This window comes from Vigna angularis, chromosome 3 (genome assembly GCF_016808095.1).
Source record: "Vigna angularis cultivar LongXiaoDou No.4 chromosome 3, ASM1680809v1, whole genome shotgun sequence".
NCBI lineage: Eukaryota > Viridiplantae > Streptophyta > Magnoliopsida > Fabales > Fabaceae > Vigna > Vigna angularis.
The window spans coordinates 27,765,711-27,837,799 of record NC_068972.1 but is presented as its reverse complement, the minus strand read 5'-3'; the positions used below and the strand labels follow the sequence as shown (position 1 = coordinate 27,837,799).

General features: G+C 36.5%; 1 protein-coding gene across 4 annotated transcripts; it reads right to left on the bottom strand.

Moving 5' to 3' along the window:
• Nucleotides 1–37,224: 37,224 nt before the first annotated feature.
• LOC108326562 (pentatricopeptide repeat-containing protein At3g09650, chloroplastic) lies at nucleotides 37,225–61,593 on the bottom strand. Of its 4 annotated transcripts, none has more exons than XR_008247578.1 (3): nucleotides 59,346–61,593; nucleotides 58,684–58,765; nucleotides 37,225–37,496 (listed from the first exon to the last, which is right to left on the bottom strand). XR_008247578.1 is itself a non-coding variant. In XM_017560127.2 (2 exons), the coding sequence occupies exons 1-2, from the start codon at nucleotides 61,445–61,447 to the stop codon at nucleotides 58,738–58,740; spliced, it is 2,130 nt and encodes a 709-aa protein (XP_017415616.1). In that variant the 5' UTR covers nucleotides 61,448–61,593; the 3' UTR covers nucleotides 58,511–58,737. The 4 variants fall into 4 exon arrangements, 1 of the variants encoding a protein (XP_017415616.1); XR_001831983.2 differs by having other exon boundaries at nucleotides 59,248–61,591; XR_008247579.1 differs by lacking the exon at nucleotides 37,225–37,496 and adding an exon at nucleotides 55,113–55,576.
• Between the last annotated feature and the right edge of the window lie 10,496 nt (nucleotides 61,594–72,089).

Here is a 72,089-nt window from a genome sequence, read left to right as displayed (position 1 = left end):
CAAGTACTTTCCACAATCAAAGGTAAATAAAGGAAAGCAAGAGATTACAACTTTCAGGCAAGGTATGGAGGAATCACTAGGTCATGCATGGGATAGATATAAAAGCTTACTGAGAAAAACTCCCACACATGGTTTTGACGAGGGGGAGGTAGTCTTGGCTTTTCTTACAGGTCTTGGGTCTCAAACCAAGATGATGCTTGACGCCACAGCTGGAGGAAACATCAAATGGAAAACTCCAGAAGAAGCTACAGAAATCATAGATAATACGGCCACTAGTCATGATGATCTGAATAGTGAAAGAGGAGATCTTAGTCAACAAAAAGAAGTTCTACAGCTGCAAACCTATGACGCCTTGTTAGCACAAAATAAGATTATTTTTCAGCAGTTGGAAGAAGTAATTATGCAACTCTCTCAATTACCACAGGAGATACAAAAGGTTTTAATGGTTCAACAGCAGCAGCAAACATGGCAAATGCAACCGACTCCATCTAGGAAGACAACAAAACTAGACGAAACCTTTCAACAATTCTTGAAAACGAATGCATCTTATTGTAAGAATGTGGAAGTTGCATTTCAAAATATGAAGACTTATGTTGAGCGAATAGTTGACAAGATGAACACTGATAATCTCAAAAAGGAGTGTAAGACTATTGTGACCAGAAGTGGTAAGGTGTTAGAGGAGAGAAAAGAGAGGAAAAAGAAAATGAGAGTGAAAAACAGACTTATGAGTGGAAAGAAAGAGTTGAGAGAGAGAAAAAAAAAAGAAGATAAAAAGAAAGAAGAAAAAGAGAGAGAAGAGAAAGATGAGAGAAAAAAGAGAGAGAATTTGAAAAACCACTTCCTTATCCAAAGAATATTTCAAGGAAGGAGAAAAAAACAGTTGGAAAGATTCATGGAGTTGTTTAAAAAGTTGGAGATTACTATACCATTCTCTGAAGCATTGCAATAGATGCCAGCATATGCAAAATTTTTGAAAGAACTCCTTACAAAGAAGAACAAGCATATTGAGAAGGAGACTATCCAAATACATGGTAATTGCAGTGCGATCATACAAAGAGTACCTCCTAAGCTTAAAGATCCAGGAAGCTTCAATATTCCGTGCACCATAGGAGACTTGGAAGTTGGAAGAGCATTGATTGATTTGGGAGCTAGCATTAATTTAATGCCGCTATCTATGTGTAAACAAATTGAGGGATTGGAAATCAAACCTACCAGAATGGCTCTTCAACTGGCAGATAGATCTCTTAAATATCCATACGGAGTGGTTGAAGATGTGTCAATGAAGGTTGATAAGTTTGTATTCCCAGTAGATTTTATTGTAATGGAGATGGAAGGGAATAGTGATGTACCTCTCATTCTTGGGAGACCTTTAATGAAGACTGTTAGAGTTTTAATTAATGTGGAGACTGGTAAGCTGAAATTGAGAGTTCATGATGAAGAAGTCACTTTTGACGTATTCAAAGCCATGACATATCCAAATGATGATAAGGCATGTTTTCAATTTGACGAACTTGATGAAGTTTGTATGATACAAGAAAAGATGGTGAGGCTTGTTTCTCCATTAGAAAGAACTCTTATTGATGCTTGTGAAGATCTAGATGAAGGAGAAGAAAGATTAGTTGAAGAGTGCGTGATGGAATTGGAAACATTGAAGAAGATTCCAGTGGAAGATACAAAATTTGAAATAATTGAGAAGGAAGAAGAAGTCAAAGTAAAGAAGCCAGAATTAAAAAGACTCCCAGCACATCTGAAGTATGTTTTTCTAGAAGAAGATGAAAAAAAGCCAGTTATTATCAGTAATTCATTGTCTCTACAAGAAGAAGAACAGTTGATAGAAATTCTGAAGGCAAATAAAGGAGCAATTGGGTGGTCAATATCAAATCTTAAAGGTATTAGCCCAACTTATTGTATGCATAAGATTTTTATGGAAGAGGATTATAGACCGAGTGCTCAACCACAGAGAAGGTTAAACCCTGTAATGAAGGAGGTGGTCAGAAAAGAAGTGTTGAAACTTTTAAAAGCTGGTATTATTTATCCAATCTCTGACAGCGAATGGGTAAGTCCAGTTCAGGTGGTTCCAAAGAAAGGCGGCATGACAGTAATTCACAATGATAAGAATGAACTTATTCCCACTCGGACAGTTACTGAATGGCAGATGTGCATTGATTACAGAAAGTTAAATAAAGCCACTAGGAAGGATCATTTTCCTCTTCCTTTCATGGACCAGATGTTAGAAAGATTAGCAGGTCAAGCTTTCTATTGCTTCTTAGATGGATATTCTGGATACAATCAAATTGTGGTAGATCCAAAAGATCAAGAGAAGACAGCTTTTACTTGTCCTTTTGGTATTTTTGCTTATAGGAAGATGCCATTTGGATTGTGTAATGCTCCAGCTACTTTTCAAAGGTGTATGCAGGCAATTTTCGCATATCTCTTAGAAAAGTGTATTGAAGTCTTCATCGATGATTTTTCAGTCTTTGGAAATTCTTTCCAAAGGTGTTTGGCGAATTTGGATATTGTTCTCAAAAGATGTGTTCAGACAAATCTTGTTCTTAATTGGGAGAAATGTCATTTTATGGTGAAGGAAGGAATTGTGCTGGGACATAAAATTTCTGCTAAAGGGATTGAGGTAGATAAAGCAAAAGTGGAAGTCATTGAGAAATTACCTCCACCGACAAATATAAGGGGAATCAGAAGTTTTCTAGGTCATGCTGGATTTTATAGAAGATTCATTAAAGATTTCTCAAAAATTGCCAAACCATTGAGTAATCTTCTTATGAAGGACGCTTCTTTTGTGATGAATGAAGAATGTTTGAAAGCTTTTGATATATTAAAGAGCAAATTAGTGTTAGCGCCAGTGATTATATCTCCAGATTGGAATAAAAATTTCGAGCTAATGTGTGATGCAAGTGATTATGCAATAGGAGTTGTTCTTGGCCAGCGAACAGAGCGAATTTTTCATCCAATTTATTATGCCAGCAAAGTTCTGAATGATGCTCAATTGAATTATGCTACCACAGAAAAAGAATTTCTAGCTATAGTGTATGCTCTAGAAAAATTTAGACCTTATCTTATTGGGTCTAAGGTGATTATTTATACAGATCATGCAGCTATCAAGTACTTGTTAACAAAGCTAGATTCTAAGCCACGTCTGATTAGATGGGTACTACTCTTGCAAGAATTTGATGTGGAGATCTGTGATAAGAAAGGGAGTGAGAATTTGATTGCTGATCATTTATCACGATTAGTCAACAAGGAGGTTACTAGGAAGGAATCAGAGATCTGGGAGTCTTTTTCAGATGAAGCACTCATGTATATTCAGCAGAGGCCATGGTTTGCTGATATGGCTAATTTCAAAGCTGCAAGGGTCATGCCAGGAGATTTAACATGGCAACAAAGAAAGAAATTTCTGCATGATGCCAAGCAGTTTGTTTGGGATGATCCGTATTTGTTCAAGATTGGAGCAGATAATCTTTTGAGGAGATGTGTGACAAATGAAGAAGTAGAAGGGATTCTCTGGCATTGTCATGATTCACCTTACGGGGGACATTTTAATGGAGAAAGAACAGCAGGAAAAGTTCTTCAATCAGGGTTTTATTGGCCAACTTTATTTAAAGATGCTCATAATCATGCTAAAAATTGTGATAAGTGTCAAAGAGCAGGGACAATCACTAAACGTCATGAGATGCCATTACAAGGCATTTTAGAGGTTGAGATTTTTGATTGTTGGGGTATTGACTTTGTGGGACCCTTTCCTTCATCTTTCAACAATGAGTATATTTTAGTGGCAGTGGATTATGTGAGTAAATGGGTGGAAGCATTGGCTTGTCCTAAAAATGATGCTTGCACAGTAATTAAATTTCTGAAGAAGCAGATATTTTCACGTTTTGGAACTCCAAGAGTGTTGATTAGTGATGGGGGATCTCATTTTTGCAATTATCAGCTAGAAAAAGTACTCAAACATTATGGAGTGAAACATAAGGTAGCCGCACCTTATCATCCACAAACCAATGGACAAGCTGAGGTACCTAACAAAGAAATAAAGAGGATCCTGGAAAAAACAGTGACATCATCAAGAAAGGATTGGTCACTAAAGCTGGATGATGCTCTTTGGGCTTATAGAACGACAATGAAGACGTCTATGGGATTATCACCGTTTCAATTAGTCTATGGGAAAGCATGTCATTTGCCAGTAGAGTTGGAGCATAAAGCGCTGTGGGCTTTGAAGTTTTTGAATTTTGATCCTCATGAAACTCAAAGCACACGCAGAAGGCATATTCTGGAGCTTGAAGAAATGCGATTACATGCATATGATTCATCCAAGGCTTATAAAGATAAGATCAAATTCTATCATGGCAGAAAGTTGGTAAATAAAGTTTTTAATCCAGGACAACAGGTATTATTATTCAATTCAAGAATGAAGATATTCTCTGGAAAATTGAAGACAAAATGGTCAGGGACCATTTGTAGTAAAAGGAGTGCATCCACATGGAGCAATTGAAATATTTAATCCAGCCGCTGATGATCCACAAAAAAGCTGGGTGGTGAACGGTCAACGTCTCAAACCTTATTTAGGGGGAGAAGTGCAACAGTTGTCCACAATGATGCAGTTGGTTGATCCTTGAAATTTCGGGTCAAGCTCGTGACGTTAAACAAGCGCTACCTGGGAGGCAACCCAGTTGATTTACTTATGTTTTTGTTTGGTTTTCTGAACTTATTTATTTGTGTTTTAGAATAGGGTTTGATGTACTCAATTGGAAACTTTATTTGTTATGATGGTTTGCTTATGATTGTGAATGTTTGATAAGTAATGCTTGATGATGTTTTGATATGGATTGATGTTGAGATGTGCACTTTACATGCTTATACAGGTGGTTCACAAGCTTTGTGAACAAATGCAAGTTATTGTGATTGTGATTGTGATATTAAGCAGGATGTGTATGTCAAATGTGAATGAGCTTATATGTGAGTTTTTGAGCTCTAGAGTTGTTGTGCTTGAGTGTTATTACTTTGGAAGCATGAATAACTTTGCCCAGGTTTTCTATGATTGAATCAATTGCTTGTTTGCATTACATGATCAAGGCCGTTTGTTGGTAGCCCTTATATTAGCCAAGTTGCATGAAATAAGCCACAAAAGAGAACACTATGTGTTCTATCCTTTGAACCATTAGCCTTGAACATAAATTTAAAACCCTTGTTGAAAGCTTTACCTTGAGTTAAGTAGAAAATGTTTTGTGGTATTGACTAATGTTCAAGTTTGGGGTTGTTGGAAAATAGAAAGGGAATTTTAAAGCATTGAGCTAAGAGCTAAGAAATAAGAATGTGAAAAGAAAAAGAAAAAAGAGAAAGAAAGGAAAAGAAAAAGAAAAGCTCAATGCAAAGGAAAGTTGGGAAAGTAAGAATGATTGTGTTTATATGATTCTCTTAACTCAAGGGTTTTGTGATCTAGAAAAACCAATTTTCTTGTTAGCCCAGCCACATTATAAGTCATTGAAAGTCCTTGTGATAATGCATGCTTGTGAATTTATTTGATTGTGGTTAAATGAAAGGCAAAGTCAATTCTTGTGACATTGTGGTAGTAGAGTGAAAGAGTGATTACCTCTTATACACTTGTGTTTGAGTGAAACACTTTACCTAGTGAGGAGATATTCCATGAGCACACGAACATCCATGCTTAGTTGATTTATCATTCATGAAAAATAGCATTTGTTGGATATTAAGTGATTTTGTGAACACCCAAAGCATGTGCACATCTTGATTGTAATCTGTCATGAGTTTGATTGAAGTTTTTACTTATCTTGAAAAGAGGATTTTTGAATGAGTGAACCATTGTACAGATTGGTAGAAGATTGAGTTACATTTTGTTTGCTTGGGGACAAGCAAAGTTCTAAGTTTGGGGTTATGATAACAGTTGAAAAACTGTTATTTTCATGCTTAAATTTGATACTAAAAGCAACCTTTAACACTTAGAAACTAGCTTGAAATCATGTTTTTGGTTATATTTTCAGAAATAAGAGAGCTGGATAGGTTTATGCTTGATTTCAGTGTTTTATGCAGGTTTTAAGGTGAATTTGGTGAAAGAAGTGAAGAAGAATAGAAAGGGAATCAGAAAAGACATCAAAAAGTGCAAAAGGAGAAGCCGCAACCACCGCTCCGCGGTAGTTTACCGCTGAGCGACACTTAGAAACCCACGTTAGCTCCGTTGAGGGGTGAAATGGCCACTGAGGGGAAGAATCGAGCTCGCACACTTACCGCTGAGCGGTAGTTTACCGCTGAGCGGCACTATTTTGGGCTTGGGCCTAATTTTCTTTATTTTACGAATAGTATATAAGCTTTAGGTTTTCCTAGGGTTTGTATCTTTGGCTAAGACGAAGCAAACACTCTCTTTTCCACCCCTTTGAAGGAAGATCTTGGATGCTCAAGCTACCTCTCTACCTTTCTAGGGTTTTATCTTTCATTCTTTCATTATTATTCATCTAGATTCACCATGAATATGGTGAACTAAACCTTGTATTGTTGTTGGGGGATCAATGTAATCTTGTGAAACTCTCATATATGGAATTTGTGTTTAAACATCTTATTTGAGATACATGCTTTGTTTCATCATTAGTTAGGGTTTTTCCTCTTTGCTCAAAGCATGCATTGTTTAACTCATTCGATGTCATGATTATTGATTTTGTCGATATGGGAACGTACGGGGAAGTCTAGATCCGGGGAATTTCTCCCAATAGCATATTGGTTGCCTTTAAGCTCCTGCACTTCAGAACTAATTACTAGGAATGCTAGGAATTGTATGAACTCGTAATTAAGGATAAGCCTTCTTGACAAGGTAATTTAGAGAGTGGCATTAACATTGATGAAAAGATTGATGAATTCCTAAAGTATATGAGAGTGGATAAGATTAAATTGATAACCCCAACAACATACTCATCCATATAGTTCATTCCGTGTTTGTTTTACTCTTTTTGTCATTGATCACATTCATGCATACATGTTTAATTATTGTCTTTTGCATTTAAAAACCTACAATCAATCGTTCACAAGTCTTAAATAATCAACGAATCAAATAACTAACTAGGCCGTGAGTCCTTTGGGAGAACGATACTTGGTCCTACCGAGTTTATTACTTGATACGATTCGGTCACACTTGCCGATTGTTAAAACAAGTTTGTGGCGCCGTTTTCGGTGTTCATAAATTTGTCAGCGTGGCGCCATTTTTCGGTGTTCATAAATTTGTCATCAAGTTTTTGGCGCCGTTGCCGGGGACTCGTCGTTTAACTAGTTTATTTGTGTGATTATTGATTATCTTTAATTTGAATTTGAATTTTGAAATTTGAATTTCTGTTTTTATTTTCTGTTTTTATTTTATTTTATTTTATTTTATTTTATTTTCGGTTTTTATTTTATTTTCAGTTTTTATTTTATTTTCTGTTTTTATTTTTTTCGGTTTTTATTTTATTTTATTTTATTTTTCTATTTTTCTATTTTTATTTTTTTTCTGTTTTCTGTTTTTATTTTTTCTATTTTTATTCTATCTTCTTATCTCTTATTTTATATCTTCTTCTATATCTTTTTATGCTAACAAATTTTTCTAGGGACTTGTTTTCTTGTGTATGCAGGAAGCAATTCGAACTAGAAGCAAGAAAACCTCGAAACCTCTTCTTGAAGGCTTAGACGAGAGTAGACAGAGGAGAAGAATCCGTACATCTGGAGAACTTTTCCCTCCTCCGGAAGATCTTTTACAACCTTCACCACAAAGTTCTTACCATAACACTGAGGAGATGGAGAATAATGTCAGATGGACTCTTGCAGATTACACTAATGTAGTTGTGCCTCAGCATTTCAATAGCATAGCAAGACCAAGGGTCAGTGCAGCTAATATGGAGGTGAAACCGACATTAATCCAACTGGTTAAGAGTAACCAATTCAATGGGTTGTCTCATGAAAGCCCATATGAGCACCTCACAACTTTTAATGAAATTTGCAATACAGTGAAAATAAATGGGGTACGTGACGAAGCAATCAAACTTAGCCTGTTTCCATTTTCATTAGGAGGCAACACTAAGCTTTGGTTGAACTCTTTTCCAGAAGGGAGCTTTACAGAGTGGGAAGCTGTGGTGACAAAGTTCTTGAACAAATACTTCCCACAATCCAAGGTAAATAAAGGAAAGTAAGAGATATCATCTTTCAGGCAAGGCATGGAGGAATCGTTAGGTCATGCATGGGATAGATACAAAAGCTTATTAAGGAAGACTCCCACGCATGGATTTGACGAAGTAGAAGTAGTCCTAATCTTCCTTGGAGGTCTTGGTTCACAAACCAAGATGATGCTTGACGCCTCAGCTGGAGGTAATATCAAATGGAAGACTCTAGAGGAAGCCACAGAAATAATTGAAAACATGGCTACTAATCATAATGAGCTGAACAGTGAAAGAGGAGCTCCTATTCAACAAAAAGGAGTTCTACAATTGCAATCCAATGATGTCTTTCTAGCTCAGAACAAGATACTAACTCAACAATTGGAGAATCTCACAAAGACACTTGCACAACTGCCAAAAGAGTTAAAGACTATTGCACAGGTTCAACCACAGTTGTGTAAATTATGTGGGGGTCACCATATCAATGGTCAATGCGCCTTTCCAGCAGAAGTTTTAGAGGATGTTAACTTCATGGCCAATCAATTTCCATACTATCAGGGGAACTTCAATCAAGGGTGGAAACCACACCCAAGTATTGGTCAAGGGCCAAGTGGGCAAGCTGGACAAGCAGGGCAATTTAACAAGCAACAGCAACAACCAACCTTATGGCAACAAATGTATATACTTAATGAAAGATCAATAAGGCTGGAAGAGACTCTTCAACAATTCATACAGAAAATTGCATCCACTCAAAAGAGCACTGAAGTTGCTATTAAGAACTTGGAGATGCAAATGGCTCAAATTACTAAGCAGTTGGAAGAAAGGCCTGACAAGAATTGTGGGGCTAATACTAAGGTTAACCCCAGGGAAGAGTGTAAAGTGCTAGTGAATGTAAATGTTGAAAAAGTTGAGTTGGAAAAAGAAGAGAGAAAAGAGAGAGAAGAGAAACAAGAAGAGAAAATTTGTGTGAAGATTGAGAAAGTGAGTAAAAGAAGAAAAGAAAAAAAGAAAGTGAGAGAAAAGAGAAAGAGGACGAGAGGGAGAGAGAGAGAATCATATGAAAAACCCTTTCGTCATTTAGAGAAGTATCATAGGAAGGAAAAGAAATTTAAGTGCTTAATGGAAATCTTCAAGAAATTGGAGATTAAAGTTCCTATGATTGAGACATTGCAACAGGTTCCTGGTTTGATCAAATTTCTGAAGAAGTTCAGTAGAAAGAAGAAAAAGAAGATGGAACATGAGCTTTATTGGGTCAAGCTAGTGACGTTAAAAGAGCGCTTGCTGGGAGGTAACCCAGTGATTTAAGAACTTTTAATTTTTGGTTTGGTGATGTAATTTTGAACTTTTGGGTATTTTTGTTTTTGTTATAAGTTTGTTACAGGGTTTACAGCTACTGATGGATGTTAGGCGGAAGAGTATCTACTGAAGGATACTATGTTTGCATACACCTACTGATGGGTGTTGGTAAGAAAGATTTGCATCTACTGAAGGGTGTTGGAGGATTTTGGATCAGGCTCGTGACGTTAAACAAGCGCTACCTGGGAGGCAACCCAGTTGATTGATTATATTTTTGTTTGTTCTGCTTTAGTTGCATGATAGGGATTTGCATAACTGATCTGAGAATTTAATTGCAGGGAGCAAGTGAGGGGCATGAGTAGGAGGCATCTAGGTTAAGTTAGGAAGAAGAAGAGCACATCACGAAAGTGTCGCTGAGCGGTAGTGTCGCAGAATGGGCTTTGGTGTCCCCTTAGCGGAACCCGAGCCCATTAGGGTATTTTTATACCCTAAGTCACGTTTTGGCCTCTATTTTTAGATTCTTCTCTGTACACACACTCCTAAACACTTTTCCAAAGGTTCTCTACATTTTTCCTTTCATTCCTCTTTAGAAAATCTCCCTTCCACTCACTTTCTCACTAGTTTTCCATCTAAGTTTGGGGTTGGGAGAGAGCATCATTGATGGGGCTGGCTGAGTTTTTCAAAGCACTAGAGCATGATTTGTTTTATCAATCATTTTCGTTTTTAGAATAGGGTTTGATGTACTCAATTGGAAACTTTGTCTGTTATGATGGTTTGCTTATGATTGTTGTTTGATAAGTAATGCCTGATGATGCTTTGATATTGATTGATGTTGAGATGTGCACATTAGATGCTTATACAAGTGATTGAACAAATGCAAGATGTTGTGATTGTGATTGTGATATTAAGTAGGATGTGTATGTCAAATGTGAATGAGCTTATATGTGAGGTTTTGAGCTCCAGAGTTTTTGTGATTGAGTGCTATTACTTTGAAAGCATGAATGACTTTGCCCAGGTTTTCTATGATTGAATTACTTGCTTGTTTCCATCATATGATCAAGGTCGTTTGTTGGTAACCCTTATATTAGCCAAATTGCATGAAATAAGCCACTAAAAGAGAACATTATGTGTTCTATCATTTGAACCCTTACCCTTGAACATAAATTTAAAACCCTTTTTGAAAAGCTTTACCTTGAGTTAAGTAGAAAATATTTTGTGGTATTGACAAATGTTCAAGGTTGGGGTTGTTGGAAAATAGAAAGGGAAATTGAAAGCATTGAGCTAAGAGCTAAGAATTAAGTATGTGAAAAAAGAAAGAAAAAGAGAAAGAAAAGAAAAGAAAAAAGCAAAGCTCAATGCAAAAGAAAGTTGGGGAAAAGTAAGAATGATTGTGATAAATGATTCTCTTAACTCAAGGGTTTTGTGATCTAGAAAAAACAATTTTCTTGTTAGCCCAGCCACAGTATAAGCCATTGAAAAGTCCTTGGGAGGATGCATGCTTGTGAATTTATTTGATTATGGTTAAATGAAAGGCAAAGTCAATTCATGTGACATTGTGATAGTAGAGCGAAAGAGTGATTACCTTTTATACACTTGTATTTGAGTGAAACACTTTACTTAGTGAGGAAATATTCCATGCGTACATGAACATCCATGCTTAGTTGATTTATCATTCATGAAAAATAGCATTTGTTGGATATTAAGTGACTTTGTGAACACTAAAGCATGTGTATGTCTTGATTGATGTCCTTGTCATGAGTTTAATTGAAGTTTTTACTTATCTTGAAAAGAAGATTTTTGAATGGAGTAAACCATTGTTTTCATTGGTAGAAGATTGAGTTACATCTTGTTTGCTTAAGGACAAGCAAAGTTCTAAGTTTGGGGTTGTGATAACAGTTGAAAAACTGTTATTTTCATGCTTAAAATTGATACTAAAAGCAACCATTAACACTTAGAAACTAGCTTGGAATCATGTTTTTGTTCATATTTTTGGAAATAAGAGAGCTGGACGGGTTTATGCTTGATTTCAGTGTTTTATGCAGGTTTTAAGGTGAATTTGGTGAAAGAAGTGAAGAAGGATAGAGATGGAATCAGAAAAGACATAAATAAGTGCAAAAGGAGAAGTCGCAACTACCGCTCAGCGGCAGTTTACCGCTGAGCGGCACTCAGGAACTCACGTTGGATCCGCTGAGGGGTGAAAATGCCGCTGAGGCGAAGAATCAACTCACGCACTTACCGCTGAGCGGTAGTTTACCGTTGAGCAGCACTCTTTTCGGCTTAGGCCCACTTTTATGTAATTTTACAAATAGTATATAAGCTTTAGGTGTTCCTAGGGTTTGTATCTTTCGCTGGAGAAGACGCAAAACACACTTTTCACCCCTTGGGGGTAGAATTGGAGATGGTGACGGCTCTCATCTTCTCTTTCTAGGGTTTTTCTATCTCTTCCATTCTTTCATTATTGTTCATCTAGTTTCACCATGAATGTGGTGAACTAAACACTTCTTGTTATTGGGGAATCAATGTAGTCTTGTGAAACTCTCATATATGGAATTTATGTTTTAACATCTTATTTTAAGATACATGCTTTCTTTCATCATTAGTTAGGGTTTTTCCTCCTTGCTTAAAGCTTGCATTGTTTAACTCATTCAATGCCATGATTATTGATTTTGTCGATATGGGAACGTACGGGGAAATCTAGATCCGGGGAATTTCTCCCAATAGCATATTGCCTAGACATAGGAATATGAGGGTTGGTTGCCGTTAAGCTTCTGCACTTCAGAATTAATTATTAGGGATGCTAGGAATTGTATGAACTCGTAATTAAGGATAGGCCTTCTTGCAAGGTGATTTAGAGAGTGGCATTAGCTTTTGATGAAAAGAATGATGAATTCCTAAAGTATAGGAGAGGGGATAAGATGAAATTGATAACCCCAACAACATACTCATCCATCTAATTCATTAAAGTGTTTGTATTCCTCTTTTCCATTAATCAAATTCATGCATACATGTTTAATTACTGTCTTTTGCATTAAAAACCTAAAATCAATTGTTTACAAGTCTTAAATAATCAACAAATCATATAGCTAACTAGGTCGTGAGTCCTTTGGGAAAACGATACTTGGTCTTACCTAGTTTTATTACTTGATACGATTCGGTCACACTTGCCGAGGGTTAAACAAGTTTGTGGCGCCGTTTTTCGGTGTTCATAAATTTGTCATCATTATGGATGATGAGGATGATGAGGATGCTTTTGAAGATGCTGAGGATGAAGAGGAGGAAGATTCAGATGACAACATGGGTTGATGAGGAGGTGAGATAGCATATACTGATGGATGCTATCACCTCTAAAGTAGGATTTGTTATATTTTTTTGTACTATTGAACTTATTTATTTCTGTTTTTAGAATAGGGTGTGATGTACTCAGTTTGAAACTTTATCTACTATGATGGTTTGCTTGTGATTTATGCATGATGAGTATTGCTTGATGGTGCTTCGATAATGATCAATGTTGAGATTGCACACTTTATATGCTTATATACAGGTGGTGGTTCACGAGCTATGTGAACAAATGCATGATGTTGTGATTATGATTATGATGCTAAGCCGGATGTGTATGTGGAATGTTGAATGAGCCTATATGTGAGGTTTTGAACTCCAGAGTTTTTTGTGAATGAATGCTATTACTTTGAAAGCATGGATGACTTTGCCTAGGGTTCTATGACTGAATGACTTGCTTCTATGTATCATATGATCAAGGCCATTTGTTGTTACCCTTTATTAGCCAAATGCATGATTTTAGCCCAATAAAAGTGAGCACAATGTGTTCTATCCTTTGAACCCTTAGCTTTGAACATGATAGAAAACCGTTTTTGAAAAGCTTTACCTTGAGTTGAGTTGAAGATATCTTGTGGTATTGATAAATGTTCAAGTTTGGGGTTGTTGGGTGGCTTAAAAAGGGGAATATGAAAAGCATTGAGCTAAGCATGTGAAAAGTAAAAGAAAAAGGAAAAGAGAAGAAAGAAAACGAAAGGCTCAATGCAAAAGAAAGTTGGGAAGGAGGAAGAATGGTTGTGTTTAGATGATTCACTTAACTCAAGGATTTTGTGATCTAGAAAAACCAATTTTCTTGTTAGCCCAGCCACATTATAAGCCATAGAAATGTCCTTGTGATGATACTTGCTTGTGAATGTGTTTGATTATTGTTAAATAAAAGGCAAAGTTAATTCATATGACATTGTCATAGTAGAGTGAAGGAGTGACCTCTTATACACTTGTGTGTTTGAGTGAAACACTTTATCTAGTGAGGAAAGATTCCATGAGCACATGTGTACATCTATGCTTAGTTGATTGATCATTCATGAGAATAACATTTGTTGAATATTATGTGATTATGTGAACACCAAAGCATGTGTGCATCTTGACTGAATTCTTTGTATTGAGCTGATTTGAGTAATTACTTATCTTGAAAGAAGGAGTTTTGAATGTGGTGAACCATTTTATGGATTGGTAGAAGATTGAGTTACATTTTGTTTGCTTTAGGACAAGCAAAGTTCTAAGTTTGGGGTTGTGATAACAGTTGAAAAACTATTATTTTTAGACTTAATTTTGACCTTAAAGACAACCTTTATGACTTAGAAACTAGCTTGTAATCATGCTTTTGCTTATGTTTTGGAAATAAGAGAGTTGGATGGGTTTTATGCTTGGTTTTCCTTGTTTTTGCAAGTTTTAAGATGAATTGAATGGAAGAAGTGAAGTAGCCATAAGTTGGAGTCAGAAAAGGAAGAAAAAGTGCATAAAAGAAGAGTCGCAAGTACCGCTCAGCAAAAATTATCGCTCAGCGGCACTTTGAAGTCATGCAGTCACCGTTGAGGGGTAAAACTACAGTTGAGCGTCAAATAGAAGAACCACACTTTGATGAGTCAATATTTTCTTGATTTCACTTAGCTTATTGTGCTAGATTTAATCAGAGAATTATGTTTAAATGTCCGATATTTTTCTGTTTTTGCTAATTGTGCTTAATTTGACAAAAAATTCTTATTTTAATTAATTTGAATTATTTGAGCTAATTATTTGCATTATTAATTGTAGGGAAATTGTTGGATAATATTTGGAACATTTGGAGGTGAAAAGAAAATGCCACATCAATTATAATTTAAGTTAAAATGATTGAGGAGGTGTGAATTTCAATTAAGGAGGTGCAAACGGATGAGCTGGAACATTGGGATGAAGACGTGGTGCTTGGGAGAAGAAAGGGAGGTGCAACAGAAATTCTGGTCCAGCTTGGCAGCAGCTTGTCACGGAGTGGGCTGGTCCATGCCCATCTATCTTCATCACGCACATGGAAGGCACACACGTCCAAGAAGCAAACTTGAGGGGGTGCTGGAAGAAAGAAAGCACACGCCCACGCCGAGAGTCCAGCAAGGTAGGAGCACGCACAAGCAAGGGAAAGCATCCAACAACAAGCACACGTCCAGCAAGAGCCCACGGATGGAGTGAAGGGGGCCAACAACGTGAATGGGTGCACCCAGCAAATTGAAAATGCGAAGGAAGAACACGCTGTCCAGCGATGGAAGAGGTGTGCACACGGAAGCAAGACAGACCATCACTTGAGTTTGGGAGGTTCTTCTTTCAGTCCAGCAAAGCTGGTCCAGCACACGTCCACGCTTCATTTTCCAGCAGCAGCCACACAGCCTACCACGGTCCAGTAGTAAGCGGTGCACACAACAAAAAGAGAAGCCATCCGGCAATTAGGAAGCACTGCACGCACAAGGTCCAGCAGGTTTTGATGATGGAGGAGGCACATGGGTGATAAAAGAGAGTGTCCAGCCGCCACCAGGGAGATTCATTCAACTTTCGTTTTTGGTAGTACACAAACACTGAGGATGGAGGGCTACGGTTGAAGAAAAGAATGGTGCTGGAATGAAGAGCATGGAGTTTTCTTTGGAGGGTGTCTCGGCCTGGATCAGGACAGCAGCCGCCACTTTCTCAGGGATTTTCTTGGCTTTGCTTTTGAATGTGGTTTTTAGAGCTTCTGTAGAGGCGTGAACAATTTGTTTTGCAACCTGTTACATTATTATAATTTACATTCATTTCTTCATTTCTTGTCTAAGCAAGCGGAGAGGGAGAGGATATTTTATTTTATATCAAGATTGGAATGTTGAATTGGATTTTATGTTTCTTTCGTTAAATGCAAGGTGTACCGTGTTGAGTGCTTCAAAGTTTTTAATTTAATTTTAAGATTGAGGAAGCTGTTACGTTTTCAACTTGCCACTTAATTCCATTTTGGTTCAGGAAATTCTGGGGAAATCTTCGGTCCAGCAATACCACGTCCAGAGTAGAGCTGGAAGAAGTGGAGCACAAGCACACTGTGCTTTTAATATTTTTTTAAGACAAAGCAATTCATTCTAGTATAGTTTTCGGTTTACTTTTATTTGCTTATGTTAGTATTTTAAGGTTGTGAAAGGAGTAGTTGATGGGATAGAGAAAATGTAGAGATAGTTGAATGTAGAAGTAGTAGTTGGAAGAAGTGTTGTAGTTGTCTTTAGTTGTAGTAGATGTTGGTTCATACAAATGATAGATGTTGGCTACATACATCAAATGGTAGAGTTCATGGGTATTTATAGACCCATAGATTATTCTAGAACATACTAGCCACAACTTATGTGGAATGTTCTAGATTTTTACCTATGTAGAATATTCTTGATTTTTCTTCCTATCTTAGGTTTTTCTATAATATTCTAGAACTTGTATTACATGTCAATTCTTCTATCTAAGGAGCTTCTACATTCTTCTAGAATTTGCATTACACTTTAATACTCCTCCTTAATGCAAATTCGGTAACTCCAAGCATTGTGCGCAGTAGTTCAAATCTTGGTCTTGGTAATGCCTTCGTAAATATATCTGCAATTTGGTCTTCTGTTGGACAGTACTCGAGTCGTATTTGTTTAGTTGTCTCTTCATCTCGAATGAAGTGATATTTAATGGCTATGTGTTTTGTTCTTTGATGATGGACTGGATTTTTTGCTATTGCTATTGCCGATTTGTTGTCGCAATAGATAATAGTTGGTCCAGCTTGTGGTTCACCCATTTCTTCAAGTATTCTTCGTAGCCATATTGCTTGACTTGTGGTTTCAACAGCTGCTACATACTTTGCTTCTGCTGTTGATTGTGCCACGGTTGCTTGCTTCTTTGATGCCCAAGATAAAATACCCGATCCTAGTGAGAAAGCATATCCTGACGTACTCTTCATGTCGTCCACTGATCCTGCCCAATCATTATCTGTGTAGCCAATCATCCTTGAGTTAGTCACGGTTTTGTACCATATACCAAACTCCTTTGTGCCTTGTAGATATCTTAAAATTCTTTTTCCTACTCCATAATGAATCTGACTTGGGTTTTGCATGAATCTTGATAGAAGACTTGTAGCATACATAATGTCTGGTCGTGTGGCTGTGAGATAGAGAAGACTTCCAATTAAGCTTCTGTAGCATGATGCATCTACCTCTTGTGCTCCATCATCTTTTTGTAGCTTTTCGTTTACCACCAGTGGAGTAGTGACAGGTTTACAACCATTCATCTTGAACTTCTTTAATAGAGCTTCAATATATTTCTTTTGAGAGATAAATATACCTTCCTTTTCTTGTTTCACCTCTATACCGAGGAAATAGTTCATCAAGCCAAGGTCGGTCATTTCAAATGTCTTCATCATGTCTTCTTTAAATTCTTTCATCATCTCTATATTGTTTCCTGTATAGATAAGATCATCGACATATATAGAGACAATGAGATGGTACTGACCTTGTGCCTTAATATATAGTGTTGGCTCACTCTTGCTCCTCGTGAATCCTTGATCGATGAAGTATTTATCAATCTTGCTATACCATGCTCGAGGAGCTTGCTTCAGGCCATATAATGCTTTTTTAAGTTTTAGTACTTTGCCTTCATTGCCTTTGTCGATGAAGCCCTATGGTTGTTCAACATAAATCTCTTCTTCGAGCACCCCATTTAGAAAGGCTGACTTGACATCCAGTTGATAGATGTTCCATCCATTTTGTGCTGCAAGAGCTATTAAAACTCTAGTTGTATCTAAGCGAGCAACTGGAGCAAATGTCTCATTGTAGACTATTCCTGGTTGCTGTGAGTAGCCTTTGGCAACCAATCTTGCTTTATGCTTTTGTATAGTTCCATCAGGATTGAGCTTTGTTTTATATATCCATTTGACTCCAATGATGTCTTTTCCATGAGGGCAATTTACGAGTTCCCAAGTGTTATTCTTCTCAATCATTTTAATCTCTTCTTCCATAGCCTTGACCCATACTTCTTGCTTTGATGCTTCTTCATAACAGTTAGGCTCAATCATGGCCATATTGCAAGTTTCATATATGTCTACCAAAGATCTTACTCTTCTTGGACTAGATTCAGGTGAAGAATCTTGTTGTGGAGGTGGAGAAAGCATACCTGAATTTTCTACCTCTTCTTGAGTTTCTTCTTGAGATTGTTGCACTGGAAGTAAAATGTTGCTTTTAACAACTTTTTCTTCTTCCCAATTCCAAGAAGCATTTTCGTCAACTTCAACATCTCGACTGATGATGAGCTTTTTCGTTTGTAGGTTGTAGACTCGATATCCTTTTGATTGTGTGCTATATCCCAAGAATATTCCTCGTATAGTTTTGTCTTCAAGCTTGTGCCTCCTTTGATCAGGAACATGTATGGAGCAAATAGACCCAAATACTCGTAGGTGTTTAGCCGATGGCTTTCTCCCACTCCAAGCTTCAATAGGAGTCTTGTCTTGGACTGCTTTAGTTAGACATCTGTTTAGAATATAAACTGCAGTGTAGACTGCTTCAGCCCAAAAAGTGTTAGGCATACTTTTCTCTTTCAGCATTGATCTTGCCATCTCCATAACTGTGCGATTCTTTCTCTCTGACACGCCATTTTGTTGTGGAGTATATGCGACTGTAAGTTGTCGCTCTATGCCTTCATCTTCATAGAATTTGTCAAACTCGCGAGATGTGTACTCCTTGCCACGATCACTTCTAAGTATTTTTAGCTGTTTTCCACTTTGCTTCTCAACAAGGGCCTCGAATTTCTTGAATACTCCAAAAACTTCTGACTTTGCCTTTAAGAAATAGACCCATGTCATTCTAGAGAAGTCATCAATGAAGAGGATGAAATACCTGTTGTTATGATGTGAAGGTGTTCTCATCGGTCCGCAAACATCGGTATGAATCAACTCCAATAAGTCTTTTGCTCTCCATGCTTTGTCTGTCGAGAATGGTAATCGATGTTGTTTTCCAAGGAGACATCCTTCACATGATTCATTATTCTCCTTCAAGTATGGAAGATCTCTCATCATGTTTTTCGTATATAGAAGCTTTAAGGCATGTGTGTTGAAGTGGCCAAATCTCCTATGCCAAAGCCATGAGTCATCAACTTCTACCTTCATGGCAATATTAGTTCCAGGTTTGAAGCTTATAGGAAAGCTTCTATTTCTCTTCTCCATTTTTACTTGGCCAATTTCTATCATTTTATTGTCATAAATTTTGCATGTATCTTTCTCAAAATGAAGAGAATATCCATTCTCCATCATTTGGCCAATACTTAAAAGATTTTCTTTAAGATTTGGAACTAGTAAAACGTCTTTGATGAATTTAGTACCTTTCTTTGTCTCCACCATGACAGTTCCTTTGCCTCGAGACTCCACTGTGGTGCCATTTCCTAGCCGAACTTTGACATTGACAGATTTATCAATGTCTTTGAAGATGCTTTGATCTTTCGCCATGTGATTGCTGCATCCACTATCCAAGTACCAACTTCCTTCTCTACTAGGAGATTCTTGATTGGCGTAGAATAAGAGTTTCTCTTGATTATCTTCTTCCGCAAAGTTTGCTTGATGCTTATTTTTGTTATGGCAATACTTTTCTATGTGACCAAATTTCTTGCAATAGTGGCATTGAGGTTTTCCATGATGCCAACAATCTTTTTCCAAGTGACTTGTCTTTTTACATATGCCACATGGAGGATATTTTTCTTGACGAGTCATAGAGAAGCTTCTAGGATTTTCTTTATTTCTAGAAATTTCTTCTCTACTTTTATCTCCTTCATATTCTTTATTCTGAGACCGTAATTTTAGTTTTGATTGAAAGGCATTTTCAACCGAGTCTTCTTCATGCCTTTTCAATCTTTGTTCATAAGCTTCAAGAGAGCCCATTAGTTGTGTGATTGACAATGTAGCCAAATCTTTTGTTTGTTCAATCGCGGTTGCGATTGCATCATACTTTTGGGGAATAGAAATTAAAATGTTCTCAACGATCTTTTTGTCAAGAATATTTTCCCCATAGGCTCTCATCTAACTAACTATTTCTTTTATTCTAGAATAGTAGTCTTTAATGGTCTCAGATTCTTTCATTCTTAATAATTCAAACTCTCGTCTTAGAGAATGAAGTTTAATATTGCGTACCTCGTCACTTCCTTGAAACTCCTCTTGTATTGTGTTCCAAGCTTGTTTTGCACTTGTGGCACCAATTAGCCTTGGAAAAATTGTGTCATCAACTGCTTGTTGAAGAACAAATAAAGCCCTTGAATCCTTCTGCTTGTTTTCTTTCAACTCCTTCTTTTGAGCTGTAGTAAGAGTAGAGGTGTCTTCTGGAATAGTGAATCCCTCTTCTATGATATCCCATAAATCTTGAGAGCGGAAGAATGTCTTCATTTTGACACTCCAAAAATCATAACTTTCTCCTTTGAAAATAGGTACTGGAATTGATGATGTTTGATTAGTAGTAGCCATTGTTGAGAATATATTTGGGAGTAGTAGAATGAGTTATAGTTTTGTTTGAGGTAGTTGAAAATTTTATCTACGCCCAGTAGATGACCGAACGTAGCTCTGATACCACTGTTAGTATTTTAAGGTTGTGAAAGGAGTAGTTGATGGGATAGAGAAAATGTAGAGATAGTTGAATGTAGAAGTAGTAGTTGGAAGAAGTGTTGTAGTTGTCTTTAGTTGTAGTAGATGTTGGTTCATACAAATGATAGATGTTGGCTACATACATCAAATGGTAGAGTTCATGGGTATTTATAGACCCATAGATTATTCTAGAACATACTAGCCACAACTTATGTGGAATGTTCTAGATTTTTACCTATGTAGAATATTCTTGATTTTTCTTCCTATCTTAGGTTTTTCTATAATATTCTAGAACTTGTATTACATGTCAATTCTTGTATCTAAGGAGCTTCTACATTCTTCTAGAATTTGCATTACACTTTAATAGCTTCCACCTGGTTTTGAGACGGTGGTAGGTTTTGAGACGGTGGTAGGCTTTGAGAAAAGAAATTGTATTCAATCCCTTTGGAGTAGAAGGGAGTACTTTCTTGGATGAGAATACCATGGTGTGAATTCTTTAATTAAAGAATTTAGAGTGGTTACGTGAAGCACTGAATAGCATGGTGTGAATTCTTTAATTAAAGAATGTAGAGTGGTTACGTGAAGTACTTTCTTGGATGAGAATAGCATGGTGTGAATTCTTTAATTAAAGAATGTAGAGTGGTCACGTGAAGTGTAGCATTTGAAAACCACCTTGAATTTTTTTTATTTAGTGGTTGGAGTGGAAGCATTTGATTTGCTTGGACAATAAATGGGTGCATGGATTTTACGGTTGCTGGAAGTGCTGGAAGGAAAGTAGCCTTGCTTTTATTTAATTCTCTTTTTCTTTCTTTAGATAATGGTAGTAGTTTCACGACTGGAAAGAGTAGTTGTTACGTGAAGAGGCTCACGTCCATAGGCTTGGAGGAAGTGATGGAGAGTTTATTGCATTGAGTAAAAGGGGACAGCTGGAAGGAAGAAGCATTTCAATTATTTCAATTTTCTTTGAATGGAATGGAAGTGTCACGGTCAAAGAGGGTTTTTAAAAGCATTTGCAATTTCAAATTCTTTTGGTAGATGAATGGGTCACGGTGAATGGTAGAGAAGTTTTATTTTCTTTTATTTCCTTTTCCTTAAAATATTTTATATCATATGTTGAAATGATTTTCTTCTTTTTGGTGGTGAATGTGTAGGATAGATGACAATATTGTGCATTTAATGTTTTAGCTCAAGTGTGGCATTTTTACAGCTTGAATTGTGTTTGGATATTTATTTGTTGTAGTTTCCATTTTAATGCTTTCATTTATATTCGGTTATGTTTAATTTTCTTTTTTTTAGTTTAATTGCATTCACAAACCTTTCACAAAACCCCCCTACTACGTGTTTGATTTAAGACTCGAACCACATTTGGTCCTTGAGAGACGAACTAGGAGTCACTTCCTAGCATTATACTGCATTATTTTATGCAATCAAATTTGATGGGCCGCGACAGCTTGCATCACACTTACCGTTGAGCGTCATTTTAATGGGCCTTAGGCCACTTTTCTGTAATCTTTAGGAAGCTATATAAGGGTTTAGTCGACCTAGGGTTAGTATCTTTTGGCAGAACGAAGCAAAATCACACTTTCTTCACCCCTTGGAGGAGGATTTTGGATGATCAAGCTCCAGTCTTCAAATTCTAGGGTTTTATCTTTCATTCTTTCATTATTGTTCATCTAGTTTCACCATGATTATGGTAAACTAAACCTTCATTGTTGTTGGGGAATCAATGTAATCCTTTGAAACTCTCATGTATTGAATAGGTTCTTTAGTCCATATGCTTTCTTTCATTAATTGTTAAAGTTTTTCTTCTATAATGTATGCATGCTTTGTTTAACTCATTCAATTGCATGATCATTGATTTTATTTGTATGGACACATATAGATAAATCTAGACATGAAGAAATTCTCCCAATAGTAATATTGCCTAGACATAGGGATAGGAGGATTGGTTGCCTTTAAGCTTCTGTGTGAATGTAATGCATGAATAATTGCTAGGGAGACAAGACATTGTAAACTAGTGATTAGGAGTTGGCTTTGTTCACCGAGACATCGGGTTTAAGGTAAATTAGAAAGTGGCATTAACATTAATGAAGAAAGATGAATTCTTGAATACATGAGAGTGGATAGGATTAATTGAAAACCCCAACAACATCATCATTCCATATATATCAATCACTTTTGCTTCTTTTGTTCAATTGAACAATACATGCATTCATATTTACTTTTTAGTATATGCATTTAAACCTACAATAATTTGTTCACAAGTCTAATTTAATCAACAAATCCCATAACTGTTTAGGCTGTGAGTCCTTTGGGAAACGATATTTTGTCTTACCATTTATTATTACTTGATACGATTCGGTTACACTTGCCGAGGGTTACAACAGCATCATCCCAAATGGTGTGTTGTGCCACGTTAGTCCATATGTCGTCATCCAAAATAATTGGGACCCCTTCACCTTTGTGGTGATGATTCCATCGCGGTATTTTAGATTGAAGTAGAACACTCTGATGAGATCAGAATATATACAGCCTTTTTGTTCTACTAGATGAGTGAGACCTTGAGCGCCAAATAAATCATGGAATTGGAAGCCATAGAACCGATAGAAATCCAACCTGATGAATTTAACTGCCATGAGCCGACGTTCCTGCCAAAAGTTGGCAAAATCAGCATGTTTTTCTGGATCAGAGATCCAGCCTTCAATGGAAGCAGGATAAGCATCTTGTGAACGAGATGAAGAAGCATCAGCAGTCATCCTACGAGGTATTCATGAATTAGCCATGGTAGGATGAGAATGATGGGATGTGTGAAGAGTGATGGGGAAAAGAGAGAATTTGGGGCAAATCTCATGCGAACAGAGTTTCTGGATGCAAAGAGGTGGTTGTTAATCGATTATAAGGGATTATTTATAGGAAGAATTGATCAACTAGCCGTTTATGGCCGTTTATAGCGGTTTTAGAACGTTTGTAACGACTCTATTTTTGAAATTGCACGCGTGATAATCGATTATTGTAAGTGGTAATCGATTATCGCTTCAAAAAATAATTTCCAAAAGTTCAAGAACAATCGATTATTGATGGTAATTGATGGACGAACGCCCGAGGAGAGGTCGATTGAAGCTGCGCGAACACGAACCGGACCTCCTCGAAGCTTCTCCGACGAAGAATACGCAGCGGAATGTTGAAAATGATGACGAGAACACGAGATCGAATATTGACTCGAAGGAAAACTAAACTCGTGCTCTATTCGGACCAAAAAACCCTAGACTGATCGATGGAACCCTAGAAAAGGGGAAAACATAAAAGGAACCGATTAATCGGTTCAAAATGAAGATTAAACGGTGGAAAAGGGTTAGAGCGAAGTAAAGGAGGGTTCAATCGGTGGAAAATGGAAAGCGATGTGAAGAGAGGTGTTTAAACGGTCAAAATATGAACAAATGGTGGGAAGAGGCTGTGGCGAGGGAGAAACGAGAGTGACGAAGTGAATCTGTGAGGATAGATGACTCACTGTGAAGAAAAATGGCTGGCGACGAGGGGCTCGAGAGAGAAATGCTCTCGTGAAAGAAGAAACACAAAAATGAAGACGCGCAAGGGGCAGCGAGATGTGGTTGAAGCACTGAAGATATGGCAGCGAAGGAATGGCTGACGCGTATGGAAACAGTGTCGTGGAAGTGAGAGAAATGAGGTGGAGCACAATGAAATTCAAGGAAAATGAAAATGGACGCAGTGTGCAAGGAAGGTGGCTAGAATGAGTCTTTGGACTCTCTAGCATGTGACTTTCAAGAGAGAATTATTTCTGAAGGTCAGAAAATCAAATTCTCATTAAACTCAAAAGTCCTAATACAAGAGAGGAGTTGGGTATTTATAGTAACCCATGCTCCTTAAGAGCTAAGCTATGAAAGGTAAAAATACAAAAGGAGGAGTACGTCAAGCAGGATTCCATCATACCCTCCCTCTTAAGAAAAGATTTGTCCTCAAATCTGGCAATTGCCTTATGAAGAAACTCCACACAATCTTTGGGAGCATGGCCATCTTGGAGTGGCCTTATTCTTTTATATCCACTTTTTCTTCCTCCGGGATCAAACACAAATCTGCAATAAACATCAAATATATTTTTAATTAATATCAATCCAAGAAAGAATTTTTTTTTAAAAACAAGAGAATAAGAACTTCTAATACTTTGATTTGTAATCTTTGAAAATTTTAGAAGTCCAAATTCAATTTTAGAAAAATCCATATTTGAAGAATAAACCATGATTGAAAAAGAAGTAAAGATTTGAAAACCTTCCCTTTTAGGTTCCATAGTCTTGAAAAGAATAAAATTTGTCATCAGCAACAATTTCTCCTTTTCTTTCTTCTCTCTTTCTTTCCTATCTCTCTTTTCTTCTTTTCTCTCTTTTTCATTTCTTTCTTCTTCTTTTCTTTTCTCTTCTTCTCTTCTTAATTCCTCTCTTTTTCTCTCTTCTCTTTTCTCGTTTTCTTCTCTCTCTCTTCTCTTCTTCTTTCCTTTCTTCCTCTTCTTTTCTCTCAATCTCTCTTTCTCTTTTCTTATCCTTGATCTCTTTAAGTCTTGCCCCAAATTCTAATTCTCTTTGAAGAAACCCATGATCATTTAAACTCTCAAGAAATAATTTTCCATCATCAATGCAATCCCTAATTAATTCTAGGTTTCTTTTAATGCTTGAAGGCACAAACTTTCTTGTCATGCAAGCTTTTAAATCATGTCAATCACGTATAGAGGACTTTCTACCTTTCCTAACATGATATTGTCTTTCATCCCACCACTCACTTGCATACTCTTCTAACTTAGAGAGATATATGCTAAGGACATAATATTCACTCTCTTCATAAAACCAAGGATTTATTTTATCAATTTCTTTTTCCCAAGCTAGATATGTTAATGCACCTATGTCTTTACCAAAGAATGGAAGATTCCTAGCTTGTTTAAACATTTCATCAACATTATCTAACCTAGAAGACCTATATGAACCATAAGAAGACATCTTTGTTTTTAAGAGTTTTCTTAATTTAGAGGGTTAAAAACTTTCACTTAGACAAGTCCCAGGTAAGAGAGGTGAGCTAAAGAGCTGCTTAAGTACCAAGTCTTGCCTTGCCAGAAATGTCTTAGGCTACTAACTAATTACCCCTTAAACTAAAATCACCTTTAGAAACAAAGTACACAACTCAAACAATCACAAACAATTAAGCACAATTAAAAGACTAGACTCTCGGACTCTAATGTGATAAGGCTTAGAGTTTAATCCCTTTTAGCCTAAATCACCCCTAAACGTGAAACACAAAATCAAACAAACACAACACTTAAGAATCCAGCGGACTCTAATGACCCCTACGAGAAACACAAATCAAATCACACATTCATCTATCTACCTATGCTAAATTTAAAGCAAGTAAAGTTGCCAAGAGTTTGAAAGAGCACCAAGGACTCTTCCAAAGCACTTGGACTTTATAAAAGGCCTTTTACAATGCAGAATAAACCCAATCAAAAAGCTAACACTAGACTATTACAAACCAGATTACACAAAAAACAAATTCAAATAAAACAAGCTATGCTACTAGTCTTGTTCTTGAACGTTCTGGGTACGGTTCACTGCTGTAGGGCTTCACTTGATCAAAATATGGCCTTCAACTACCTCTCTCAGCCTAATCAAGAAATTAACTTGTCCAATCCTGCAACACAAATGAATCAAGGCTGCTGTCACTTACACCCTTAGTAAAACTAGTTTGCACAAAAATATAGGGCAGTAAGAACTTCCCTTTCTCTTGGCTGCACAAGCTTTCTAGTGAGATTCTGCAGCTGCTCAATTAAACTCCTGGACAATTTGAATTCCAATGAAAACAACTCTGCACAGATAATTCCAACTAAATCAGCAGATTAAACAATTCTAATCCCAATGATTGCAGGCCATACAAAACAATTTAAGGATATCAAAAGCAGTTTGAGATAAAAGAAACTCCCTTCAGTTCAGATGGCTGCTACTGGTTGCTCAAGCTATACTCATGCTCATTCTAAACTAATCTCAACTTCTATTGGACACCCTGCACTGGTTCATTTCTGCATAGGTTCATTTCTGCATACAAAATCAAACCCAAATCTAGCAAATACAAATAGGAATGGACATTAACCAGATGCAATGTGTGTAATTCAAAGCTGAACTAAACTGATTTAAGCAACCATTCAATTCTAATTTAAAATCTGATAAATCCAATGGGTAAAAATAATGATGTGCTTAATTCAACCAGGAAGTCAGAATTGGAAATTAAGTGCTTTAGTCACTTCTTAAACAAATGAAATGATGCTTTGGCAGTTAAAACAAGTTCATGCACAAGCCTAATACTCCAAGCAAATCAATTCATGCATAAATCAGTCCATGAACAACTAACTAGGTGGCATGCAAGGGTATGCAATCAATCAATCTGAACAAAACTGAATTATGCATGTGATTAATACCAGGAAAATATTTTCTATATGCATTTGGAAAAATGATCTCAACAAAGAAAGAGTGATGGTGCTAATAAGGACTCAACAGATTTCAATAATTGTAAGCAAACCATGAAATCAGTAATCACATTCAGACATATAATATCTATATGATTTCAGCAAACAGTTTATAAGCCAAAATGAATGCAATGTCAGTTTAAGCAAATCACAACTGCTCCAATCTAATTGATCCAATTTCTTTTCCTGCACAATGAACAATCACAAAACAGTTAGATTAACAATGAATTCTCTATTTCAAAGTGCCAAGGAATTAGGCCAAGTCAGCCTCACTAAACTCACTACACTCAGGCTTCTCTTTTGAAATTTAAAGCACATAAATGAAAAGGTTTAGAAGGGAGATTCTCCCTTGGCAGTACAAAGCTGGAAAGTCTTTCAGACCACCACCACCTAAGATGCTACCAAGCACACAAACCTTCTTTCAAATTCCAGAAACCAAAGTATAAAAGCTTCTCATTTCAGAAAAGGCTAGGCTAAACAGAGTAATGGACAATACAGGACAACCACCAACAATGTAAGCCATATAATGAAACTGACAGCACAACAGAGAAACTGACTCAAGATAAACTCTAGATCAGATTATGAAAGCAACAAAAACTTCAATTAGGAACAGCAGATCAGAGTTTACACGTGCACTGAGACAAAACCAGAACATTCAACAATGACAAGCAAGAAACAAAGCTATTTAAGAAGAAGGCACAAAAACTGAACCTACCAAAGGATCTAGAACAGATTCATAAAACAAGAAAATCACAGCAAGTTGAATCATACATGACCAAACAGATTTGCAACTGAAATAGAATAATGCATTGCCAATTGCTCTAAAATGTTCACTCCAATCCAATTATATGATGAACCAGAAAAAGGAGAGAAACATTAAGAGTGAAACTGTGTTGTGAATTGCACTTGCCACTTGACTCTTTATGTGGTTCAATCAATACTTCTTTTCTAATTGTTTTTTCTTTTTCAAATCACAAGAACTCATGCTTTTATACTTTCACTTTCTTTTGCTACAATTCACAACATATAATTTGACTCTATTTCAATTCAACTTCACAAGATATGAGTCATGATAGAAACAAATGATTCAACTAAAAAATAATATCCAAAGGAAAACAAGAGGCTAATCACTCTCAACCACAATTATAGTTTCAATATCACTGGTTTAGGCTTCCTTGAGTGAACAAAAATTTATTCTCAATTGCAGAATTGATAGCAAAGTGAAAACAGTGAATGCACACTATAGATCACAAACTCAGAAGTTCAAACTAAATTCAATCACTGTTGTAAACAATTTTAATGCAATTCTGCAAATTCATATACCTCAATAGATGCCAATGAAACAAAGACAATACTGGAAAAATATTTGAATAAGAAGTTGGCAAAGAATTTAAAACCAAGTATGAATGACTCGCAGACTCTTCAAAGCAAAACCAGTTCGGTGTAGCTGGCCAAATCACAAATATGTTGATTAATCAATGTGCAACCGAGCTAGGATGAGCCTTTCATTGCTCACTTGGTATGCACGTGTTACTGATTGAGCAGAAACCAAACAAGGCTATCATGAAACATTAACAGATTCAAAAAAAAAACATGAGATTCATTATCTCTACCACTGAAATCTGCCACCAAGCTCATTAATCCAATGTCATAGCTTATATATGGTGAGCAGAATTTACTTAGTATAGGCAACTCAAATGAATCACAAAACATAAGCAACAACTAGTTAAGCTAGAATTCAAATGACAATTAAAACAAACCACAAGACTAGAACATGACAGAATAAGATTCAGAAAATAAAAGACTCAAAAAAAATTGGATTCACCGAATAAAATGATATAAGACTCAAAGCACAGATTAGACTCAACACAATATTGAAACCTAAACGGATATGAAGAGATTGAATCTCAAAGTGGAAAGACAGAATGAATAACTCGAACAGAGAAAACGAAACTAACAAAAACAAGAAAAACAGATAACGTGATATTAATCGAAACAACGCGGAAATGGAAAGAAACAACACAGAATCAAGACAAAATCAAAATCAAACCGAGACATAACTAGAAAAAAAAATAGAGACGTGAATCAAACGCAAGAACAGAAGAATCGAAACAACTCAAAAATGGAAGAAAACTCAGAACAGAGACGAACCGAGATACTTACCTTCGAAGCGTGTTCGACCTTGCTCTGATACCACTTGATGGACGAACGCCCGAGGAGAGGTCGATTGAAGCTGCGCGAACACTAACCGGACCTCCTCGAAGCTTCTCCGACGAAGAATACGCAGCGAAATGTTGAAAATGATGACGAGAACACGAGATCGAATATTGACTCGAAGGAAAACTAAACTCGTGCTCTATTCGGACCAAAAAACTCTAGACTGACCGATGAAACCCTAGAAAAGGGGAAAACATAAAAGGAACCGATTAATCGGTTCAAAATGAAGATTAAACGGTGGAAAAGGGTTAGAGCGAAGTAAAGGAGGGTTCAATCGGTGGAAAATGGAAAGCGATGTGAAGAGAGGTGTTTAAACGGTCAAAATATGAACAAATGGTGGGAAGAGGCTGTGGCGAGGGAGAAACGAGAGTGACGAAGTGAATCTGTGAGGATAGATGACTCACTGTGAAGAAAAATGGCTGGCGACGAGGGGCTCGAGAGAGAAATGCTCTCGTGAAAGAAGAAACACAAAAATGAAGACGCGCAAGGGGCAGCGAGATGTGGTTGAAGCGCTGAAGATGTGGCAGCGAAGGAATGGCTGACGCGTATGGAAACAGTGTCGTGGAAGTGAGAGAAATGAGGTGGAGCACAATGAAAGAGCGTTTTAGGATAATCGATTATGCCTCGTAATAATCGATTATATGCGAACCGAAACCTTTTTCAGGCACTCGAAATAATCGATTATATCCCTTGGATAATCGATTAAATACGCTGGGAGTACGAAAAACGTGAAGAAGTCAAAAATCTTGAGTCTAAGACATGTCTATAACTCCTAATTCTCTTCTAAGTTCATAGTGTTTATCCTTAGGCAAGGCTTTTGTGAAAATCTCTGCTAATTGATTCAAAGTATCAATATATTTTATAGAGCAATCACCTTTTTGGATATGATCTCTTAAGAAGTGATGTCTTATCTCTATATGCTTAGTTCTAGGGTGCATTATGGGGTTCTTGGTTAGGTTTATAGCACTAGTGTTGTTACATTTCAGAGGAATGTGATCAAGGAAGATATCAAAATCCTCCAATTGTTGTTTCATCCACAAGATTTGGGCACAACAGTTGCCTGCAGCTATGTATTCAGCTTCAGTAGTAGACAAGGCTACGCATGCTTGTTTCTTTGAGTGCCAAGACACTAAAGAACAGCCCAGAAAATGACAAGTACCACTAGTACTTTTCCTTTCTAATTTACAGCCCCCATAATCTGCATAAGAATAACCAACTAAGCTAGGAAATGCATCAGAAGGATACCAAAGGCCAAAAGAGATACTTCGTTTAAGGTATTTCAAGATTCTCTTAACAGCAGTTAAATGAGATTCCTTAGGATTTGCTTGGTATCTAGCACATACACACACACTTTGCATAATATATGGTCTACTAGCAGTAAGATACAACAGAGATCCTATCATCCCTCTAAACAAAGTTTGATTAACTTCTTCTCCAGATTCATCCTTATCTAAGTAACAAGAAGTCATCATAGGAGTGTTGGCTTCTTTACAAGTATCCATTCCAAACTTCTTAAGTACTTCTCTACAGTATTTGGTTTGGGAGACAAAGGTTCCCCCTTCCATTCGCTTTATTTCTTAAGTCCTAAAAAGAAATTCAGTTCACCCATCACAGACATCTCAAACTCACCTTGCATTATATTTGCAAAACCCTCACGTAGCCATCAGTAGATCCAAAGATAATATCATCCACATACACTTGAACAAGTAAAATATGTTTTCCTACTTTCTTAATGAATAAAGTTGAATCAACCTTACCTCTGGAAAAATTATTTTCAATCAAGAAGGTACTAAGTCTTTCATACCAAGAAAAAGGAATATTCAAATACAAAAAGAGATAAAATCAAGGATCTTTCTCAAACTATATATGGTTGCGGAGAAAGGGGACACTTAAAAGTCGACTGCCCAAATCAAAAGAAGGGTGAAGAAATAAAAGAAAAGAAGTTCTTCAAGAAAAAGAAAGCCTACATCGTATGGGAAGATGATAACGAAACAATTTCTAGCTTAAGCAATTCTAATGAAGAAGCAAACATCTGTTTATCTGGAAGCCAAGTAAGTACATCTAGCGGTTCTAATAATTATAGTCAATATAGTGAAGATGAATTGCATGAAACTTATTCTACTTTAATAGTAGAATCTGAAAAATTAGATAAAGCTCATAAGAAATTGAAAAGGATTTTAAAGAATTAAAATTTAACTTTAAAAACATTCTTGAAGAAAATAAAAATTTAGAATTAAATGTTGAAAATCTTTCTGAAGAAAATAAAAATTTAAAATCAGATTTTAAAAATATTCTTGAAGAGAATAAAAATTTGAAAAATAAAATTTTATTTTATGAAAAGGGTAAATTTACTATTAATGATGAATGTATATCTTGCATAAATATGAATAAATTACAAGAAACAACTCATGCTGAAAGTAGTAAAAATAATTCAAATGTTAAAACGATTGATAAAAATGTTCCTAAATATAATTATAATTACTAAGATTATGATTATGGTAATAAAATTGAAAATGGTCCTAAATATAATTATAATGATTACAATTATAAAAATAAAATCAAGTATGTTCCAAAATATAATCAAAATTATGATGATTATAATAATAAAAATAGAAATTATAGGAACCCAAATGATATTACTTGTTTTTATTGCATGAAAAATGGTCATACATCAAATAAATGTAGAATAAAACATTATGATGTTCCAAATGGAATATATGCATGGATTCCAATTATAAAATAATATGTCTCTAACTTTAAAGGACCCAAATAAGTATTTTTAGGCACCAAATATTATTTTTTCTATTTTGCAGGTTATTTCAAAATTAAGGAAGAAGTTTTTGGGTGTGCACCCAAACTTGGTAAAGTATGGTTTGTCAAATTACGGGGGAGTTTTTAACTTGAAAAGAAATTTTGTTAATTTTTTTTAACTACTTTTCTTTCTTCCTTAAAGAATTAAATGCATTTTAATTCTGTTTAAGTTAATCAATAAAGAGGATTATTTCTTTATCCTATTTTTATTTATTTATTATGATTTCTAAATTTATTGTATCTTCTATGTTTTTGAATTATGCCTCCTGTTTCCCTTTAATAAAAATTATGATAATTGTTATTTATTTTTTTATGACTTATATTCAAGGGGAGTTTTTATATTTAGGGGGAGAAATTTTTTTATATCATACATAGCGACTTTTGAATAATGATCAAAAAGAGGAAGGAATATGTTCAAAGGCTTAATTATATTTATCTTTTGTCTACTAATCACTCTTCTTTAAGTTATGTATGAGTTACAGATCAGTACAGGTTACAAAAGGCTTTAAATTAAAATACTTTTGATCATCATAAAAAAGGGGGAGATTGTTAGCATAAAGCTAAAGAGCAGAAATTTTAATGATGACTCAAAGTCAAGTCTCAAGTACTCTTATTGCAGGAGGATCTTCATGAAGACTTGTTTTTATATTAAAGTTTTTCTAATTTAGTAGATTTATGTATAGGATGTGGTTTATATTTAATTCTATGTATTGTTTGTCTTAGGTTGCGTTAAAATTCATTTTCAATCAGAAAACCTCATTTTATACTCAAGATAATTGATTATCAATTTATAATAATCGATTATCAGTAATCAATTATGACTTGCCATAATTGATTATAATGAGAAATTATGAGAATTTTTAAGCAAATATTTTTACTGTTGTGCATTCATTAAGTGCATAATTAGTTACCATAATTAGATAATTAATTATCACACATTAATTAGTTGACAACGGAATTTTGGAGATATCCTTGAGTGAGATCTTTATAAATCAGATTGAGACTCTCATTCTAAAATACGAAATAGAAAATACGAAATAGAAAATACGAAATAAGTGTATTTCGGAAAATCTTATCTGTAGTGTGCGGTGATAAGTGTCTAGGGTTTGTTGAACCCTTGTGTTGTGGCTTTGAGAAGATGGCATGTTGGCATAGAGCGAGAACTTTCACAGGGAGTGTGATTGAGGGCTGTTGCTGTTGCTAAGTTAAAAGCCTATCATCCTTCATGAAACATTCAGAGGAGGAGTTCATCCTTTGTGAAGATTCAGAGGAGGTGTTCATCCCTTGTGGGTTACAGGGGAAGTGACTTTCATCTCTTGGGGTAACAAGAGAGGTGGTTTCTAAACTTTTACAAATTATTTCTTTGTGATTGTAATTTGTAATTGTTTTGTGAGTAGTGAATTGTTTATCTTGTTTTGAGATAAGCGACTGGATGTAGGATTGGTAAGATCCGAACCAGGATAAAATCATTTGTGCAAATTTCTCTCAACCTTACCCTCTTTATTTGTCTTTATTATTTGCTTGGTAAGTTTAATTGAGTAGAAATTAAAAGGCACATGTTCGTATTAAAAACCCTCTTGGTTTGTTATTCCACACTAACCATTCTGCTGCAGCCGCTCTAACATTTTAATCATTCGATTATATTCCGCTGCACTACAAAGTATTTTTCCTTGCGTTTCAAGAAATCTTTTAAAGGCATCCACTTTGCAAAAAAGATATAAAGAAAACATTGTTTTTACATTTCACCAGTTCAACCCTCCTCTTGGTGTGAGAAATTAAGCCATTTTATTTTCAACAATTGGCACTAGAGCTGGTTTTCATAAGATATTTGAAAAATAAGTTGATTATGTTTTTCTTTAAATCGACTGATCCTAAAAAATGGCTTTCAATTTTCAAACCTTTGGTGAAGGTGCATTCACAAATAGACCACCACTATTTGTTGAAGAAAACTATGTTTTCTGGAAAATTAGGATGCAAATCTCTCTTGAATCCGTGGATAAAGGAGTTTGGGATGCAACTCTAAACGGTCCATTTGAGCCAACTCATGTTAATGGAAAAAATGTTTTGAAAAACTTTTCTGAGTGGACTCAAGATGATAACCGAAGAGCTCAATATGATGTTAAGGCTAGAAATGTTATTACTTTTGCACTAACCATGGATGAATTTTTCAAGATATCACAATGCAAGACTGCCAAGGAAATGTGGGAGGTTCTTGAGGTTACTCATGAAAGCACAGACGAAGTCAAAAGAGTCAGAAAGAATTTACTAATATAAGAGTATGAATTATTCAGAATGAAGGCTGGTGAGACTATCTACGAGGTGCAGAAAAGATTTACGCATATAGTCAACCACCTCATGGCTCTAGGAAAAGTGTTTGACAAAGAAGAGATCAATATCAAGATATTCAAAAGTCTGAATAGAAGCTGGCAACCCAAGGTTACTACAATTTCTGAATCAAGAGACTTGACCAGCATGAACATGGCTACATTGTTTGGAAAACTCAGAGAACATGAATTGGAGCTTGGAAGGCTAAAGGAGGAAGAAGAAATTGAAGAGAAGAAATCGATTGCTCTAAAAGCCATAAGCAAGAAAGCTATAAAGATTCATGAACCTGAAACTGAATCAGATGTAGATATACCAGAAAAAGAAATGATGAGTATGATGGTAAGAAAATTTGGCAGATTCATGAAAAATAAAAATTCTGCAACTAACAATGCAGGTTTCTCAAGAGGAGGAAAGAAGAGTTCAAGAAGCAACGCTGTTCAATGTTATGAATGTGGAAAGGATGGTCATATCAAGCCTGACTGTCCAGACTTGAAGAACAAGCAGAAAGAATTCTCCAAGTATCCTCAGGACAAGAACAGGAAGTAGAGGAAAGCTTATATTGCTTGGGAAAACAGTGATGAAGACTCTTCAAGTGATGATGACAATAGTATTAAAGAGGAGTCAAATCTATGCTTCATGGCAGGCTCTGCACAATCAGACGATGATAGTGATAATGATTTCGAAAATGAACCAATAGAAGTCAAGTACTACATGCTATTGGATGCATTTAAGGAAATTCATGCAGAGGCCATGCGACTCCAGTACAAAGTGAATCAATTATCATCTGAGAGAAGAGATTATGAATACATAATTGATAATCTTGTGCAAACAATGAAAAGCTTGAAAAAGATCTTGAAGAAGCTCTAAAATCTGGAAAGACAGTAAAGACCGAAGTACAAGTTATTGAGAAGTCATTGTGGTATCTTGACAGTGGCTATTCAAGACAGATGACTGGTGACAAGAAAATGTTCATTTCCTTTGAGAAGAAGAAGCAAGTATTTGTGACATATGGGGATAACAACAAAGGAAAAATTATTGGAACAAGAGACATTGGAGGAGGAAACACGTTGACCATAAAAGACGTATTATATGTTGAAGGTCTCAAACATAACCTCCTAAGCATAAGTCAGTTATGCGACAAAGGTCTCAAGGTAACATTTGAAAGTGATAAATGTACTGTTTATTTTAAAAATTCTTCAGATGTTGCTCTGCAAGGTGTTAGGCATAATAATATTTATTTGATTGATATTGAAAGTGCATCTAGTCATAGTATAACATGTTTAGTCGCTAAAGAGGAAAATGCTTGGTTATGACATAAAAGAGCTGCACACATTCATATGCAACATCTAAATAAATTGATTTCAAAAGATCTTGTAATTGGATTGCCTAAGTTAAAGTTTGAAAAAGACAAATTATGCTCTGCATGTAAAAAAGGAAAACAAACAAAATCTTCTTTTTCATCCAAAAGCATGATCTCTACATCGAAATATTTAGATCTTTTGCATATGAACTTGTTTGGTCCATCTAGAATTAAAAGTTTTGGTGGGAACTATTAAGCACTTGTAATTGTTGATGACTATACTAGATTTACTTGGACCCTCTTTTTGACTTTGAAAAATGAAGCTTTTAAAGCATTCAAAACTTTTGCAAAACGTGTTCAAAATGAAAAGGATTTGAAAATCAAAACTTTGAGAAGTGATCACGGTGGTGAGTTTCAAAATGAATCCTTTGAAAAAATTTGTGATAAGTATGTAATTACTCATAATTTTTTTGCTCCTGTAACTCCTCAATAGAATGGGGTTGTTGAAAGGAAAAATAGGTCATTAGAAGAATTTGCTAAAACTCTTTTAAATGACTCTAATGTACCTAAATATTTTTGGGTGATGCAGTTAGTATTGCTTTTTATGTGCTGAATAGGATGCTTATTAGACCCATTCTTAAGTTAACTCCCTATGAATTGTTTAAAGGTAGAAAACCTAATGTGTCCCATTTAAGAATCTTTGGATGCAAATGCTTTGTATTGAATAACAGTAAAGATAATCTAGGAAAATTTGATGCTAAATTTGATGAAGTTATCTTCTTAGGTTATTCATTAACTAGCAAAGCATACAAAGTATTTAATAGAAGAACTTTAATAATTGAGGAGTCAATACATGTTGTCTTTGATGAAATTGTGGACCTTGAGGTAAACCCTCTTGAGTCGAACAAACCTATTGTAGAAGATGAGGATTACTTAAGGGAAGCTCTTGAAGAGATGTGGATCCTAAGAACTATAAACAACCACGTGGCCTCCCTATGGACAACATCATTGGAGACATTTCAAAAGAGGTAACTACTAGACGTAATTTAAATTTTTTTTGTCTAAAAGTAGCTTTTGTGTCTCAAATAGAACCCAAGAACATAAAAGAAGCTCTTCAAGATGATAAGTGGTGCATTGCTATGCAAGAAGAGCTAAACCAATTTGTAAGGAATGACGTTTGGGAACTTATTCCTAGAAAAGAAGACTATCAAGTCATTGGCACAAAGTGGGTGTTCAGAAACAAGCTTGATGAAGATGGAAACATTACAAAGAACAAAGCAAGGCTAGTTGCAAAGGGCTATTGTCAAGATGAAGGTATAGATTATGATGAGATCTACGCCCCGGTAGCTAGGTTATAAACAATTAGACTTTTACTTGCTTATGCATCATTAATGAAATTTAAATTGTATCAAATGGATGTAAAAAGTACATTTTTGAATGGTTTTATAAAAGAGGAGGTATATGTTAGTCAACCTCCTGGATTTGAAGATTTTAAATTTCCTGAAAATGTGTTTAAATTGAAAAAGGAATTGTATGGCCTTAAACAGGCACCTAGGATGTAGGCTTTCTTTTTCTTGAAGAACTTCTTTTCTTTTATTTCTTCACCCTTCTTTTGATTTGGGCAGTCGACTTTTAAGTGTCCCCTTTCTCCGCAACCATAGCATATATAGTTTGAGAAAGATCCTTGATTTTCTCTCTTTTTGTATTTGAATATTCCTTTTTCTTTTGATCTCCTGTAGTCCAAACCCTTTGAGTCACCCTCAAAGTCAAGAACGCAGTATGCTCTTCTTCCTGTAATCACAACAGGAAACCTCAATCCAATCTTCACAAGATTGTAGTCTCTGATCTCTCAGTTACACCCAATGTGCAGATATGATCAGCCTTTGTACGTGCAGTTAACTTGCTCTTCAAGAATTCACAAGTAAATGATCACCACGGTCACTTCTTGTTTGTTGGAGTTTTTTCTCTCTTTCTTTAAGAATGCACTTTCTGCAAAAGATATCACAAAATGTTAGATTCACAAAAGTTCTTACAGAAAACAAATTCACATCAATTTATAGATAAACACAATTCAGACGCATTTTAATCGACTTAGCTACTAATGCAGTCGAATATAGCAATTATGTTATACTAGTTAGCATCAATCAATGCAGTTCATTGAATGTACAATTAATGCAGTCGAATCTTATTTAATGCTTGGTCAACATATTTAAAAATATAGTCATTGTAACATTTAATTCAAGCATTAACAGAATTTTAAAAATGTAACAGACTTAGTCGAATGCAGGTTGCATGTAATCGACTATATAACACAGTTAACCAAAGTTTTTGAAAAACTTTCACTTTGAAAATCTTCACAGCACACTTTGAAAATGGTTTGTGCAAAGCCACGAGTTATAATCGACTCACCCCATAATGAAGTCGACTTAAAACTGTTGTTTTGCCACACAATTAAGAGTTCAACATAAGTGCTTGTGGTTTTCCTTCTATAAAACACCACACATGCATTCACCAATAAAATCAATTATATAGCACATTGAAATGCAATGTATCAACACAATCATGTTCTCAATGCTTTAAACAGATTTACACAATGATTAAAACATATAGCATATAAGCAATAGAACATGTAACACATAAACATCACATGTGTTATTAATTATGTTGTTATCCTCAAAAACCAGAAGCTCTGAGATTGTAGGTTCAGCTAAACCAATGCTCCCCCTATCAACAATCTCAACAGTTAGGGTAATTCTTCTTCGCATAATGCTTGCTTTGTTTAACTCATTCTTTAGCATGATGTATGATTTGCATGAGTATTGGAAGGTATCTTACAATTCATGATCTGGAGAATTATTCCCAAAAGTAGTATTGCTCAGGAATGGGGGTATGAGTTCTGGTTGTCTTAAGCTTCTGTTCTTTAAAATTAATTATTAGGAATGCTAGGAATCGTATGAACTAATAATTAAGGATAGGCTTTCTTCGCCAAGGAATCGGGTTTTAAGTATTTTAGATAATGACATTGACATTAATGAAGAAGTAGAATTCGTATATACATGAGAGTAAACTAGGTGAAATCTAACCCCAACAACATATTCATTCCATAATATCAAATTCTTTCATCTTTGCACTTTTGTCCAATTGATCAAATTGCATGCATATTTATTTTTCAGTATTTGCATTATAAACCCAAAAGAGTTTGTTTCCAAGTCTTATTTAATCAAGAAATCACATAATTGTTTAGGCCGTAAGTCTCTAGGGAAACGATACTTGGTCTTACCATGTTTATTACTTGATATGATTCGGTGCACTTGTCGAAGTCTTAACAAGTTTTTGGCGCCGTTGCTGGGGACTCGTGATATAACTATTCTATTTGTGTGATTATTGATTAGCTTTGACTTGTTTTTTTTTTATTTTAATTTTTTTTTTGTTCTAACAGTGTTTTCTAGGGTTTTGTTTTCTTGTGTATATAAGATACAATTCGAACTAGAAGTAAGAAAACCTCGGAACCTCTTCTTGAAGGATTGGACGAGAGTAGAAGGAGGAGGAGAATTCAAACATCTAGAGAATTGTTCCCTTCTCCTGAGACACTTTTACAACCTTCACAACATAGATCTGATCAGAGCACTAAAGAGATGGCTAAAGAAAATAATGGCAGACGCACTTTGGCAGATTACACAACAGTTGTTGGCTCTCATCATTTTAATAGCATTGCAAGGCCAAGGGTCAATGCTGTAAACATGGAGGTAAAGCCTGCGTTGATGCATTTGGTGAAGAGCAACAACCAATTTAATGGACTGTCTCATGAAAGTCCATATGAGCGTTTGACTACTTTCAATAAGATTTGCAACACTGTGAAGATCAATGGAGTGTCGGATGACGCTATAAACCTTAGTTTGTTTCCTTTCTCATTGGGAGTCAATGCTAAGTTGTGGTTGAATTCCTTCCTGAAAGATAACTTTACTAAATGGGAAGATGTGGTTGTAAAGTTCTTGAACAAATAATTCCCGCAGTCGAAAATCAACAAAGGTAAACAGGAAATTTCCTCTTTCAAGCAGGCATGGAAGAGACTTTAGGTCAAGCATGTGATAGATACAAGAGCTTGTTGAGAAAGACGCCCACGCATGGCTTTGATGAAGTCACAGTAGTCATTCTTTTCCTTGGAGGTCTTTGTTCATAAACCAAATTTATGCTAGATGTCTCGACTAGAGGTAATATCAAGTGTAAGACTCTAGAGGAATCCTATGAATTGATTGACAACATGGCTACTAAAGACAATGAGATGCATAATAAAATAGGAGCTCAATCTAAGCAGAAAGGAGTCCTACAGTTACAATCTCATGATGCTCTGCTTGCACAGAATAAGATTATCACTCAACAATTGGAGAGTTTGACGAAGAAACTCTCTCAATTGCCAAAGGAGCTGCAGAATGTTTCACAGGATCAACAGAAACTATGTGAATTATATGGTGGGGATCATATCAACGGTCAATGTGCTTTTGCAGTGGAGGCCCAAGAAGACGTCAACTATATGGGCAATCAATTCCGCCAAGGTAATTTCAACCAAGGATGAAAACCTCACCCAAGTATGGGTCAAGGTCAATTTGGGCAATCTGGGCAAGCAGAACAATTCAATAGACCACCACAGCAACTATCACAATGGCAACAGATATCTGCATTATCTGACAGAACTTCAAATCTTGAATTAACCTTTCAACAATTTATGCAGGTAACTATCTGATAACGGTTGAAAAATCGTTATTTTTGTACTAAATTTTGATAATCAATCAACCCTTTTTGACTTATAAACTTGCTTTAACTCATGTTTTTGCTTTTGTTTTGTGAATAAGAGAGTTGAAGGTGAATTTAATGGTTTTGTGCTAGATTCCTTTGATTTTGTAGGTTATTAGAATGATTTGAAAGAAGAGTTAAAATACCAAATGGTTGGAATGCACAAAAGTCAACCAGAGTGCAGAAAAAGTTGCGCTGAGCGCCAGTTTTGAAGTGCCGAAATCACCGCCGAGGGCTAAAAATCCAGCTGAGCTTCATACTGAAGAGTCACACTTATCGCTGAGCGGCAAAAGTGCCGCTGAGCACCATTTTTATGGGCTTGGGCTTATTTTGTGTAATTTTTAGAAATTGTTAAAGGGGTTTAGTTGACTTAGGGTAGACATCTTTGGCCAGAACGAAGCAAAATCACACTTTCTTCACCCCTTAGAGGAGGATTTTGGATGCTCGAGCTCCACTCTACAAATTCTAGGGTTCTATCTTTCATTATTTCATTATTTCATTATTTTTCATCTAGTTTCACCATGGTTATGGTGAACTAAACCTTCATTGTTGTTGGGGAATCAATGTAATCCTTTGAAACTCTCATGTATTGAATTGGTTCTTTAATCTATATGCTTTCTTTCATTAATTGTTAGGGTTTTTCTTCTATACTCTATCCATGCTTTGTTTAACTTATTCAATTGCATGATCATTGATGTTATTTGTATGGACACATATGAGTAAATCTAGAACTGAAGAAATTCTCCCAAGAGTAATATTGCCTAGACATAGGGATAGGAGGATTGGTTGCCTTTAAGCTTCTGTGCGAATGTAATGCATGAATAATTGCTAGGGAGGCAAGACATTGTAAAATAGTGATTAGGAGTAGGCTTTCTTCACCGAGACATCGGGTTTAAGGTAAATTAGAAAATGGCATTAACATTAATGAAGAAGATGAACTCTTGAATACATGAGAGTGGATAGGATGAATTGAAAACCCCAACAACATCATAATTCCATAATTTACATCAATCACTTTTGCTTCTTTTGATCCAATTGATCAATACAGGCATTCATATTTAATTTTCAGTATGTACATTTAAACCTACAAGAATACGTTCACAAATCTAATTTAATCAACAAATCACATGATTGTTTAGGCCATGAGTCCTTTGGGAAACGATACATTGTCTTACCATTTTATTATTACTTGATACGATTCGATTACACTTGTTGAGGGTTAACACTATCTCCAACCACAAGAGCACTAAAGTTGTTATAAGAAATTTAGAGATGTAGGTGGGTCAATTGGCCAAGAAGTTGGAAGATAAAATTGAGAGGAAATTTGGGGCTAATACTGAGGTTAACCCTAAGGAAGAATGTAAAGCTATTGTGAGTATAAGTGATGAGAGAGTAGGGGAGAGAAAAGAAAGAGTTGAGCTAGAAGAAGAAAAAGAATACAGAATAGGTGAGGTTGAGAGAAAAGAAAAAGAAACGAAGAGGGGAGAGAAAAAAATTGAGAAAAAAATTGAAAACATTCTTCCTTACCCTAAGGAGTGTAACAGAAAAGAAAAGGAGAAGCAATTTGGGTGTTTTAAAGAAATCTTCAAGAAATTAGAGATTAAAATTCCTTTGGCTGAAGCATTGCAACAGGTTCCTGTGTATGCACAAATTTTTGAAGAGATTCCTCTAAAAGAAGAGATATATAGATGAGGAAACCATTGATGTACAGGGCAATTGTAGTGTTATTTTGCAGAAGGCACTTCCTCCAAAAGTTAAAGATCTAGGAAGCTTTACTATTCCTTGCATCATTGGGAAGGGAAAGCCCTAATTGATTTAGGATCAAGCATTAATTTGATGCCCTTATCTGTGTTTGAAAGGATTGGTGGTCTTAAAGTGAAGCCTACAAAGGTTACTTTGCAACTGACGGATGGATCTACTAAAAAGCCCTATGGTGTGGCGGAAGATATTGTGGTTCGCATAGACAAACTTGGATTTTTGGTTGATTTTGTAGTGATGGAGATGGAGGAAGATGTGAAGACTCCTATTATTCTTGGAAGGTCATTCATGAAAACGACCAAAGTAATCATCAATGTGGATGATGGGACGATAACACTTAAAGACCAAGAAGAGGAGGTGATCTTTAATGTCTTCAATACTGAGCATAATCAAGTAAGGAAGACTAGTCACAAAGTTAAAGAAGAAGATACATCAGTGACTAGCCTTAAAGTTGTCAAGCCGGTTATCAAAGGTAAAAATTGTTTCTTGTCACAGGTTAAGGAAGGAAAAGAAAAAGATGGTGAAGGAAAGATGGTTCATTATGGCTCGGTGGATGAACAACTCAAACTTGGTGCACCAGTGAGATTCAAGGGCACAATGTGGGTTGTTAAAGAGTTTAAAGATAATGGAGTCATAGAGATTGAAGCTCCATACTCAAGGATAGTCGAAAAGGTAACCAAAAAGATGTTGATGAGTTGGAGTGGGACGAAAAAGAAGAACATCAACATGAAAGCAGTGACTTGAGCTTTATTGGGTCAAGCAAGTGACGTTAAAGAAGCGCTTGAGGGAGGCAGCCTAGTGATTTGAAAACTTTAATTTTTATTATTTGGTGATGTAATTTTAAACTTTTGTTATTTTATTTTGTTTTGGTTATGAGCCTGTTAAACAAGCGCTATTTCAGGTGATTGAGTATCTACTGAAGGATACTATGCTACTAGACACTTATTGATGGGTGTTGGAAGAGTTATTGGGTCAAGCTCATGACGTTAAACAAGCGCTTATTGGGAGGCAACCCAGTTTTCTAAACTCAGATTTTTGTTTTGTGCTCTAGTGTGAATTATATGTGTTTATTGGTGAATGTTTGAGGGGTGTAGAGAGATTCAATGTTTTGAGTGAGTGTTGATGTGTGAGTTGGGTGAAAAATACATGGAATTGTGAAAATTTGGAGTTGAAGTCGAGGGACCTTAACTAGGAACACCCAAGACAAGACAAGAAGAGAGGGGACCTAAGTCACGCATGCCGCTCAGCGCCCTTCTAGGGGCGCAGAGCGTGACTTTCTGCTGTTAGGGTTTTTAAAGATTGGGCTCAGCGTAGGGTGCGGCCCACTTCATTCTTTTTACTCCCTAGAGTTCGCCCAAGCCCCCTTTCTCAGATTTCACTCTTTCTAAACTCTCCAAACACTCTCCCTAAGAACTTTCTTCACTTCCCCTTTCATTTTTCCACCAAAAACCTTATTTCCCACTCACTTTGCATCATTCTTCCATCAAAGTTTGGGGTTTTTGCTTGTTGTGTTGCTAGGGTTTTGATTTCTTCAATCTCTCTGAGCATTCTTCACTAATCTTTGCATCCACAACCAAGTAAGTTCATGCATTTTGTGATTTAAAGCATTTGAAAGTTTGATTCTTGATGAATATTGATGCTTATGCATGATTTGTTGGATTTGCTGCTGTTTGAACTGATTAAATTTTGGTATTGATGGTTAGGACTGAGTAGGAAGTGATTGGATAGTGCTTAAGGCCAGCAAGGGCTATTTTTGGGTTGTACTGATTGGCGCTAAGGGCCCTTCTAAGGGGTGCTCAACGCGATTCTACATAAATGATTTTTGTTGTTCCTGGCTGTTTGCATGATCTTGGTTGTTTGACTCAGACCGTGATAACGGTTGAAAAACCGTTATTTTTATACTTAATTTTGATATTAAAAACACCCTTTATTACTTAGAAACTAGCTTGAAATCATGCTTTTGTTTAAGTTTTGGAAATAAGAGCGTTGGATGGGTTTTATGCTTGGTTTTCCTTGTTTTGATAGGAATTAAGATGAATTGGATGAAAGAAGTTAAAGTAGCAAGGAGTTGGAACCCAGAAAAGACAGAAACAGTACCAGACCGAACGGTAGGATGCGGGAGAATCCAAACCGAACGGTTAAGAACCTAGACCGAACGGTTACTGAGACTGACCGAACGGTCAGCTAAAGAAGAAGATAGAGACCGGACGGTTCATAATAGAGACCGAACGGTGTGAAGGTGGTAGAACTAGGCCGAATGGTGTGAGCAAGAAAGACAACTGCCGAACAGTGTAACTGAGGACCGAACGATTGTAGAAAAACATAGGCAAACCGAATAGTTTGTGAGAGGAGAAGCTGAATGAAGTGGTAGAAGTCATGTCGAACGGTCAACAGTGTAACACCTATCGGTCAAAAGTGAAACCGAATGGTCATGCGTCATTTGAGTGTCGTAGCTACCGTTGAGCGCCAAAAGTGTCGCTGAGCACCGACGACGTGGGCTTGGACCTGTTTTCTGTTATTTTTATGGGCTTGGACCTGTTTTCTGTTATTTTTATGTTCTATTTAAGGATTTGCACGTCCTAGGGATTGTATCTTTTGATGACTTGAGCACAAAAACACACTTTTCACCCCTTGGGGGTAGATTTGGAGATGGTGATGGCTCTCCTCTTCTCTTTCTAGGGCTTTTCTATCTCTTCCATTCTTTGATTCCATTGTTCATCTAGTTTTTCCATGACGATGGAGGATTAAACGTTATTTGTATTTGGGAAAGATGTAACCTCTTAAACTCTCATGTATTGAATTGATTCTTGATTATATATGCTTTACTTCATTAATTGTTAGGGTTTTTCCTCTACACTATATGCATGCTTTGTTTAACTCATTCAATTGCATGATCATTGATTTTTTCGTTATGGACACGTACGGGGAAATCTAGAGCTGGGGAAATTCTCCCAAAAGCAGTATTGCCTAGACATAGGGATATGAGGGTTGGTTACCTTTAAGCTTCTGTGCGAATGTAATGCATGATTAATTGCTAGGGAGATAAGACATTGTGAACTAGTAATTAGGAGTATGTTTTCTTCACCGAGACATCGAATTTAAGGTAAATTAGAAAGTGGCATTAACATTAATGAAGAAGATGAATTCATATATGCATGAGAGTAAACTAGGTGAAATCTAAACCCCAACAACAATATCATCAACTTCATCCATTCATTCTTGTGTTTAGCCTCAATTGATCAAATTGCATTAATGTTTATTTTATTGCATTTGCATTCAAAAACCCCACAATTTGTTCTTTAAAGTCTTAATTATTTGAGTAATCACATAACTGTTTAATGTCGTGAGTCTCTTGGGAAACGATACTTGGTCTTACCATTTATTATTATTTGAACGATTCGGTACACTTGCCGAGGTCTTAACAAGTTTTTGATTCCGTTTTCGGGGATTAAAAATTTGTTTATCAAGTTTTTGGCGCCGTTGTCGGGGACTTGTGGTATAACTATTATATTTGTGTGATTCTTAACCGATTAGACTTTATCTTTACTTTTCATCTTTTTATTTCTTTATATTTTTCAATCTTTTCATCCTTTTATTTTTTATCTTTTTCTCTTTTTATCTTTTTTTATTTTTATTTTTTCATCCTTTTATCTTTTTCTCTTTTTATTTTTTTTTATCATTTTATCTTTTCATTTTCTTTTTATCTTCTTATCTTTTTATCTTTTTCTCTTTTATTTTTTTCTCTTTTTATCTTTTTCTCTTTTTATCTTTTTATCTTTTTATCTTTTTATCTTTTTAGTTTTTTTTATCTTTCTATTTTCTTCTTTTTATCTGTTTATCTTTTTTTTTCATTTTTTTATATTTTTATCTTTTTATCTTTTGACTTTTTTATTTTTTTTCTTTCTATCTTTCTATTTTTCTATCTTTTTATCTTTTTATCTTTCTATCTCTTCATTTTTTTTTTAATTTTTTATCTGTTTCTGCTAATTGGGTGCTCTAGTGCAGTGTTCTTTAGTGTTTGCAGGATAAAATTTGAAAATCTGTACTAGGAGCACAAGATCATCAAGAGAAGAAGCACAACATATACTGATGGATGTTAGGTGATTGAGTATCTACTGAAGGATGCTATACTATCAGACACTTATTGATGAGTGTTGATGAAAAGGATTTGCATCTACTGATGGATGCTAGGTGATTGAGTATCTACTAAAGGATACTGTGTTATTAGACACTTACTGATGAGTGTTGATGAAAAGGATTTGAATCTACTAATGGATGTTAGTGGAAGAGTATCAAATGAAGGATACTATGTTTGTATACACCTACTAATCGGTGTTGGTGATAAAGATATGCGTCTACTGAAGGATGCTGAAGGATTTTGGGTCAGGCTCGTGACGTTAAACAAGCGTTACCTGGGAGGCACCCCAGTTTTCTAAACTTGTCTTTTTATTTTTGTGAACTTTAAATTGATTCTGTTTCTAGAATAGGTTATCATGTACTTGGCTTAAAATTTAATCTATGATGGAATTTGTTGATGATGATGGTATGTTTGTGATGAGTGTTGCTTTATGATGTTAATTATATCGATTCATGTTGAGATGATGCATGATGCTAATAACACAGGTGTTGCTCATAATATTGTGAAACGAATGCATGATGAATTGTGATTATGATTATGATACTGAGTAGGATGTTTATCTAAATGTTGGAACTTGAGTTAACCTGTGAGAGATTGGGCTCCAGAATTTTTGATTGATTGAATAATATTTCTTTGGAAGCATGATTGATTTTGCCTAATTTTCTATGATTAAACCACTTGCTTGCTTGTTACAAATGATCAAGGCCATATTTTTCTTCTCCCTTAGAGAAATTGTTTATAGGTGAACCCAATAAGGATCAATGTTTTCTCTATCCTTTGCACCTTGAGCCTAAATTTGAAGTGGAAAAACCCTTTTTGAAATCCTTACCTTGAGTTAAGTAGAGTATGTTTTGTGGTAATAGAGAATGGTTCAAGTTTGGGGTGGAGAGAAACCAGAAAGAACTTTGTGAAATTCATTAAAAAGCATTGGGCAAAAGCAAAAAGCGAAAGCAAAAAGCAAAGGAGAAGAAAAGAAAGAAAAGAAAAGGTTAAGCTCAATGCAATTAAAGTTTGGGAATGAGTCGAATATTAATTTCTCACATAAAAGAAGAAAGAGAACTGAGATTTAATGAGAATAAATGAATTGTACACTCTCTTAACTCAACGATTTTGTTGTCTAGAAAAACCAATTTTCTTCTTAGCCCAGCCTCAATACAAGCCTTGAAAAGTCCATGTGATGATAACTTGCTTGTGAATGTATTTGATATGTGATTAAATGAAAGGCAAAGTTGATTCATGTGACATTGTGATGGTATAGTGTAAGAGTGTCACCTTATTATACACCTTTGAGTTGAGTGAAACTCTTTTGAGTGCTTGAGTGAAACACAATCTTTGGTGAGAAATAGTTCCATGCACTTTATGATAACATTCTTGCTTGGTTGTTGATTATTCATGAGGTTTGCATCTGTTGTGTGTGTCTTGATTATGTGAGCACCATAGTTGAAGCTTGATTGGCTAAAGCATCATTATATCTTGACTAATCTTTCTATGATGAGCAAACATGAGTGATTTACTTGTCCTAGAGGAAAATGCTTTTTGGTGTGCTAAACCATTGTAATATGATTATTTTATTGAAGCCAAGTTACATTTTGCTTGAGGACAAGCAAAGTTTCAAGTTTGGGGTTGTGATAACGGTTGAAAAACCGTTATTTTTATACTTAATTTTGATATTAAAAACACCCTTTATGACTTAGAAACTATCTTGAAATCATGCTTTTGTTTAAGTTTTGGAAATAAGAGAGTTGGATGGGTTTTATGCTTGGTTTTCCTTGTTTTAACAGGAATTAAGATGAATTGGATGAAAGAAGTTGAAGTAGCAAGGAGTTGGAACCCAGAAAAGACAAAAACAGTACCAGACCGAACGGTAGGATGTGGGAGAATCTAAACCGAAAGGTTAAGAACCCAGACCGAACGGTTACTGAGACTGACCGAATGGTCAGATAGAGGAGAAGACAGAGATCGAACAGTTCATAACAGAGACTGAACAGTGTGAAGGTGGAGGAACTAGGCCGAACGGTGTGAGCAAGAAAGACAATTGTCGAACGGTGTAATTGAGGACCGAACGGCTGCAAAAAAACATAAACAAACCGAACGGTTTGTGAGAGGAGAAGCTGACTGAAGTGGTAGAAGTCATGCCGAACGGTCAACAGTGTAAGACCGATCGGTCAAAAAGTGAAATCGAGCGGTCATGCGTCATTTGAGTGCCGCAGCTACCGCTGAGCACCAAAAGTGCCGCTAAGCGCCGACAACGTGGGCTTGGACCTGTTTTCTATTATTTTTATGGGCTTGGACCTGTTTTTTGTTATTTTTATTTTCTATTTAAGGACTTACACGTCCTAGGGATGGTATCTTTTGATGGCTTGAGCACAGAAACACACTTTTCACCCCTTGAGGGCAGATTTGGGGAAGCGGGAGTCTCCTCTTCTCTTTCTAGGGTTTTTCTATCTCTTCCATTCTTTCATTCCATTATTCATCTAGTTTCTCCATGATAATGAAGAGCTAAACCTTATTTGTTGTTGGGAAAGATGTAACCTCTTAAACTTTCATGTATTGAATTGATTCTTGATTATATATGTTTTACTTCAATAATTGTTAGGGTTTTTCCTCTACACTTTATGCATGCTTTGTTTAACTCATTCATTTGCATGATCATTGATTTTGTCGATATGGACACTTACGGGGAAATCTAGAATTGGGGAAATTCTCCCGGAAGCAATATAACCTAGACATAGGAATAGGAGGATCGGTTGCCTTTAAGCTTCTGTGCAAATGTAATGCATGATTAATTGCTAGAGACATAAGACATTGTGAACTAGTAATTAGGATTAGGCTTTCTTCACCGAGACTTCGGGTTTAAGGTAAATTAGAAAGTGGCATTAACATTAATGAAGAAGATGAATTCATATATGCATGAGAGTAAATTAGGAGAAATCTAAACCCAACAACAATGTCATCAACTTCATCCATTCATTCTTGTGTTTAGCCTCAATTGATCAAATTGCATTCATGTTTATTATATTGCATTTGCATTCAAAACTCCAAAATTTATTCTTTAGAGTCTTAATTAGCTGAGTAAACACATAATTGTTTAGTGTCGTGAGTCTCTTGGGAAACGATATTTGGTTTTACCATTTATTATTACTTGATACGATTCGGTACACTTGTCGAGGTCTTAACAAGTTTTTGACTCCATTTTCAGGGCATAAAAATTTGTTTATCAGCAAGTAATAGCTAATGAAATCCATAACTGTGCTTGCTCTGCAAATAATAAGTCACCCCTTGAACATCCCTCTTTGATCACTCGTCTGTGCGAGATTGCAGGAGTTAATGTGTCCACACCACCATTGGAGCGGCCTAGGAAGGAAATTGATGTCTCATACTACACTCAGTATTGTGCATTGGATGAGGCAAGATATCCAATGCCACCGCCACAGCCTCCTAGAGCTCATAGGCGAGCACCACAGCCAGCCTAGGAGCCAGCTCATGAGGCTGCCCCATTTCAGATGCGGGACATGAACATGTCCTTAATGGAGGAGAGGATGAATGCTTTATATAGGGGCGAGCAGGAGCTGCTGAGGACATTGACGTCCGCCTTTCTTGAGCGACAATTTATATCTCAGGAGGACTTTGCAGCTCGGGTGGCATGGCTTGTGGCCCCGTCACAAACAGATGATGGAGCTGAAGCAGCTAAAGCTTCAACTATGGAAGAGGAAGCTGAAGATGAAGAGGATTATGATGATTATGATTGAGGATTGTAGATAGCATCTACTGATGGGTGCTTCTTTGTCTCTAGAACACAGGATGTCTTTTACTGTTTTTATTGATTGTTGAACTATATTTTGCTTGTGTTATGTGATGTACTTGGCTTAGAACTTTATCTGTGATGCAATGGTTTGATGATGATGATGTTTGTGATGAGTGTTGATTCATGATGTTGATTATATTCATTGATGTTAAGATGATGCATGATGTTGATATACAGGTGGTTGCTCACAATATTGTGAAACAGATGCATGATGATTTGTGATTACTAAGCAGGATGTTTATCTAAATGTTGGAAATTGAATTAGCCTGTGTGAGGATTGAACTCTAGAGTTTTTTTGAATGATTGTTATTACTTTGAAAGAATGAATGACTTTGCTCAGGTTTCTATGATTGAATCACTTGTTTGCATGTGTCATATCAAGGCCATCTGTTGTTATCCATTTTTAGCCAATGCATGATTTTAGCCCAATAAAAGAGAGCACAATGTGTTCTATCCTTTGAACCTTTATCTTAAACATGATATGAAAACCCTTTTTGAAAATCTTTACCTTGAGTTAAGTCGAGAATATTTGTGTGGTATTGATAAAGGTTCATGTTTGGGGTTGTTGAGAAATCTGAAAAGGGAAAATAAAGAGAATAAGCATTGAGCTAAGTGTTGAGCAAATGAAAAAGCAAAAGAAAAAGAAAAGAAAGAAAAGCTCAATGCAAGGGAAAGTTGGAAAGAAGTGAGAATGGTTTCTTAAAGAGAGAGATTGTATTTAAATGATGAAATTATGAATGACTCTCTTAACTCAAGGATTTTGTAATCTGGAAAAACCAATTTTCTTCTTAGCCCAGCCACATTACAAGCCATAGAAAAGCCCTTGTGATGATACTTGCTTGTGAGTTTGATTGATTGTGGTTAAATGGAAGGCAAAGTAGATTTATGTGACAATGTGATAGTAGAGTGAATGAGTCACCTCTATATACACCTATGTGTTTGAGAGAAACACTTTTTCTTGGTGAGGAGTAGTTCCATGTATGCATCTTTGCTTGGTTGATCATTTATAAGGATAGCATCTGTTGAATATTTTGTGATTAGGTGAGCACCACAATGAGCTTAATTGAATCAAGGCATTTATTCATCTTGACTGATATTCTCTATAATAAGCTTATATGAGCAATTACTTGTCTTGAAAGAAAAGGTTTTGAAATGTGTTGAAACCATTCTATGGATTGGTTGAAAGCTAAGTTACATTTTGTTTGCTTGAGGACAAGCAAAGTTCTAAGTTTGGGGCTGTGATAACGGTTGAATTTATCGTTATTTGATACTTAATTTTGATACTAAAAACACCATTTTTGACTTAGAAACTAGCTTGGAATCATAGTTTTGATGAATAAGAGAGTTGAAGATGGATTTAATGGTTTTGTGTTAGATTTCCTTCTTTTCAACAGGAATTGAGATGATTTGGAAGAAGATTTGAAGTAGTAAGGAGTTGGAACTCAAGAAGAGATGGAAAAGCAGCAGAAAGGAGGATCGCAGCAGCGTTGAGCGCCACTTTAGGGGCCCTCAACGCCAGAGTACATTGTCTCACGCTTGGCTGCCCTTTTCTGAAGCCCTCACTGCAGGATGCCCCTGGCTCGCGCTTGGGCGCCCTTTTCAGGGGCACTGAGCGCAACTTCATCGAGTCGCACTACACCTGGTTGCCTTTTGAGATGACCCTGAGCGCTAGTTCTGACCCGCACACCGCCTGAGCGCCCTAAGTGGGGCGTTGAGCGCTAGTCTCGTGGGTTTGGATCCGTTTTTTGTTATTTTTATGTTCTATTTAAGGACTTAGACGTCCTAGGGTTCACATCTTTGGACGGAATAGGCACAGAAACACACTATTTGATCCCTCAAAGGCGGATTTGGATGCGGAAGCTCTTATCTTCAATTTCTAGGGTTTTATCTTTCATTCTTTTTCCATTGTTCATCTAGTTTCACCATGTCAATGGTGAACTAAACTCTATTTTTTGTTGGGAAATGATGTAACCTTTGTAAACTCTCATGTATTGAATTGATTCTTGATTATATATGCTTCTGTCATTAATTGTTAGGGTAATAATTCTTCTTCGCATAATGCTTGCTTTGTTTAACTCATTCTTTAGCATGATGTATGATTTGCATGAGTACCGGAAGGTATCTTACAATTGATGATCTGGAGAATTATTCCCAAAAGCAGTATTGCTCAGGAATGAGGGTATGAGTTATGGTTGTCTTAAGCTTCTATTCTTCAGAACTAATTATTAGGAATGCTAGGAATCGTATGAACTAATAATTAAGGATAGACTTTATTCACCGAGGAATCGGGTTTTAAGTAGTAGAATTCGTATATACAAGACAGTAGTGACATTGACATTAATGAAGAAGTAGAATTCATATATACATAAGAGTAAACTAGGTGAAATCTAACCCCAACAACATATTCATTCCATAATATCAAATTCGTTCATCTTTGCACTTTTGTCTAATTGATCTAAACCCAAAAGAGTTTGTTTTCAAGTCTTATTTAATCAAGAAATCACATAACTGTTTAGGCCATGAGTCTCTAGGGAACCGATACTTGGTCTTACCATGTGTGAGAAATAAAGAAGATTGGGAGAAAATATCCCTTGTGTGTTTAGACTACACATAGGGTAGTTTATTTATATTGTAAGATATGGGCCAATGCCCTTAATACAGAATAGACTAAGCCCAAATAACAAAGACACACATCTTAACATCTAACACTCCCCCTCAAGCTGGAGCATATAAATCATATGTTCCAAGCTTGTTACAAAGATAATCAATTCTAGGTCCTCGTAAGGACTTAGTGAATATGTCTGCCAACTGGTTGCTTGAGTTAACAAACTCAGTCTTAATATCTCCGGATATCATTTTTTCTCGAATGAAATGACAATCAACTTCAATGTGTTTGGTTCTCTCATGGAAGACAGGATTAGAGCTAATATGGAGAGCAGCTTGATTATCACATATAAGTATCATGTGAGTGACATCTCCAAATTTCAATTCACTAAGCAATTGTTTAAGCCACACAAGCTCGCAAGTAGCTGATGCCATAGCTCTATATTCTGCTTCTGCACTCGACCTTGCCACAACACTTTGCTTCTTACTTTTCCAAGATATCAAGTTGCTACCAATAGAGACACAATATCCAGAAGTAGACCTCCTATCAGAAGGGGAACCAGCCCAATCAGCATCTGAATAGCAAACGATCTTTGTATCGTTGTTAGGGCCATATAGCAAACCTTTTCCAGGTGATCTTTTAATATACTTCAGCATACGAACAACTGCATCCCAATGGTCTTCACATGGGGAGTTTAGAAATTGACTCACCACACTAACTGTGAAGGAAATGTCAGGACGCGTAACAGTAAGATAGTTTAATTTACCAACTAGTCTTCTGTACTGTTCAGGATCTGAGAAAGGCTCCCCCTGATTTGGTAGGAGTTTGATGTTAGGGTCCATAGGTGTCTCAACAGATTTACAATTCATTAACCCTGTTTCCTCCAAGATGTCTAACGCATACTTCCTCTGAGATATGACAATACCATCATTGGATTGTGCTACTTCAATACCCAAAAAGTACCGGAGTTTGCCAAGATCTTTGGTTTGAAAATGATGACAAAGGTGTTGTTTCATCTGAGAGATGCCAAGATAGTCGCTTCCTGTGAGAACAATATCATCGACATACACTATTAAATAGATACATCCAGCACTCGAGTGGCGATAGAACACTGAATGATCCGCTTCACTGCGAGACATACCAAATTGTTGAACAACACAACTGAATTTACCAAACCAGGCCCGAGGAGACTGTTTTAGGCCATATAAGGATTTGCGAAGACGACATACCAATCCAGATGACTCCCCCTGAGCAACAAAGCCAGGCGGTTGCTCCATATAAATTTCTTCCTACAAATCACCATTGAGAAAAGCATTTTTGACATCAAGTTGGTAAATAGGCCATTGTCGAAGAGCGGCCATGGCAATGAACAGGCGAACAGAGGTCATTTTTGCCACTGGAGAAAAAGTATCACCATAATCCAAACCAAAAATCTGTGTGTAGCCTTTGGCACCCAGTCGAGCTTTCAGACGATCAATGGTGCCATCAGGACCAACCTTGATAGCATACACCCACCTGCAACCAACAACTGACTTTCCAGATGGTAATTGGACAAGCTCCCAAGTTCCACTTTCCTGTAAAGCACTTAATTCATCCATCATAGCTTGACGCCAACCAGGATGAGTTAAGGCATCACCCACATATTTGGGAATTGACACAGAAGAAATGGATGAGAGAAAAATATAAAAAGATGGAGATAATCTGTGGTAATTAAGAACAGTATAATGGGGGGAAGGGTTACGGGTAGAGCGTATACCTTTACGGAGGGCAATAGGCAAGTCAGACTCAGTTGCTGGAGCCGGAGGAGACACATGAGGCGGCACCGGAAGTGAGTCATGAGGGAGACAATTACGGCGACTATAAACCTGAAGGGGTGAAGGTGAAGGATGATCCTGTGGTGAATGAGAGTCTAAAGAAGGAGAAGACAAAATGGGTGGAGCATCACCAGGAGGATCACAGATAAGAGGAATATCAACAGTAACAGGGAGAGGTACAGAACTAGAAGATAGATGTGAAAAGTAAAAAGAAGACTCATCAAAAGTGACATCAGCAGAGATAAAATGACGATTGAGGGAAGGGGAAAAACACTTATAGCCCTTTTGTGACCGTGGAAATCCTAAGAAGACACATTTGTGAGACCTAGGAGACAACTTATCAAGACCAAGACTAAAATCATGAACAAAACATGTAGACCCAAAAACTCGAAGAGGTAATGGATGCAAGGGGTCTTGAGGAAATAAGATAGAATGAGGGATTTTGTTCTCTAGGACGGAAGATGGCATGCGGTTGATAAGATAACATGCCGTGAGAACAACATCACCCCAAAAACGTGAGGGTACTTGACCATGAATGAGAAGGGTACGAGTTGTTTCAATAAGGTGTCTATTCTTGCGCTCAGCCACCCCATTTTGTTGAGGGGTATAAGCACATGTGGTTTGGTGAAGAATGCCATGAGAAGCCATAAAATGTTTAAATTGTTGAGAAAGGTATTCAAGGCCATTATCACTGCGTAAAGTGCGAATAGAAACCCCAAACTGAGTTTTTATTTCATTGAAAAAGGTTTGAAAAATAGAAAACAACTCAGAACGATTCTTCATGAGAAACAACCAAGTACATCTGGAATAGTCATCAATAAAGGTAACAAAATACTGAAATCCTAAAGTTGACTTAACACGACTAGATCCCCAAATATCATAATGAACCAATGAAAAGGGGGATGACGCTCGTTGTGAAACACTACGAGGAAAGGAACTACGAGTATGTTTACCTAACTGACAAGACTCACACGACAAACTTGATAATTTGGACAGACTCGGAACAAGTTGCTGCAGTTTGGCAAGACTGGGATGACCTAACTGAGCATGAAGAAGGGATGGTGACTCCATGATTACGCCAGCATGTGGAGAAGGGCTGAGATGATATAGGCCATGAGACTCACATCCTGTGCCAAACATGTGTTTCGAACTCCGGTCCTGCAACCAAACAGAATCTTTGGTAAAAGAAATAACACAATTAAGGGAACGAGTTAGACGACTTACGGACAATAAGTTAAACGGAGACCCAGGGACATAAAGTACATTATCAATGGATATGGATGGAAAAATATGAACAGTACCAATACCATGAGATGAGACTCTAGACCCATCAGCCATCGTTACCGAGGGTAAATTAACTGGACATGACAAGGAAGAAAACAAGGACTTGTTACCAGTGATATGATCGGTGGCGCCTGAGTCAAGGACCCAAGATCCGAGAGAGTGAGTCAGACCAACAAAAGGAGTACCTGTGCGTGTAATAGAAGCAGATGTAGTGGAACTAGAGTGCTGACGGTCCTCATACCATCTGAGAAATTCCTGAAAGAGTAAAGGGTTATTTATGGGATTTGATGTAGGATGGTCTGCAGACGGTGATGGAAGAGGTGGATCAGAATTAGCCATTGCTATAGGTCAAGGAGGATGTCCATGAAGCGCATAACATCTATCAATTTTGTGGCCTAGCTTGCCACAGTGGTCACATTTTGGACGTCCTTTTGCCTGATTGGCGAGACTGACTCCGATCACCAAGTTGGGCAGCCATGGAGAGGGAGAAACCCTAAAAATTCAAAGTGCTCTGATTGACGCAACGACCACAGATCCAGAAAGAGGGCGAGGAGGCGATCACGGCGGTGCTGATCGGCGGTGGAAAGCTCCGGCGACGCGCCGGCACGTGCGGCGGCAGCGGCGACTCTTGCGGCGGAGCGTGGAGGCAGCGGCGACTCTTGCGGCGGAGCGTGGAGGCGCGTGAGAGGTCCGATCGCCGCGATCTTCGTACGACGGTGGTCGCCCGGCCGAGACGCTTCCGATGGTGTGGTCGCCGGTCGATTCTGGAACTCCGGCGATGGCGGCGGTGGTGGCGACGGCAGCGGTGGCGACGGTAGCGGCGACTGCGACAACAGCAGCAGTGATGGGTGCCGGAGACCGTGGAGTTTATTGGAACTATTCCTGTGCTCTAGATACCATGTGAGAAATAAAGAAGATTGGGAGAAAATATCCCTTGTGTGTTTAGACTACACATAGGGTAGTTTATTTATATTGTAAGATATGGGCCAATGCCCTTAATACAGAATAGACTAAGCCCAAATAACAAAGACACACATCTTAACATCTAACACCATGTTTATTACTTGATATGATTCGGTACACTTGTCGAAGTCTTAACAACAAGCTAAAATGCATGTAGGCATTGTTTGGGTGTAATTGGGTAGGCGTTGTATTCAAAATATGTAACACCTCCATTGTGAACTTGACAAAGGGTAAACAAACATGTAATTGAATGAAGAAGGCTATGTACACATAAAAAAAAAAAACTCTTTAGGATGACCCTCTCAACTATGGTAAACATAATCTATTGCACTTGTCTTCTCGAATGTCATTATGTCCTCGAACTCGACACCATATATGTTATCCAAACAGGAATTCAACATAGACGACCAACTAAACTTTAACATATACATCTTAACCTTTGGATCTACCCACTTATATCTGCCCCTAGGTAACCACTTAGACTTAGTTACCTCATCAATAAGTTCCTCCCTCATCTTAATAAACACTTATTTGCTCCCAAGGGATAACACTCGTGAAGGACCGCACGAGGACTTACTAGTACTCGGCTTTGGGTTATCCCTAACATACATATCGAAACTATTAGATGATGACATACTTGATGTTATTCATAAATTAGACCACTAGTCACTCTTGAAATAGATATCGATGCCAGAGAATGAAATGCTATAGATACTCAAATGGACTAAATGTTCCCACTATTTATAGTTTTTTTGTGACTCTTCATCTCTTACCTCTTCAACCTCAACTATTACATCCTTTCAAATCTAATGGTCAAGGAGTCATGATTATTGGACTCTTCTAGGTTTGACACCCATTAATCAACCATTTTCATCTACTACGCTTCTCAAGGCTAGGGTTATTATACTTATAAGGTTACGTAAACAAAAAAATACAAATTTTCTTTGCAAAACAAAATGAGGGTTGGGTACCAACATCAAGAGTAACAAGATGAGGGTTGAACATCGACATTCTCACAACTAAGACGATTATTGATACTTAACATTATAAAACTTTCTGCAAGTCTATAACATATGACATGTTAAGCTTGCGATTTTAGTGTATTGTACATGTCAAAGGACCTGCTTAAGACATCATAGTATTGAACTTGCTTCTGGCAAAATAAATGTCGGCTTAGTTAGCTTAATTGTTAGTCAAGATAATCTACAATTAAGAAGAAAGAATTAACCCAAGATTAATAGGTAATTAGGTCACGTGACTCAAGCCCATCTAGGTAAAGATCCACTAACAGTACTATAGATAACACATTTTACGAGATATATTAATTACGTTTATTAATTATCATATTTATTACTTGCTGACACAATTGGTTAACTTAAGCATAAGAGTATTTTCTGCATACATAACTTCTATTCGACTTAGAGAGGACGAATACTTTTAAGGAGGATGAGAACCTTGACAGTTAAGATTTAAAACATTTTGAATGTTTTTAGTGTCTTTACATGATATTCATTCGACTCTGCAAGAACATATGTCATCAATTTTTGTAGGAATAGTATAGACTAATATCAACTGAAGTTCGTTAATCAGGAAGGTCCTTGAACTTTCTTTTCTAAATTCAGTTGAGCCAATAACTGCAGTCAATTTTGCTTGATGTGTGGACCTCGAGACTTGATATCCATTTTGTCATATTCAAGAACGGGCAGTAACAATTATGTAGAATTAAAAACTTAGATGAACCCCATGCAAGAAAGTCAGTCATGCATGTTGTCTACAACTCAAGTTTGCAGAGGATGATGATTCCACTTACTGCTCCAGCAAATAACTTATTCACAAAGAACAAGATAACAAAGAAATAGGCTAAAACATTTGTAAATTACTCACTCATCAAGAACTAGAAAAAAACACACAGAAATAGGTAGAAACATTTTTGTAAATCACTCATTCGCCAAGAACAAGATAAACACAGAAATAGACAGGTATATTTGTAAATCAATAATGAATGTTACAAACATCACCTGTGCTTCAGGGAGATATGGCAGTGGAGTCAACCGACTTTAAAATTTTGGAACTTATGCTGAGAATGAGTGGTGAGAAAACCTACATATTAAAAACCATGATACTATGTGAATGAGTTGGGAGAGAACCTTAAATGACAAAAAGGATTTGCGGCTACACTCAACCTAGATAGTTCCTGCAATACAGAATTTATGGGCCAAGCATCATGACCTTTTTTCTGTGGCTTGACTAAATGACTGACTAGAACTATAAGACAAACTGAAAATATAACTTTGCATTTGATGATATTCTGTACAATTTTGAATAAATTAGCAAACAAACTTGACAAATATTAGCAAACTTTTTTGATAAATAATAACAAAGAATATTGATAAACATTAACACATATTTATCTTTAAATATAATATATATTTATCTAAGTTAATAACTTTTTAAAATTTTAAAATAAAAATTTAAATTAAAGAATGAATGAAGAGTCAAGTGTTAAAAATAATCATCTCCGTTCTTCACTGGAAAATCTGTTTTAATGACAAAATTTACACAGTAGATTACAAAATTACCACCTTTTTTAAGTTACATTGATTTCTACACTGTAGATTTCTCCACGTTTTGACGTGTATGTAAGGGAAGCAACTAAACCGAATCGGAGGTGGTGCCATACCCTTCCATAGGTTCTAACCGCCACTCACTTCCATCATAATAGGAATTAGGCAAACCCAGCCAAAACTTAAACGCCTCAGCAGCTCTTTTCCTCTCAATTCTTCTGTCTTGTCTAGCCCTTGAAGCATGCTTACTAGTAAACATTCTTGAATGCATTTCCACATAGATTCTAGTAAACTTGGTCTTGTTGGGAGCTATCCCATTCTCCTCCATACAAGCCACGATTTCCAAAGCCTTCCTAAAGAAAGCAGCCCTCACACAGATATCAGCCAGAGTATCCAAAAGCCCTCCATCTGGCTTCAATGGAGGAACAGAAGAATCAGACTTCTCCCCTTCCTTTCTCATCTCACACCTCTCCTTCACTTCATTCCAAAGCAGAAGAGCCTCTCCGGGTTTCCTTGCCAGTGCAATTCCATTGGCTAAACTGCCATAAGTGCTCGAATCAGGGTGAACTCCATTCTCCTTCATCTTCTGAACCACTTTCTTCGCCTCTTCCACCAACCCCAACCTGCAATAACCTTCCACCAGCATGTTCCACGCGATCAAATCCACCTTCACCCGAGGGTCATTGTCCATCTCATTAAACACCTTGTGAGCGAGCTTCGGCTGACCCGAGTACGCAAACGCCTTCATCAAAGTAGTGTAACTAATCTTGGTGGGAGCTATTCCCCTTGCCCTCATCTCATTGAAGAAGGAAAGAGCCCCAGCACTGTCATCCACCAGTATACACCCATCGATGAGAATATTATAGGACACCACATCAGGCTGAATCCCTGCATCATCAACCATCTCCTTAAGCAATTCCTTTGCCTTATTAATCTGCAGCTGTTTGCAGTAACCCTTGAGGAGAATATTGTAAGTTATCAAGTTCGCCGGCACACCAATCCTTGTCATCTCAGCAAGAACCTCACGAGCACGGTCCATGGAACCTACCTTCACAAGAGCTGAAACCACAGTGGTGTAGGAAACGTGGTCAGGGTGACTACCCTTATCATCCTGTCGCCGCATAGCCTCAAGCATCCTCACCGTGTCACTCACACGCCCTGCATTCATATAACCCTTCATTAGAGTGGTGTAAGTCCTAGTGTTTGGAGCATACCCTTTAGGCAACAAGGGTGGCTCAGCTTCATGGCCACTCTGATCCACCAAATTTGGAAGCAATTTCTCAAAAACACAATCCTCATCCTCATCATTATTACTATTATCGTAATCACTTTCATTTCCACTCAAATACTCTAAATTACTACACTCCCTAAGCACCCGACAAATATCTCTCCTCTGTTCCCTCATTGCCTGAACCAACTTCTCCGCAGTTTCCAAATCACCAAACTCAACATAAGCAGAAACGAGGGACTGCAAAGAGGTCACACAAAAAGGAATCCCCAGCTGAAGAACCCTCTCCAAAACAAACAAAAGCAAGTCCTTTCTACCAATCTTGCAACACAGCTTCATCATAGTATTATAACTCAGCGCATCAGGCGAAACATCGAACTGTGGCATTTCATCGAACACCTGCAAGAACGCCTTCGCATCGCCGAGGTTCGCGCATGCGTTGAGCACGGCGTTGATAGCCGTCGTGTCAGGGCGCGACGCGGCAGCCATGTCTTTGTCTGGGAGCTTCCGGAGGCGGCGCGTGACGGAGCGGAAGAGCTTGAGGGCCTCGACGGGGCCGTCATCAGGGGCGGAGGAAAGGCGGGCAACGACGGCGGTCCAGGCCTTGACGTGAGGGAGGTAGCCGGAACGGATCATGGAGCGGAGCACGGAGGCGGCGTAGAGCGTGTGCCCGGCCTTGGTGGCGGCGACGGCGAGGAGGCCAAGGCAGTTGGCATCGAGGCGGTGGAGCTGGCGCTCATTGCGGAGGCGCGTGACGATAGACTGGGCGCGCGTGAGAGAGGAGAGAGTGTTCTGGTAAGATAACTGACAGACCAAGCGACTGAGACAGGTGGGGTTGGGGAGGTGCGTCGAGTGGGCATAGGCGTGCCAGGCTTCTTCCGTTTTTCGGTCGCGTAAGAGCGAGAGAAGCTTCTGGTCGCGGGGTTCAGCGTTGGTGGTGGCGGCGCGTTGGAAGGGTGAAAGTGGGGATTGTAAAAGAACAGCGTTCATGACTGCAGCTCATCCATTTGAGAAATGAGAGGATAAGAAAAGAGAGTAATAATAACAATAAAAACATGATAAATGGATTTGCAGCAAACTACGTTTTGGGTGTTCCCTTCACATACGTGGATGGAAGGGATATTACTGGTTTTTTCTCTTCCTGCCATTCAATCCTTGGTTATTATAATTTTAGTTAAAAAATAAAGTCCCATTTTATGTAAAACTAAAATAAAAAAAAATCCAGTTCTTAATAGTAAGGGTAATTTAAAAAAAAAAACTTAAGATATAAAGATAATAATTTAAGAAAAAATAAGAATAAATTAAAATATTTTATGAAAATGGATTGTTTGAATAAAGAATTTTCAAAAAGATTGAAATTTTAAAATTGAATCGAATTATTTATAATCAAAAATTTTGAAATTCATTTAAAAGAAACGTTTGAAATTTTCATATTTTAAAATTTAGGTTTTTTTTAAAGACCTAGAAAATGATATTTTAAAAATGATATATAGTAGTTTAAAATTAGTCAGATTGGATTATTCTAATATTAGAAAGTTTTAATATAAATGGTTTGATCATAAACTAGTTTCATTATTTTAAAATATGTCATTTTTCTTTAAATCACTTGTCATCTACCCTCTTTCTAAGGGTTCTGGCACCTTATTCATCGGTTTGAAAATGGAAGACTGTTTGTGTAATCCTCGCGGTGAGATCTTCAACTCTACTCGATCAGTTTCTCAAATAAAGTCAGTTAGTTTTTTACTCTTTTCTCTAGTTTCATGTTTTCCAATGCATATGGGGTTTTGCTGTGTCATATGTATTGTTTGAGTTTTCTTTTAAGTTCTTTAGTGATCAATTGTTCTAATGGTATATCATAATCATATTTTTGTTGTCTATAGGTGCAGATAGAGCTCTTTGAGCTATAAGAGTGATATAGGGCTCTTTGAGCTATAAGAGTGATATAGGGTTCTCTACAATGATTTAATCTTCTAAAAAGGGAAGATATTATAATTTTAGTTAAAAAATAAAGTCCCACTTTTATGTAAAACTCAAATTAAAAAATAAAATCAAGTTGTTAATAGTAAGGGTAATTTAAAAAAAAACTTAAGATATAAAGATAATAATTTAAGAAAAAATAAGAATAAATTAAAATATTTTATGAAAATGGATTGTTTGAATAAAGAATTTTCAAAAAGATTGAAATTTTAAAATTGAATAGAATTATTTATAATTAAAAATTTTGAAATTCATTTAAAAGAAACATTTGAAATTTTCATATTTTAAAATTTAGGTTTTTGTTAAAGACTTAGAAAATGATATTTTAAAAAGTTTTAACATAAATGATTTGATCATAAACTAGTTTCATTATTTTAAAACACGTCATTTTTCTGTAGATCACTTTGATGGACGAGCAGCTCCGAGAAGATGGCCGTAGGCGCGACGCGAACGCGTTTAAGGTTCTCGAAGCTTCCTCTAGTGAGAAAAGATGCAGCGGAAATTAAGAAGAACGCTAGAACAAGAGCTAGCTTGACGAAAACCGATAGAAACCCTAGAAAAAGAAGGAATCCTATTCTGGACCGATTGATCGGTGAAAATCAAAGTTGAATCGGTGGAAAATGGATTTAATCGGTGAAACAAGGTTTCAATCGGTGGAAATCGAAGGAACAGTAAAATGATGTACTATGACCGAAATGGCTAAAACGAGGAAGGAGTGGAAGGAGAAAATGTAGCTCTGTGAAGAAGATAACCTAATTTGGAGTGTGGAGAATCGAGAAGAGGCTTGAGCGAAATGAAGCCTCGAGAGAATGAAGACGTGGATGTTGATGATGCGGATTTGAGAGAAAGATGTGGCTGATGAAGGGAAATTAATGAAGGAGAGCGTCGTGGAGGAAAGCAATTAATGGAAGCACAGTGAAAAGCTAATGGAAAATGAGAAATGGATTCACGGAAGGTGGCTAGAGGGAGTCTTCGGACTCTCTAGCCTGACTTTCAAGGAGAATTATTCTGGTTTCAAAAATATAATTCTCATTCATCTCAAAAGTGTCCATTACAAAGAGAGGAGCTGGGTATTTATAGTAACCCATGCTCCTTGCAAGCTGATACACGTATACAATAAAATGTAAAAATTACAAAAAGAGAACACTAAAGAAGGTACATCAGGCAAGATTCCATCATACCCTCCCTCTTAAAAAAAATATTTGTCCCCAAATCTGGCAATCGCCTTATGAAGAAGCTCCACACAGTCTTGGGAGCATGGCCATCTTAGAGTGGCCTTATTCTTTTATATCCACTTTTCCTCCTCCTGGATCAAACACAAACATGCAATACACAACAAATATATCTTCAATTAATATTGATCCAAGAAAGAAATTTTCTATAAAAGCATGGAAATAAGGACTTCTAATATTTTGTTTTGTAGTCTTTTGAAATTTTAGAAGTCCAAATTCACTTTTGTCTTGAGTTATTTCTTTCCTTAAAGATAAGAATAACTCAAGATTAGAATTGCCATATTTTGAAAAAGTTTGCAATGAATATGAGATGGCATTTGAAAGAGAAGTTAATATTTGAATAATAAACCATGATTGGAAAAGAAGTAAAGATTTGGAAACCTTCCCTTTTAGGTTCCATGGTCTTTGAAAGAATAGGATTTGTCATCAGTAACAATTTCTCCTTTTCTTTCTTCTCTTTTTCTTGCCTTTCTCTCTTTTCTTCTTCTCTTCTCTCTTTTTCTCTTATCTCTTCTTCTTTTCTTTTCTCTTCTTCTCTTTTCTCTTTTTCTTCTCTCTCTTCTCTTCTTCTTTCCTTTCTTCCTCTTCTTTTTTCTCAATCTCTCTTTCTCTTTTCTTATCCTTGATCTCTTTAAGTCTTGCCCCAAATTATAGTTCTCTACGAAGAAACCCATGATCATTTAGACTCTCAAGAAATATTTTTCCATCTTCAATGCAATCTCTAATTAATTCTAGGTTTCTTTTAATGCTTGAAGGCACAAACTTTCTTCTCATGCAAGCTTATAAATCATGCCAATCACGAATGAGAGACTTTCTACCTTTCGTAACATGATATTGTCTTTCATCCCACCACTCACTTGCATGCTCTTCATGCTCTTCAAATCTAGTAGTGTAGAGACTAAGGATACCAGATTCATATTTACTTCTTCTGACCATGAATGAATGCATATCATCAATTTCCCTTTCCCAAGCTAGGTATATTAGTGCACACATATCCTCACCAAAGAATAGAATATTTTCCCTAGCTTGTTTATACAAATCATCCTCAATCCTATCAAATTCATGAAATGAACAAGTCCTTCTTCTAGCTTCATCAAGTTTTCTTTTAATTTCTTTAAAACTAATAGACTCATCAAAATTAGAAATCCTAGATAACCTATATGAACTAGATGACCTATATGAATAATAAGACATCTTTGTTCTTAAAAGTTTTCTTAATCTAAAGGATTAAAAGCTTCCACTTAGACAAGTCCCAGGTAAGAGAGGTGAGCCAAAGGCTGCTTAAATACCAAGTCTTACCTTTCCAGAAATGTCTTAGGTACTAACTAGTTACCCCTTAAACTAAAATTACCTTTAGAAACAAAGTATAAGACTCAAACAAACAAACACAATCAAAGACAATTACAGCGGACTCTAATGACCCCTACGTGAAACACAAATCAAATCAATATTAAAGTCTACTCCTATGGTGAGGCTTGTAGCTTTGGCTAACAAGACACACTCACTTGTCTAGCTATGCTAAATTTAAAGCAATATTAAAGTTGCCAAGAGAGTTGAAAGAGCACCAAGGAATCTTCCAAATACTTGGACTTTTTAAAAGGCCTTTTACAAATGATGAATAAAAACCAAACAGAAAAACAAAAGAAGGCTAACACAAGCCTATTACAACACAACTGACACAAACAATTACAAAATAAAATGCTATGCTACAGTCTTGTTCCAACTCTGCAGAAAAATCTTCTACCCAAAATATTCACGTGCCCACGGTTTGGTTCATCCCTCGTGCTCAACTTGGTGCTTCTGGGATCAATTCTCTTGATTTCTCCTGATCAGTGTCCTACAAAGGCAAATGCACAAAGCTGCAATCAAAATTTCCTTAGCTAAAACAAATTGCACAATGAATAGGGTAGAAGACTCCCTTTAATTCAAAACTGTGCATAGAGATGTTGTTGCTACTATTTGTCCAATATATACTCCTTAAACTAAACTAGTCCCAACTAATGATTCCAATAATTCAGCTCTACACACATAACTCACAACCAAGCTAGCAGCACATACAGTATTATCAAATACAATTTGTGATTAAAAGAAGGAACACATTCAGATTTTTATCAATCAAATAGGACAAAATTGGATTCTGACCCTTCCAATAATCACATTAAACAAAGAATAGCTTTTTCAGGCAATGATAAACTGGATGCACAAAGCTGATCAAACCAATGGACAAAAAGTGATATGATGCAATGCAGAAAATTCAGCTAAGATTAAACAATGAATCTAAACATAATGGAAATCTGCACAAATAAATCTCAGCTGTTTAGGCTCCTAATCATCACACTGAAGTTCTGTTATGCACTTTCATAGTTCACTCTACTCAATCTTCATCAGATTCAAGACTCAACCTGTTGCAACTATTTAAAGGATCCCAAACAGATCAGTTCAGAATATAATGTAGTAATCAAACTAAAATTTGAGTGATTGTAGTAGCAGCTTGCTCTCTTTGCCAAACAGATTATGGATTCTGCACAAGTAAACAGTTAACACACAGTTCAATAAAACCCAATTTCCTCTCACAAATTTGCCAAGGAAATTAGGCCAAGTCAGTCTTACAAAGCTCACAACACTTAGGCTTCTCTTTAAAAACATTACTCACAAATGAAAGGTTTAGAAGGAAATTCCCCTTGACAGTTCAAGGTTGGAAAATCTTTCAGACCACCACCACCTATGATGCTACCAAGCACACAAACCTTCTTTCAAATTCCAAAAACCAAAGTGTAACAGCTTCTCAATAAAGAAATGGCTAGGCTAAGGCAAAGTGAGGATAGAACAGGACAACCACATACAATGTAAGCACCAGATGATAGCAAAGCAGATAGACTCAAGACAAACTCTAGATCAGATTATAAAAACAATTAAAAGCTCAATTAGGAACAGCAGATCAGAGTTCACTTGTGATGGACAAAACCAGAGTTAGCAATCAAGACAAGCAAGAAACAAGACAATTTAATAAAGGAAAGCAAAGCAAATAGATCAAGGAATAGAACTAGAACAAATTAGTAAAGAAGGAAAAAGGACTTAAGTTGAACCAATACTGAACAAATTTGAGTTATTAATTGGCATACAATATTGTTTGACATTGTGTCTGAGAGAAACTTGTTTTATTTTTCATATTTGATGTTCTGAATTAGAGGCAGCTATTGTGAATTGCACTAAGTCCTTCAGCTCTTTTTTTTATAACTTGTAACAGTAGGATTAATCCTTAATTGCTTCAAATGTTATTAACTTATAACTCTTGCTACAATCCACAATAGACTAAGATCAATGTAGTTTACAAATCAACACTTTACTTGCATCAGATTAATGGTTCAACTTAATAAAAAGAAACACATAATTGGTTTCATTGATAACTTTTGACTCTATCATCAAATTTCGCTCTTAACCAAAACTGTAGAAATTGAACTTGAATAACAAAACGTCAAACATAAATGACTCTTGAATATGATTGTACTAGAGGCTTAGTAATGAACTAATACCAAGCAGAAAAGACACACACACTCAAAACAGATTGCAAAGAAGAACTAGTTTCGGTGTAACTAGCAAAAAGAGAGACTGATGCTGCTATAAGCATCTTGCACCCAAGTTCAATGCAACATTTCATAGCTTAATTGGTGTGCATTTGCTATCCACAAGCAGATTCAACTTTTAGCTCTCAGAATTTCAAAAGTGCAATACAATTACATGTAATGCACAAAACCAAAAACTCCAGACAGCTTCAGATAAATGGAATGACATTAAAACTGTTGTTGAATTCTGTCATCAAGCTCATTCAATTGAATGTCACCGCTTATGATGATGGACATATCTTACTCAAACCCATAAACTCAATTGAATCACAGTTAAACTCAGATTTAATTGACAATTAAAATAAAGCACAAGACTAGAACATGACAGAAATGGATTTAGAAATTAAAAACTCAAACAAAAACTTGCACCGAACAAAATGAAAATAAGACTTAACTCAAATCACAGAAAACGCACAAACTAAATCAAATCAAGACATCAAAGGAAAATTTAACTAACAACGCAGAGAATGAACAAAATAAACGCGGAACATAAACAATGAATGAAACAGAAACTTAACTCAGAATTAAACCAAACAACTCAGAAATTTTGAAGAAAACTCATAACAGAGACGCGAAAGAGTAAATACAAAATCGAACAACAGAGATGTGAGAAAGTTATCTTTGAAGCATGCTCGACCTTGCTCTGAATACCAAATGATGGACGAGAGGCTCCAAGAAAATGATCGCAGGCACGACGCGAACGCATTTAAGGTTCTCGAAGCTTCCTCTAGTGAGAAAAGACGCAGCGGAATTGAAGAAGAACGCTAGAAAAGGAGCTAGCTTGACAAAAACCGAGAGAAAAGCTTGAAATAGAGAATAAACTCGATAGAAACCCTAGAAAAAGAAGGAATCCTATTCTGGACCGATTGATCGGTGAAAATCAAAGTTGAATCGGGGGAAACTGGATTTAATCGGTGAAACAAGGTTTTAATCGGTGGAAATCGAAGAACGGTGAAGATGATGTACTATGGCCGAAATGGCTAAAACGAGGAAGGAGTGGAAGGAGAAAATGTAGCTCTGTGAAGAGGATAACCTGATTTGGAGTGTGGAGAAGCGAGAAGAGGCTTGAGCGAAATGAAGCCTCGAGAGAATGAAGATGTGGATGTTGATGATGTGGATTTGAGAGAAAGATGTGGCTGATGAAGGGAAATTAATGAAGGAGAGCGCCGTGAAGGAAAGCAATTAATGGAAGCACAGTGAAAAGCTAATGGAAAATGAGAAATGGAGGAGTGTGCACGGAAGGTGGCTAGAGGGAGTCTTCGGACTCTCTAGCCTGACTTTCAAGGACAATTATTCTGGTTTCAGAAATATAATTCTCATTCATCTCAAAAGTTTCCATTACAAAGAGAGGAGCTGGGTATTTATAGTAACCCATGCTCCTTGCAAGTTGATACACGTATACAATAAAATGTAAAAATACAAAAAGAGAACACTAAAGAAGGTACGTTAGGCAAGATTCCATAACACTTGTTCATCTACCCTCTTTCTAAGGGTTCTGACACCTTGTTCATCTGTTTGAAAATTGAAGACCGTCTGTGTAATCCTCGTGGTGAGATCTTCCACTCTACTCTATCAGTTTCTCAAATAGAGTAAGTTAGCTTTTTACTCTTTTCTCTGGTTTCATGTTTTCCAATGCATATGGGGTTTTGTTGTGCCACATGTATTGTTTGAGTTTTCTTTTAAGTTCTTTACTGATCAATGGTTCTAACGGTGTATCCTGATCGTATTTTTGTTGAATATAGGTGCAGATAGAACTCTTAGAGCTATAAGCGTGGTACAAGGTTCTCTAGAATGATTTAGTCTTCTAAAAAGGGAAGGTAAGCTAATATTTGTTTTATTTCGTGTTAAGAAGTACGTAATTATGTTTGGTTGAGTGTGAGATGCATACTTAGTTGGATCTGTTATAAATTGAGATGAATGTGAGGTGATGTTTGTATCTTGTTGAATGAATTTTTACCTATTAATGAATGTTGTTTTGAATGATTGTGAATTGGTACTTGATTCATTATTTGATGTTGCTATTTTAGAGATTAATTAGGCAATAAGTTGATGTAGAATTTAAAGTGGTTACAATGGAGCGTTATTGGGTTGGTTTGTGATCCAAATTGGTTTTGGTATGTGAATTTCTAGAGGAGCGAGTTTAGAGTGATAACTGAGGTTTGAGATTTATTTTAAGGTCATTTAAAACTTGTCTAAAACCTTAGTTAACCAAAAATATGTTGTTTGATTGGAACGTAGTTACTAGGTAGAGTTATAGACTAGTTTTGGTGTAGGGGGTGTTTGATAGGTGAAATCTTTAGGTTTAAGGTTTGTTTTTAGTTCATTTAGAACTTATTTGAACACTTAGTTTACCAAAATGTGATTATAAATGGGTAGAATTGAGTGTGAGCTTTTCAATGTTGATTTTTGGTTGGTAAGTCTAAATTATGGTGAAATAATCATAGTGCTTCCTAAGTTGAATCATAAATATGTTGGTGAGTTACATCTAGGGTCTAGAATAACAATTTGGGTCGTATATGCATTGAAGGTTTGGTTGAAGCAAGAAAATTTGAGGTTGTTAGGTCCAGATTCTACATAACTGTTGTTTTCCAAACTCGCTGGGTGAGTATGGTCGTTGGGCGAGCAAAGCCCATTGTTTTTTGGTTCGTAAAATGAGTCTATGGTAGCTAGGCGACTTTTAGGAGATTTTAAATTTGTAAGTTCCAATGGTTTTTTTGTTGAACGAATAGATTGTGAGTGTGTTGCCTAACTCTTTTAGTTGAGCGAGAAAATCTAGTGGTTGAGCGAATGGGCTTTCGTTGAGCAAGTAGATCTAGTGGCTGAGTGAGTGAGTTGTCAGACACTTTTAGCTGAGCGAGCAGATCTGGTGGTTGAGCAAAAAGTTTACCTATGTCTTTTATAATGTGTTTAATGTGTGTGATTTTGTGAGTGATGAAATAATGATTGGTTAATAACATGATGGGGAACATGTATGATGTTTATTAAATATGAGTTTGTGATGAGAACGAGTGTGTTTTGGTTTTATTTGTATTTCTCTTATATGTTTGGAAGTAATTGACTATTACTTTTATGTTCAGTGAAGTGATTTGAAATATATGATGGTATGCATTTGAGGTTTGTAAGAGTTCTAAGGAAGATTCTTAATGGTTGTATCAAAGTGTTGTTGGTATGAATGTAGGAAGCTTAGTCTTGGGAGTTATTGATAACAGTTGAAAAACTGTTATTTTCATGCTTAAAATTGATACTAAAAGCAACCTTTATGCTTAGAAACTAGCTTGAAATCATGCTTTTACTCATATTTTCAGAAATAAGAGAGCTGGACAGGTTTATGCTTGATTTCAGTGTTTTTGTGCAGGTTTTAAGGTGAATTTGGTGAAAGAAGTGAAGAAGGAGAGAAATGGAATCAGAAAAGACATCAAAAAGTGTAAAAGGAGAAGCCGAAGTTACCGCTCAGCGGCAGTTTACCGCTGAGGGGCACTCAGGAGCTCACGAGAGGACCGCTGAGGGGAGAAAACTACTCACGCACTCACCGCTGAGCGGCTAATTGAATGATTTGAAAGAAGAATTGAAGTACCGAATGATTGGAGTGCTGAAAAGTCAACCAGAAACCAGAAAAGCCAACCAGTCAACCAGAAAAGTCAATCAGTCAACCAGAAAAGTCAACCAGTCAACCAGAATACGAAAAAAGTCAACCAGACGAGTTTTGGGCCAGTTTTATGCGATTTTATGATCTGTTTGGGCCTGGACCCGTTTTCTATTATTTTTATGTCCTATTTAAAGGCCTAGATGTCTTAGGGTTTGTATCTTTGGCAGAAGCGAAGCAAACACTCTCTCTTCCACCCCTTTGAAGGAGGATCTTGGATGCTCAGGCTACCTCTTCACCTTTCTAGGGTTTTATCTTTCATTCTTTCATTATTGTTCATCTAGGTTCACCATGAATATGGTGAACTAAACCTTGTATGTTTGTTGGGGAATCAATGTAATCTTTTGAAGCTCTCATATATGGAATTTGTGCTTGCATCTTAATCTAAGATTTATGCTTTCTTTCATCATTAGTTAGGGTTTTTCCTCTTTGCTTAATGCTTGCTTTGTTTAACTCATCCAATGCATGATTATTGATTTTGTCGATACGGGAACGTACGGGGAAGTCTAGATCCGGGGAACTACTCCCAATATTATATTGGTTGTCGTTAAGCTCCTGCACTTGATGAACTAATTATTAGGAATGCTAGGAATTGTATGAACTCGTAATTAGGGAGAAGCCTTCTTTGAAAGGTACTTTAGAGAGTGGCATTAACAATGATGATTTGAATGTTGAATTCCTAAAATATATGAGAGTGGATAAGATGAAATTGAACCCCAACAACATATTCATATATATATTTCATTGAAAGTGTTTGTCTTTTGCTTTTGCCATTGATCAACCTCATGCATACATGTTTATTTTCGTCTTTTGCATAGTAAATTCCAATTATTTTATTCTTAAGTCTTAGCTAATCAACGAATCACATAACTAAACTAGGCCGTGAGTCCTTTGGGAGAACGATACTTGGTCTTACCGAGTTTATTACTTGAAACGATTCGGTCATACTTGCCGATTGTAAAACAAGTTTGTGACATCATATTTTGGTGATCATAAATTTGTCCATCAGTTATCCTAACACTCTAATGGTCATCCATTTTCAAGTAGAGATGGGTGAGGCATGTGGTGAGAGTAGCAGGATGTCCTAGTCTAGGAGCTTTACCTTGGCCTAAGGCGTTGTTTAACGGACTAACCTTGTCAGTGTGGTAGGGTGAAAC

Excerpts from the sequence above, each read along its gene's own strand:
- LOC108326562 (XM_017560127.2), bottom strand. The coding sequence starts at position 61,447 with ATGAACGCTGTTCTTTTACAATCCCCACTTTCACCCTTCCAACGCGCC. Across the intron at positions 58,766-59,345 it reads CGGTTAGAACCTATGGAAGG|GTTTTCTCACCACTCATTCT; the intron begins GTATGGCACCAC and ends TTTAATATGTAG.